General features: G+C 36.7%; 3 protein-coding genes and 2 long non-coding RNA genes across 21 annotated transcripts; 4 read left to right on the top strand and 1 right to left on the bottom strand.

Annotated features, from left to right (window-relative positions):
* The first annotated feature begins 23,447 nt into the window (after positions 1-23,447).
* On the top strand, positions 23,448-31,599 carry LOC113321919 (transcription initiation factor TFIID subunit 12-like). Of its 8 annotated transcripts, none has more exons than XM_026569884.1 (12): positions 23,448-24,019; positions 24,120-24,299; positions 25,463-26,002; positions 26,148-26,222; positions 26,410-26,488; positions 26,569-26,633; positions 26,772-26,807; positions 26,895-27,020; positions 28,073-28,132; positions 28,232-28,385; positions 28,977-29,672; positions 30,898-31,599. In XM_026569884.1, exons 1-8 carry the CDS (start codon positions 23,462-23,464, stop codon positions 27,003-27,005), a joined length of 1,644 nt encoding a protein of 547 aa, XP_026425669.1. In that variant the 5' UTR covers positions 23,448-23,461; the 3' UTR covers positions 27,006-27,020; positions 28,073-28,132; positions 28,232-28,385; positions 28,977-29,672; positions 30,898-31,599. The 8 variants fall into 8 exon arrangements, with proteins under 8 accessions (XP_026425669.1, XP_026425667.1, XP_026425664.1 ...); XM_026569882.1 differs by lacking the exon at positions 28,073-28,132 and having other exon boundaries at positions 26,895-27,872; positions 28,977-29,104; positions 29,577-29,672; XM_026569879.1 differs by lacking the exon at positions 28,073-28,132 and having other exon boundaries at positions 26,895-27,872; positions 28,977-29,104; positions 29,545-29,672.
* Positions 31,600-32,063: 464 nt separating this feature from the next.
* Positions 32,064-33,203, bottom strand: LOC113323946 (F-box protein At5g49610-like). Its single transcript, XM_026572291.1, has one exon. The coding sequence runs from the start codon at positions 33,201-33,203 to the stop codon at positions 32,064-32,066; it is 1,140 nt and encodes a 379-aa protein (XP_026428076.1).
* Positions 33,204-46,916: 13,713 nt separating this feature from the next.
* LOC113321255 lies at positions 46,917-48,908 on the top strand. Of its 10 annotated transcripts, none has more exons than XR_003346578.1 (8): positions 46,917-46,989; positions 47,198-47,350; positions 47,503-47,583; positions 47,878-47,964; positions 48,087-48,165; positions 48,251-48,410; positions 48,627-48,686; positions 48,787-48,908. It is a non-coding gene; the product is annotated as an uncharacterized LOC113321255 (long non-coding RNA). The 10 variants fall into 10 exon arrangements; XR_003346581.1 differs by having other exon boundaries at positions 46,923-46,989; positions 47,198-47,263; XR_003346579.1 differs by having other exon boundaries at positions 46,923-46,989; positions 47,198-47,263; positions 47,399-47,583.
* Positions 48,909-48,910: 2 nt separating this feature from the next.
* LOC113321257 lies at positions 48,911-50,542 on the top strand. The gene is made up of 4 exons (XR_003346582.1): positions 48,911-49,006; positions 49,093-49,145; positions 49,302-49,395; positions 50,244-50,542. It is a non-coding gene; the product is annotated as an uncharacterized LOC113321257 (long non-coding RNA).
* Positions 50,543-67,671: 17,129 nt separating this feature from the next.
* Positions 67,672-71,618, top strand: LOC113320191. The gene is made up of 4 exons (XM_026568129.1): positions 67,672-68,902; positions 68,983-69,123; positions 70,070-70,234; positions 70,395-71,618. The coding sequence occupies exons 1-4, from the start codon at positions 68,207-68,209 to the stop codon at positions 71,322-71,324; spliced, it is 1,932 nt and encodes a 643-aa protein (XP_026423914.1). The 5' UTR covers positions 67,672-68,206; the 3' UTR covers positions 71,325-71,618.
* The last annotated feature ends 471 nt before the right edge of the window (positions 71,619-72,089 follow it).

The following is a 72,089-nucleotide window of genomic DNA, read 5'->3' as shown; positions in this document are numbered from 1 at the left end:
TGAGGCTAGATGAACTAAATGCAAGGAGAACAGCAAATAAGAATGCTTCGAAAACACAACGCCAAGTCCCCGGCAGCGGCGCCAAAAACTTGGTAGCTCTCTAAAAGAGTCACAAACTATACTGCAAGTGCACAGGGTCTAGTGTATAGAACAGGGCAAGCAGGGTCGAACCACAGAGACTGAGGTGTGCAAATTAAAGAAGTGCTAAATATTCTAAGCTATGAAAAAGACAGTGCAGTGAGAACAATGAGAAGGCAGTGTAAATAGAAAAGCAAAGCCAAGAGGCAGTGAACAGGGCATTGAAGATGATGAGTGAGCAAAGCAGGAAGAATCAAGGCAATGTAACAAAAACAGTGACAGTGACCAAAGGTCATAGGCAGTGGGTGAGCATGGTGAAAGCAAACAAAGCGATGATGCCTAAGGCAGTGAATTAAAGAACCAAAGAAACAAAGAAAACAAATCAGTGCAGTGAGCCAAAGGCAGTGGCAAAGAATAAGAAAAACTTAACCAAACAAAACATGGGAAAGAAATTGTGGATGGGAAGTGTAAGGAGATGGATGAGAATTCCCTTCACCTAGCTAGTTCACCTAGGTTAAGTTTTTGTCATATGTCTAGTTAACTAACCTTACAGCCTTAGCTAACCCCTAGTATTGGCTGTCTGTTTAAGGCACAACCAATCACAGACTAACTAGGCAGTGGCTTACTAACTAATGTAGCTGATTAACTCCTTAGAGCCACCACTGACCCCTCTAGCATGTGGTCTTCTTACAACACCACTAATCACAAATCAGTTGGGCTTTTAGGAATCTAACTAGCCTAAGCTATTTTGAGTTCAACAAAAACCATCCTAATAGCTAACCATCATGGTTCAAAGGTCTTCTCTGAGGTTTAAACAGGGAAAATACATGATCATGTGTAGAAACAATACAAACATGCTAATTAACACAAACATAACATGACAGATGGATACAAAACATCACAGGAACAAACATCACACACAGAACACAACAGGATATTACACTAAACATGAACACAACATGAACAGCACAAAAATGATCATTAACAGAACTTGGTTCTGGACACACTGGCTAATCCAGGCATGAATCTCTCTTCACCTAATAGTTCCCCTTTTATACCCAAATTATCAAATTAGGGTTTACACCCATTTTCCCCAAAAATCTCCAATCGACAGTACAATTAGGGTTTCCCCTTTTTCTAGTGTTCTGGGTCTAATTTTTCCCATAACCCTACTCTCATCCTCTCTTAAGCAGTTCTATTACATCAATTGGGGTTTTCTAGAAAAACCCTAAATTATAAAGAAAATTAGGGTTTTCAGACTTGGGAGAAAATTACCATACTCTTCTGATTTCGTTGTCCCCTCTGCGATTAAGCTCATACCCATGCTTCCACTTGCATATGCGCTCTTGAAACACGCCTCAATGTTGTCTTCTGATGGAACCCTAGTTCTGTCTTTCTAGGTTTTAGCGTCTGATGGAGAAGCTATAACCGAGGAAGAGAGAAGTTGAGGTTATGGTCGAGGCGGTCGGTTTTGGGAAGGTGGTGGTGGCAGAACTGTGGAGGTAGGAGTGAAGGCTGGTACGGTGGAGGCAGGAGTTGCAGTTGCAGCTCTGCAACTGTCGGTGAAGATGGGAAGAAGAAGAAAGAGAAGAAGAGAAATGGAATGGGTAGTTCTCGATGGATTTTTTAGGGTATGGGATGTTCTGGTGTGAGTCGGGTTCATCAAGAGATGATGTTTCACGAGCTGGGCCATCGGATCATTAAGTTCAGATGGAATCGAACGACTTTAAGGAAGGGGATGGAAGCGACCGTAGGATTTTTTTGGTACAACTAAATAGACGGATCCAGATGGAGTTAGTTGTTGTAATGTGTGTCGGGAGCTTCGGATCTTGATGACCTAAAATGCAGCGACCATTGGATTGTTGAGATGATCGGATCGGACGGCTGGAGAGGGAAGCGGGTTTGGATATTGGAAATGGGTTTGGGTAGGGGTTTTGGATCTTGGGTATGCCAAGCCCATATCTTCTTTAAGAACACTTCTTCTTCTTCAAGCCCACTTCTAATTGATCCGGCTCTTGCAAACACCAATCTTCGCTTCCTCCTAGCGGGAGTCTTTGCCGGTTCTATGCTCTTTTCTCTCCGCAACTCATCCAAACTTTATTTATTACCTAAAAATGCAAAATTAAGTAAGAAAAATATTTATTCTTGAAAACAATGAAAATACAGAATATGGGATAAAATGTAGAATTAATGCATAAAAGATGAGTTAAATGCCAACAAAAAGGGATAAATATATACAATATTTGGCACTCATCAATCACCGTTGTTGAAGATCTAACAATGATAAGACATAGTTATCGATCATTGTTATGCAATGTCATAGTATTATTACACAGCGTCAAAGTTCAATTGTATCACAACTTCAACAATAATACTATGGTGATATGTATCACTCCCCCTTAGTCAATACTCCATCTCACATGGAAACCACTCCCCCTTACACAATGATCCGAAAACCATATGTATTTGTAGTGTGAACTACATATTAATTCTCCCCCTTTTTGTCAATAAAATTGGCAAAGGTACAAGAACGGGATCATAATGAAATTTCCGAGAGAGACATTTCATGACAAAAGGAAAAAAAATACATACCAACTAATTTAGATGCAATCATAAAACTGAAGCTAAATACATTCATCAAGGAGTTTAAAGATACAAGATAACCCCTCTAAAATTCCACAGCCGCGCACCTCTCAAGATATGACCATTAAGCACAAGTTCAAAAGAACTCTCTCCCATTTGATGTCATTCCCGAAGGAACAACAAGAGCGACCTTAATTTCGAAAGAAAAGAAGGATTTTTATTGGACACAAAAGACCATGAGAATGATTTCCTATATCCAACAACTCAATCAAATTAATCACAAGTAAACCCATGATTAATTTAATCGGAATACGCAATCAAATTAAACACAAAAAGTGATCAATTCAATTGATTATGCTCAACACAAGAGAAATTATGGAGACTGTAATTAATCTAATTGGAATACACAACCAAACTAATCACATAAGTAATCAATTTAATTGTCATTTGTTTTGCTCGACATAAGAAAACTTACGAAGCAATAACTAAATAACCAAACAAGATGATTAATTTAGTTCAATATGCTCGACATAACATATCTCACGGAACAACAACTAAGCTAAAAAATCAACTTGGTTGTATAGTGCTCAACATAAGACACGTTACACAGCCTCACAGTAATACATAAAATATGGATCAGGGATGATCAATACTGCAGAATACACAAGGATTCGTTCTATTTTCCACCACTATTTTCATAAAGATATTAATAGACATAATCCTTGGAAAACAAAAGATTTTAACCTACCTTCCATCAAGTATTTGACAATATAGGCTTAACTTTTGTATTTGTCAAAAGTCCATTCATTATTTTACCAGTACTTTAATACCGATCACGAACGACTTTAGTTTTGACAAAGTATGGGACGAACATAGTTCACGGATGTAAACACCAATCTCTCATAAAAAATTGCAATATAAAAAATCATAAAGATTAATACTGCAAAAACATCATCTTCCAAATAGTTCTTAGAATTTAAACCAATAAACCTAAAAAAGAACAAGAAGATGAAAAATAATAGCTATGTGTAGTCACAATCCTTGCTATTCCAATCCTTGTTAAAGGAAAACAGACTCCAGTGCTATTCCAAACACGAACTAAGATCATATGGACGGCTCAGAATCCTCATGAGACAACGGGTATTTGAGCTTGTGAACAACAATATTCATTGCAACATTAGAGAGGTGATTCTCTTTGCGAAGATCATTGATGTAAGACTTTATGAGACCATGGTCAGAAGTAACCTTTTCCAACTCAGTTTTCAATGCATCAAGATTTTTCAGAGGAACAATGAGGTCTTGTTTTTCTTCCCCAAAGTACTTAAGAAAGTAATGAATAACTTCAGCAGAAATCATATCATCCTTTTCAGCATCCTCATGAACATAGGAAAAATAACATGAAGCATTAGGATGATCTTCATATACAAGGGTTCTTTTCTTCTTGGACTCAACAATAAAACCTTTTTCAAGGAATCCTCTTGCAAAATCACCATAGCAAGATGAAGAAGAAGACATTCTTGACAACCCACAAACCAACCTAGAGTATGCGTACGTGACTTTTGTAACTCAGTAGGTAAGTATTTAAGGGTTTCTTAGGAAGGTATTTTAGGGTTTAAACAGTTGACTCGTGCCAGAACATGGATACCCTTTCGAGTGCGTCATTACCCAGAAAAGTAAGGCCCACAAACAAAACTTTTGCTACAACCGAGATTAAGACTCAGTAAACTCAATTAGGGAAGCAATTCAGAGTAGTTGTAGCAAGGACCAAAAAAAAAATCCTAACAGCGAGAAACAACATTTTAGAGCAAAACCAATACTTTAAGTAAAACAGGTCTGCAATCAAAAGTTTATCTATGTACGATTAGCTCAACTTAATAGAAGCAAAAACCAAAAGTATACCTAATTATTAACACATCTTACTCAAGAGGATTTTTATGAGTAAGCTCTTTAAACCTTGTGATTAATTAGCACAAGTATGAGCTACATGCTCATCAAGAGATTTGTGTTTATGGTCAAGTCTCTTTTTCCTCCTGAATCCACTACAAAAAAACCAACCAAAGGCTACTTGACCAATGGTAGTGGCCTATTCAAATCTTTAGTTGCATAACAATTTATGCAATTAATGTTAGTTTCCCAGGAGAAGTGGCGTAAGAGGGTGTTGTTTTATGTTTAAAGCAACAAGTTCGCACTGGTTAGTTGGTCCCCATGTCTAAAGCTACTAGTTTGGCTAGTTGGCCAACAGATGTCACCTAATAGGTAAAGTCACTAATTTGTGTAGTCGTCAGGTTATTAGCGAAAATATTAAGGCAACAACTATCTTTTAATTGTTTAATAGATTTTGCATTTAGAGATTCATCTAGTGGCCAACAACATAAAACCAATGGCTTTTGTAGTAGTCGTTTCATATGCCTAATGGTTTAAGACACTAATTCTTGTCTAGTTGTGGTTTAAGACACTAGTTATTGTCTAGTTGTTCAATAGGTCACGGATAAATTATTTCATGCATTTGCAAAAATATATATGCAACTAAGTTTTAGTAGCCAATCTTTTAGGCTACAAGTATCTCTAATAATCTCTAGTAGCCATGATGGATAAAAGCTACTACCATTACAGCAACAACAGTAGCCAACTCATACATGAAACCAACTTCGGAGTTCCTAAACTTAAAGAGCCACTAGTTCTCTAGATTTTAAATAGGTAATGCTACTAACATCTCAGATGGACCGGTGAGAGGGCTGATCTGGGCTTGACCGGTGCTACGGACCCAGACCTGGAAAAAAAGTCCATCCGTAAATAACTTCCCAAATTTAATGCATTACCAAATATTAATAAATAAATATTAATTGAATTTCTATAATTAACAATAAATACTAAAAAAGAGATATACCAAAAATAATTTTTTATTTAATAGCATTCGTTAAAACAAAGAAGTTTCCAAACAAAAAAATCAAGAATATCGTAATCCCACCCGAGATATCAGGACCACAAGACCAAAAAAAAAGAGAAAGTTCTTCTAAGATCTAAGCTAGATCTTTCTAAAAAGAGACTCTAAATAACAGAAATAATAAATGCATCTAAACCTCAACATATTCTTCTTCATCATCCTCTTCGAGTTCCCTGTCCGGATTCTCCTCGTCATCTTCTTCTTGACCATCTGCAAAGGCCTCTACATCCTCCTCTTTAGCTTCCATATCACTACCTTCAAAGGCATCTCGATGTTCATGAATTTGACTCCCGTGCACATCAGCATCTTCATCATCATCTTCCGCTTCATCTTCAGATGATAATTCCATAGCCGACATGCCATTTTTAACAAGATATTCATTCAACCACTTCTTTGTCGCGTTCGGACCTGTTTATTTCTTAAGCCTTTTGTTTTCCTGTTCCAAGGATGCCATTCTTACTTTCAATTCGACCATTTCTTCTTCTTTTTTCTGGTATAAACTGTAGTTAGTTGGATGAGCCTTGCGACGACGTTTACCCGAACATCCAGCATTACGAACTTTGTTAAATATCTCTTCTGGAGTGTCATTAGTTTCTCCCCGATCTGCGGCTTCCTTCATGGCTTTCATTTTTTCCTGCACATTAATTCAAAACACAAATTAATCACAAAGTAGGCAACCAGAATCAAATGAGTTTGGGCAGGCAATAGCAGGTTGAAGGAAAAAAAGAAATACTGACTACAAAGTAGAATTCCAGAATAAAGAACCGTACTTAATGTGGCCACTATTCACAAAAATTCCCATAATAAAGAACCATACTTATTCACAAAAATTCTACCAGGAGCAGTTTTCACTTAACCGATGATAAGAAACTCAAAACTCTGATATAAAAATGCTGCATATTTTTCTTCACTTAATCTTTTGGCAGAATGAGCACAACAGTGCATAGCATAATTTTGCAATTCTATCTGTGCAAATCATGATTGTGTAAATAATAATCTATAAATAGATACATATCAAACATGTTTCATCAATGAAGGATTATTTCTTACACTCATTTCTTTGCATTTGGCGTTGATTTTCTTTTCAGGGTCATGGGTTCGTCGGAAGAAAGTCACTGGATCACAAGGCTCTCCGGCTTGCAGCTTTGAAATGGAATACATCATCATATAAAACAACATATCATGTAATAAACACATCTGACTCGTAAACAATATCATTAAATAAAAAAATTGAAGCAGGCATAATATATACCAACTCGTATTCGATACTAGTGAAACTTTTGTTGCCATTACTGTGGTTGATACCGTTGAGTTGCTTCGCAGCCGCAGCAAGACGTCCTCTTTCAGAATTTTTCTATCGCATGAGGTAAAATGTAAGTTAATATGAAGTTAAGTGTAAGAATGCAGACAAATATAAGACAAAATGTTAATAAAAGATCACCCACCCCAACTCTTCAAGTTCAATCTATATATATAACCTTATGGAAAATCTGCCATAACCAAAACCAAACTCTTGTATATGATGTAAGCTACTTTACATCCACATATAATTTATATTCTAAACGAAAAATACAACAAGAAATGATAGCAAGGGTTTGCAAAAAATGAGTTCAGCTGTATAACAGTGCCCTTGGCAGTGCATTCTTGTTTTCAAACCAATAATGAAGTGCAATTTTAAGAAAAAAAAGAAAAGATAACTTGTATAGTGTTTTCCAGTTCCACATATCATACCTAATTGTCCACTCCCATGACTTAAAAAAAACATCATATGTAAACAGTAAGCAAATAGATATACCTTGAACGCATCGGTGGTGAAGTGCTCACACATGTGAGCCCAATCACGTTTGTTGGGGAAATCTTCGGGAGGTGTGCCAAAGCCTCCAGGTGGCCATCTGATCCAGCGAACCCATCACCCCCAGCTTTTATGTATGCTAGACGAAGTTTGTGCCTGTATGCCTTATAGGCATTCCTCATCACGTCTTTGATCACTTTGACAGCCACTTCATCATCAGGAACGAGAATAAAGTGGTCTTATATGGCCGAAAACAACTTATTAGAGATAGCAACTAAAAAAATTCTAAACTAAGAATAAAATAAGTAACATTAAATTATTTATACCCGGACACTCTGGATCACTCGGGCAATCTTCTGTTCAGGCATATCATCAAATTTATCATATGTTAGTGGGCAATTGTCCCTTTGCCTTACCCACGACCCAATAGAGTTTATAAGCTCATGTCTATAGTGACCACAAATTTTTTCTTTAAAAACGTACACACTTACTTTCTCCTTCCCCCTCTTGGCAACCGCAAGATTAGTCGTTTTCTTTCTTGTGGTACGTTGTGTTCGACCTATTTAAGAAATCAAAGATAGCATACATGGAAATTATTAGCTAGCCAGAAAAAAACAACATTAAAAAACAAAATGCCTCTCACATAAATATACCATCTTGCAGTGAATAGCCAACTTCTTCATTATTTGCTACAGGAGAATTAGACGTTGATCGCGATCGGTTGGGTTGCGAAAAATTATGGTTTTCAGCTGGAGAATCATGTAGATTGTTCCACTGTTGTGATCGGCGAGATTGCTGCGAAGATGAACTTCGAAGAGCATTATGCTGTGATTGATGAGATGTTGAACTTTGAATAACTTTTTGTGTTGACCGACGAGATGGCTGAAGAGATGCTTGTGTTCGATTATTATGCAATTGATTTGAACGTTGTTGTATTTCATTCTCTGCGGGAGGTGGTACAGAACGACGACCTTGACTTCTCATAGGGCTATGTAGACCATTGTATTCCTTCTCCAGATTTCTGTGTACTCCTGTGCGGTGTTCTCTAGGGGATATCCTTGGAGTTAACAGAAAATCATTGTTCAGAGGTGATTCCATTGGATGCACCGCGCATGATATTCCACCAGCCCTACTTCTCTGAAGCACAGGTGACTCAATTGGTGAACGACTTGGCAGCACAGGACGTGTTCTTCCACCTCCCCTTCCTCCATCCACTGGTGACTCGATTGGTGCATGGCTTGGCAACGCCCGACCTGTTCTTCCAACTCCATTTCCGTCGTGCACCATTGACTGAGCTGCTTGCAAGCGACTGCTAAAGTCATTCAATTGGTGTTCTTGTCCCTCCTTGTTTTTGTCTCCTGCAGTATGACATTTAAGTAAGGCATACATATTAATTGCTAAAATTACCTAACAATACACAACATAGTTTATTGGTTCTATAAGGCAGAATTCAAGAAACATTTGAAAAATTGCAAGCACTCTATTGAGCATCAATCAGCAAACACTACACTGTGTACTATTACTTGTCATTGAAAATTATACAGAAAATGGCATGTAAAATTCTAACTCAGTTTACTTGTTCAAAACTGAAAATGTTATTAAGAGAGGAGATTTAGATACAAAAAAAAGGTTATTGGTTACCAATAAATTGAGATTGCTGCACATTTCTTGGATTTCCTCCCTGTCGTGTGTACATGGGATTCGCAATTGCAGTTGAGGAAGCTTTAGCTCTTCGCTTCTGTTCTTTTTGTTTTTTAGTAGTGGATTCTAGAAAACAACCATACATATTAATCAACACACAACACAAACAGAAGTTTATGCCTTCATTAAATCATAAGGTTTATTCTTAATTTACCGTATTTTCGACGCAAGGCGGAATCCCCAAAAAATAGGTCTCGAGCCATATCTGATGAAATAAAAACACCTAAAAATTATTGAGAATAACAAATCCACAGATATATACATTTAAGCACACAATTCAACAACCATTTGATCCGTATGATAAATCCTCAAAATGTTGATAAAATCAATTTAACCACTAGAATACATATTGAAATCCATTATACCAATAATTTTTTTAATACCCAGCCATTCGCAAAACTCAATTCATGAAAGGAACAAGTTATAACACTGAGGCGTAAAACTCAATTCATGACAGTATCAAAACAAGAAAAATTTAACCCAAAACATGAAGAAAAAAGACACGAAGATATTCTTCCAAGATTAATATTCAAAAGAAACATACCAGTAAGAACACAACAACCCAAATTAGATAAGTTCCCTGTCGAAAAAAAATACAGAAAAAATCAATTAGGTTTTGATACAAAAAATCAAGCTTAGGGTTTGAAGAGAAAATTGAAAAGAAAATACACCTTCGTAAGATGGAGCTGAGATTGGATTGCACTCTTCATGATTTTAGGGATCTTTATATAGCCGAACAGATTCACATCAAGCGGGAAAATCCCGCCCAAAAAAATTTCAGATTGAGTTTCATCCCGTTCAAAACAATTTAGGGTTAACTGAGAAAAAATTGAATTTTTTTTCTTCGATATCTTCTTTCCAAAAATCTAGAAAAGTTTCCCTTTTTCTCTAACGAATTCTCGATTCCCTAATTTTCAGCCAAAATATTCCACGAAATTTTTTCCTTCCTTATCTCGGTTCTCTCTGCTCTGCTCTGTAACGAAATTTTTTCCTTCCTTAATTATCTCGGTGATGGACACGCCCAAATCTTTGTTGTGCCTGTTACATAGAGAAAGTTTGGTGGATAATACCACCGGCATTGACTCGTCAAAGTAGGGACCACCTACTCAAGATAAAGATAAATGAGTTTATTTTTTCTATAAATATAGACAAACCGTGATTTTTTCATGGTGAAATCACCATGTGAAACACAAAAATGTGGTACCACATAAAATCTAAAGGCCACTTCCTATTGTCTCCAGGTGGATCACAGGAGTTTCTCTCTTGCGGTGATTTCATGGTGTCTAGCACAACCGATATTTTTAATCCTTAAGGATTCTTTAGAATCCCATGAGTGACACGAGTCAAGGTCTTGAACCTTCTATGTATCGACTTAATTGAGGTCGAGGGCAATAAATATAAAACATTGTAATACAGTTCCACATTTCTTTCTTTATCTTTTTTTTTGTATTATACTAATTTAGTATGTTCATTTAGACTATGATATGTTGGCTGCGTGAGCCGGTGATTACACAACAATGCCTTATTTTTATTTTTATTAGTCCGCTTAGATTTTTTTTTTCTTTTACATAAAGAGAATTAGGCAGATAAAAAGTTCGGAGCAATTGCAAATTACGCTTTCACGTATTGGTCTCGTACAACGGTATAGTGAAATGTTAGTAATTTTCGTTATTTACAAATTTAAATAGAAAAAGAAATATGTAAAAAAAATCATGGACCCCAATCCCTTCCCTATCAGGCTACCACTTACATATTCATTGATCTGTCTCTAGCCCAGACCGCAATGTTTGAAACTTGAGTTTTTTATCCTGAATTAATTTTATTTTTAGTATCCGTATGATGCATAGACGTGATGTAAAGTAGTAACTCATACCCTTTCGTTTCAAAAATATAGACTTGTTTCATGTATAATTTGTACGTGAAATCGGCCTATATTTCTGAAACCGAGGGAGTATATATGTTGAGTCATAAACGTAACGTACTCGAGGTTGTTTATGATAAAGGCATCGCGCATGCGCCAGGATCTAATATATACAAAGAAAAACCTTTGTTATGTTTTAGGTTGTGGTGGCAAGATAAACGAAAACGTTATTACACTGTCAGAGAGAGTAAGATAAGAGGTTCTTGAAATTGCTTCTATTCGTCCAACCATTAGTAGGGTTCATGATAAACAACAATAACTCTCAATAAAATAAAATGATGCTTCTTGGATCTGTTTGTAAATTGAGGATAATTAATCTGATTTTGGTACAAACGTTCAAAAATTGAAGTGACCGAGGTACTTCAAAAGTCGTCTGTAATATTTAAGTTTCGACCATGTTTTTCAATCATTACCAATATCAAATGTTGGACTCTATTGCAATAGATGATCATTTAGGTGATCTTGATCCAGTAGATACACCTTTTGCAAAATCCGATAGTTAATCCGATTTTGGTACAAACGTTCAAAAATTTAAGTCACCGAGTAACTTCAAAAGTCTTCTTTGATATTTTAAGTTTCGACCATGTTTCCCAATCATTACCAATATCAAATGTTGGATTACGTTGCAATAGATGATCATTTAGGTGATCTTGATCTAGGAGATACACCTTCTGCAGAATCCAATAGTTAATCCGATTTTGGTACAAACGTTCAAAAATTGAAGTCACCAAGGAACTTCAAAAGTCATCTGTGAGATTTTAAATTTCGACCATGTTTTCCGATTGATACCAATATCAAATGTTGGAATACATTGCAATAGATGGTCATTTAGGTGATCTTGGTCCAGGAGATACACCTTATACAAAAAATAAGTACGTAATAATTAAATAACCTGATTATATGAGGATAGTTAATCGATTTTGGTTCAAACGTACGAAAATTGAAGTCACCGAGGAACTTCAAAAGTTGACAGTGAGATTTTAAGTTTCGACCATGTTTTCCGGTCGATACCAATATTAAATGTTGGACTACATTGCAATAGATGATCATTTAGGTGATCTTGATCCAGGTAAATATTTATATAAATTATGTTGCGCGTTAGCTAAATCTATAAGCGTATCGTATGAGATCGAATAAATTATGGAGTCAGGTAAATATTTATATAAATTATGGAGTGAGGTAAATATCTGAATTATATTTGGCTTCTCTGATTATCCATCAGACATATAAAACGTTGGCCGACCTCACTCATTTCCACCCGGATTTCAATAGTGATAGTCAACATTGGTTCAACCCACTCAAGGTGACACATGTGTGTACATTTTGGTGGTCTAATCCATACAGTGAATCCATATTTATTGACTTTCTTATCAGTCTCAATTTTGTTAAGTTTGATGAGTTTAGACAGGGAAAAAAAATAAAGGAAAACGTTATTACACTGTCAGAGAGAGTAAGATAAGAGGTTTTTGAATTTGCTTCTATTCGTCTAACCATTGGTGGGGTTCATGATATCTATCATCCGCCATTAACTTTGATTAGTACATCCAATTCAATGTAATGTGGAAATAACAAAGTTTGAACATCGACCATCCATTTTTTTGATCAAGAACAATAACTCTCGATAAAATAAAATGCTACTTCTTGGATCCTTTTGTAAATTGAGAACTCAATAAAATATGTTCAGTTGGGATTAGGTTCGAAAACGTTGGATTACGTTGCAAATGATGTTTATTTAAGTGATTTTAGTCAACGCGATACAATTATACAAAAAATTAATAACCCAATTATATAGTTAATCATATTTTGGTACAAACGTTCGAAAATTGAAGTCACCGGGAAACTTCAAAAGTCGTCTTTGAGATTTTAGTTTCGACTATGTTTTTCAATCAATGTCAATATCAAATATTGGACTACACTACGATAGATGGTCATTTAGGTGATCTTGGTCCAAGATATACACCTTCTGGAACAAATAAGTACGTAATAAATAAATTACCTGAATATATGAGGATAGTTAATCTGATTTTGGTTCAAACGTATGGAAACTGAAGTCACCGAGGAACTTCAAAAGTCGTCTATGAGATTTTAAGTTTCGACCATGTTTTCCGATCAATACCAATATCAAATGTGGACTCCATTGCGATAGATGATCATTTAGGTGATCTTGGTCCAAAAGATACACCTTGTGCAACAAATAAGTACGTAATAATTAAATAACCCGACTATATGAGGATAGTTAATCCGATTTTGGTACAAAAGTTCGAAAATTAAAGTCACCGAGGAACTTCAAAAGTCGTTAGTGAGATTTTAAGTTTCGACTATGTTTTTCGATCAATACCAATATCAAATGTTGGATTACGTTGTAATTGATGATCATTTAGGTATTGGTCCAGGAAATATACCTTGTTCAACAAATAAGTGATAATTAAATAACCTGATTTTATGAGGATAGTTAATCTGATTTTATTACAAACACTCAAAACTTGAATTCACCGAGGAACTTCAAAAGTCATCTGACAGATTTCTTAGTCAAGGCTATTCTTATAACTCCGTGATATCTCACCAGTGACCTTGGATTAATAGATATCTCATTTTTGACTCAACCACCCATAAATATTAATTGGTGGGGGTGGGTAGTCAAATGAGATTTCTATGGACTTTCATAGATTTTTAATTTGAGTGACTCCCAGAGATTCTTTGAAAATCTATAGAGTCTTTGTGACTTGTGCAGAGAAAAAAAGGAGATTTATAGGGACAAGAAAATGAGTCTTGTAGAAATTTTATGTGATTTGTAGAGACAAAATTGTATAATATCCCCTGATTAATTCCAGGAATTGCCGATTTTTTTATTATACACGTTACAGTAATAATCAAAGTACCATGACTACCTGATAAAATATGTGTCCATTGTGAAAATAAATTTCACTGCTGTCATATGCTAAAATTTTATTAACTTTATTCCACTCGTCCGCCATTGTATTTTCTTTGTTATCTCACTGGTGAAAGCAGCTTGTTACATTTTTCTACTTTTTACTCATCATAATTTCACAAAAGATGGGTACTTTTTATTTTGATTTCAACAAAAAATTGTCACATGGTCGGGGCAGAAGAACGATACAAAGAAACAGTGGGAGGATGTTATCAGTCGCATGTGTTTTTATCTCCACTTACTTTCCTTTTTTTTTTCCTTCCCTAGATCTATTTTTGTAAAGATATCTAGAAAATTTCAGCACAAAATCTCAGCAAAATCATCTCTAAAAATCACACTCAAAATATCCCGCGAAATTAACCCGCCAATTTTCGATATCCCCTAAAATTTATCTGAAAATCTCTTAAAGAAATGCTGCATAAATCTCTAAACTTTTCTCTGTATCCATCGCATCCTCTCACCATCCCAAGAACAAACCTTTTCTGGTTATTCATTCAGATATGCCTTCATAGCTAAGGTTAGGATTCTGCAAACCTTTTTAGGAATTCGTTTTGGTTTTGTTGATTCAATTTCTGTAAGTTAGGATTTTTGGTTTTATTGTTGCTAGGAAAACATGCTAGATCTAATTGTTTAAGTAACTATTGTTGGCGAAAAGAAAATCAATCTCATAATCGTTTTCATTCAAAAAAAAAAGGAAAAAAAGAAAAGAACATTCAATTCTCAATTCGGTTTCAATTTTCTCTATTAAAAACATCTAGTTTATCTGATTAAAGGATGTACTAGTTCGATTTATTTCTAAATAAACGATTTACTGTTTGCTATTATTTGATTAAATCTTTTAATCATGTCTATTTGGACCGAAAAAACAATTTTATGTTAGATTTCGTAATAGGAGAATTGTTCATGGATTGGTTATCAATTAGATGTGTTCCTTCAAAATTCAATTATTCACATGTACTGAAAGGGTGGTGCAATTGCTGATGCTAGACAGGTGTTTGACAAAATGGCTAGATGAATTTTGTGTTGGAGCTTCTGATTTTATTATTATGTTTGGAATTGTTTATGTAAAGAAGAAAAGTGGACTTAGATTGGTTGGTTGCATAACCAAGTAATAAATTATTAACTTTAAATCTTGTCATCATGGCATTATAAGAATTTAGCATATCTAGCAGGATTTTGGTTCAATGAACTTAATGTTACTAATGAACTTACTGTTGGTTGTGCTACGTAGACTCAAGTAATTGCAAATGGTTTTGGTGCTTGTGTAGTTCTTTTTGCTGTTGGTGGACATGTCTTATAATTTTGCTTTTTAATGTACATAAGAGAGTATTCCCGTGGTCATCTAGTTTTGTAGAGTTTGGTTGTTACAAGTTATCTGGTGCATATTTTGATCTGTGCATTTTTATGTTGGTTATGATCTGTTTTTCGATTTGTATTGGTGAAGACCATTTTTAATCCCTACATTGCTGAACTAGCTAGGTGACAGTTTAGATGAATTCTTGTTCCTTATGCTTAAAATTTTAATGTACTCACCTGCAATGGGGTTCAGATAAGTCGTGTTCCTTTTGTGTTTAACCAGATTATTGCTTTCGACCAGATTTCTTATCAATGTTTTATTATTTGTTTGTCTTAGGTTAAAGAGATAACCTAAGTGTCACTATGGATTTTCAAGAATTTGCATCTAATTCTCCGCCTTGTTTTCCCTCCATTGTTTTCCTTTCTTTTTTTAGGATTTCATTTGCCCCAATTCACTATTTTGCTGAGTGTTGAGACTTGAGAACAAACATCAAAAAGCAGAGGAGGAAACTGAGCAGGTATGTTTTTATTAATATTATTATTTTATTTTTTTATAGAATTTTGAATGATTAAACTTTAATTTATGTGATAATAAAGCATGTGATACCTGCATTGTATGTCGACTTTGTGTTTATCAAATCGAATCGTGTTAGGTAGTCAGTTTGTATGGTTAGTAATATTGGGTTTTGTTTGAATTAAGGCTTATTGTGCACCACTGGAGAATGTATTTATGCATATAACATGTTTATAATATCACCTCTATTATTGTTGGTACTTGAGTTTCAAATATATTTCTTGTTTGATAAGGATGCAAAGAGTAGTAAAAGGATATATGGTAGAATATAAATACTTGCTATAGTTAGTCTTAGCCTCTTCCATCGTCTATGTCGATGAATAAAATTATATATGTATGGGAAGTGGAATGACTTGATTGAGAATTTGAATTTGAATTTCTTACGAACACTTTTTTTACTAATCTCACTTTATTGTTTTCCAGGGGTCCTCCTAAAGTGTATTTGTAAGCTGCTGCCCAGATTAGTTGGATTTAAAGAGATTACCCTGGCGTTCAGTATGGATTTCCTAGAAGATGAAACTATCGACAAAAGTTGGTTGGAACTGCCAAGAAATCATCCCGACTATCAAGCGGGTGTCAAAAAGTTCTTGAAATTTTCATGTCGCGACTTAGAACCAGGGGAGGACATAAGGTGTCCGTGTATAATGTGCAATAACAAAAACTTACGTACACCAAGTGTAGTGGAGGGACATATAATGTGGAAAGGGTTTCTGCAAGGATATGCCCATTGGATATACCATGGGGAGGGTGAAGAGGAGGACTATACGTCTACTGGTACTGTGATTGGGGATGAGGATTATAAATGAGATGGTGCCTGCATAGTGACGCAGTTTGCACCACTGACGAAGACGATGACTTTGAACTAGGCGATATGGGATTCTAATAGTCTGCATTTGGGGAAGGTAAAGTTTATGCGCGCTGTTCACGTGTATACAGTAGTCAAGTTTTTATTTTTGTTTACGAGGAATTCAACCTTTTTCCGTCTTGTTTTGGTTGTATGGAACTTTTTAACTATATTTTTGGTATGTGCAGCTATATTACAGTGGCTCATTCATGTCTTTTAGTCATTGTTTTTCTCTTGGCAATGAAGTAGGTTTAGAATTGCACTACTGGAAATGTCTTCAATCCTGCAGTGGTTGCTTGGTTATGCAGTCACTTCATGCGTTGTAAACTGCTGTAGTCTCTATCTGTTGGTGATCTGTAGTCCAGGTGATACTGATCTTGGCGTCTGCATAACGATTCTGAACATCTACAATGAGTTTTCTATTTGTGCAGCGATTTCCAGATTGATGTAGGCATGTTCGCCCACTGCAAACTGCTGCAGTTTACATGTATTTGGTATGCATTCGCTATGATCACATTCTTAGAGTGGGGTTTTAATGTGTATCAAATCTTTGTTGGTCGGCAGCGTAGTGCTTTCACCTGCAGAACTTGTTTTTATTTTGCAGTCTCATTCCTTGTCCCAGTTCTTGTCTGTTGAGACTGGATTTTGTTTATGATGTAACCTTGTATTTGGCTTGGCCTTTTCTTTCAATATAACTTTTCAATTTTAAAAAGAAATAATAGCATTTGCAGTCAGTGTTCCATCTCAAAGCTCCACTATTAGCCATAAACAACCCCTTTTCAGATCATTTCTTAATAGCCAAAATAGCCAGCTAAGTACTTGATGCTCCAGCTTAACCATTCTTAACCCTTGAATAAAATTTATTTGGCAGCAAAAACTTAAATATAATTATGTAACCTCCATCATGCAAAAAATTGCCTTTAGACTAGACGAATGACAATAGAGTTTTCAATCAGAATTCATGTGCACAAGCCTACTACTTTAACTAGCCAACTCGAGTCTTCTTACATCGCACTAAGGATTCGGCCCGAAAATTATATAATTATACATAATTCAATTTTCATTGAATTATGTATCACATTCACTTGAATAGATCACTCCCTCATTAAATTAATTAGTCCCCTTAAGTGAAGCTACTAAGATATTGGTTCCCAAAGGTAGCTCAATGTATATGCCTACTGTAGTTGGCATGGTTAATTCCCAAAGGTTTAATCAGCTAGGTTTACTGGTAGTTGTGCTACTTTAGTGGCTGAATAGAGGGTTAGGCAACTAATATGCCGCCGTTGTTTTTTTCCAAGTGGTTGAATGTCTCAAGATACTAGTGCATTCGTTTAGTTGGCGCATACTTATTTCTAATGGGTTTTAGAAACTGTAGTTGCTTACCGTTTAGTGGCTTAAATCAATACACACCCCCAGTTGCCTTCCCTAGTGGCTTAAACTGTTAAGCAACTAAATTTTCTCTGCTGTTGCAAAAATTTAGTAGCCTTTTGTCAGTTTTTTTGTAGTGATCTAGAGAGGGATCCCTTTTTATGTGAGAAATTATCATAAAACTTACTGTCATCAACATACGAGACATAGTTTGAGTTCTTACCAGAAGAATTTTGGTTTGAGGAGGAAGACAACCTGTTGACGGATTCTTTATACCCTTCAATTATCTCTTTCAGATTATCTCTCATTTTATCAATTTTTCTTCTTTCTTCTGAACTTCCTTTCTCATCAAGGGCAGCGTTATTTCCAGAGACCATGACTCAATCTTCCTTTAGACGGTGTTTATTAAGACATATGTTTTGTTCTCGAGTGTTTGAGGAACTCATTTAACTTACTTTCCTGGTAACATACACATGGTAGGTACGAAAACCAATTGGTTTAGTCATACGAATGTCAGTTACACCTTTAAGAATTAAATCTAAGGTGTGTTGAAGTTGGACAAAGGAATTTTTCTTCAACCTAGAGATTCCCTTTTTCTTAACAGAATTCTTTGTCTCACAGACAAGACATACTTTCTGATCATGAGAATGATTAGATAGTATAATCTTAATATCATTGTTAGAAGATTTCTTCCCTCCATTTGATGTGCAACATCCTTGAATGATGGTGACTTCAGGCACATCCGCTTTACTAGAAAGGGCTTCCGTTTTTTCTTCTGAGCATGAACCATATTTAGTTGTGTCAGAAGTACTTGGAATATTAGATTGCTTTGAGCATTCTTGAACAAAGAGCTTACTCAAGTGATGTTCAATTTCCAAGGCATCTCTTTTGAGGCTAGCTTCAAGAGACGTACACGAAGAATGAACTTCAGTATTACCTTTGGGTTTGCAATCTCTTATTACACCAAGTAGAACATTGACATGGTGCTTCAACCGATTGAATCTATCAGCTTGTATTCTAACAAGATGTAGAATCAATTCACTCTCTTCAGCTGAATCTCGTTCATTAATGGAGAGGCTCTCATTTTAAGGGTAATCAGGAATACACATGTCAGTGTTAGTCTGTCTCGTCAGTACAGAAGGTTCATCTATATTCGAGATTGTAGAACCCTTCTCTTTAATAGAGTTAGACGAGATAAAACTTTTATTTCTGGTGACGCGTTTATTAGAGATAGTACTATTGTCCATAGAGTCAGATCGCCACAAACACAGATTTGTAAGGTCTTGAACGTGTTTGCCTGCTCTGATACCAATTGAAAAAGCGGGGGTCTAACAATACCACCCAATATTTCACTTAGCAATGTGGATGGACAAACTCGAATATACTTTTAAGAGAATAAACAAGACAAAATCAATTAAAAGTATATCAACGAGTTTATATCTCTCTTATTGATTTGATGTACTCAAGCAAGAACTGCGAGTTTTAATCAAATACAAGGAATAACTTGGATGGTACCAAAGACCAATATCCAAGGATCAACCAATATCAATCAATAACCAAAGGTACGATTTCCAATTGATTGATTCAAACGCACAACCTGTATTATTTCAATTATATAAACAAATATAATGAGGAAATAGAAATAACACAGACACCAGAAATTTTGTTAACGAGGAAACCGCAAATGCAGAAAAACCCCTGAACTAGTCCAGATTGAACACACAATGTATTAAGCTGCTACAGACACTAGCCTCCTCCAAGCTCGGACTGGACTGTAGTTGAACCGCAATCAGTCTCCCACTGATCCAAGGTACAGTTGTACTCCCTACGCCTCTCATCCCAGCAGGATACTGCGCACTTGATTCCCTTAGCTGATCTCACCCACAACTAAGAGTTGCTACGACCCAAATTCGAAGACTTGACAATAAACAAATCTGTTTCACACAGACAAGTCTATCAAAGGATCAATCTGTCACCCACAAATAAACCCTAAAAGGTTTTGTTCCGTATTTTGATAATAATCAAGATGAACAGGAACCAATTGATAATCCGGTCTTATATTCCCGAAGAACAGCCTAGAGTTATCAATCACCTCACAACAATTTTAATTGTATGGTAGCGAAACAAGATGTTTCGGAATCACAAAAAATGATACGAAGATGTTTGTGATTACTCTTTATATCTTGCCTATCGGAGATGTCAATCTCAAGCCAATCAATCTGATTGTACTCGTACGATAGAAGATGCAAGATTAGATGACACAACTACGATAAAAGTAGTATCGGCCTGGCTTCATAATCTCAATGAAGTCTTTAAGTCGTTAACCTGGTTTTAGAAAAAGAAAACGAAAGGTTAAAGGAGAACCGACTCTAGTACGCAAACTAGTATCATACGTGAGGTGTGAGGATTAATTTTGCACAGATACTAGAGTTCCCCTTATATAGTCTTTCAAATCAGGGTTTGCAATTAAGTTACCTTGGTAACAAAGCAATCAATATCCACCGTTAGATGAAAACCTGATTTAGATTCAAGCTAATATTTCTCAATCGTTGGATCGAAAACTTAGCTTGTTACACACACTTGACAATGCACGCTTCTAGGTTTGTTAACCGTACCCAAACTATGCACTTGTTGGTTCACACAATAGTTAACCAAAAGGTTAGCCATATGAGAATTTCATATTAACCACATTCTTCTTCACCATAACTAGTTCAAATGAATTCAACTGAACTAGTTAGAGAGTTGTTCAATTGCAAGGAAATCTCATGTACTACACAAGACACAATTGAAGCAAAGATGATTTGAGTCACTCGGATCGGTTCATGAACTTTTATAGACACGGTTTGCGAACTGCATTCCTTAGTTGTTTTTAAGTTTATGTTCAAAAATCATCTTCAGATATATAACCTTCTCAAGTTCGCAGACTAGGTTCGCGGACTTAAGTTACCGGGCAGAGTTTACAAACTCCAGCAGAAATTCTCGGGTATGAGAACTTCGCCGGTTCGCGGACTTAGTTTCACGCAAGTAGTTTGTCAACTCCAACAGAAATTCTCGGGTTTGAGAACTTCGGCAGTTCGCGGACTTGGCTCACGCCATTCTTCCGGTTCTCTTGATCAACAAAGTTCGAAAACTTTGGTTCAAGGAATATGACTTATACACAAATGCGTTTCCACAACAATTCTTATGTCCATCATTGGTTATGTAATCTAAACTCTCATTTCAATCATTGGAACATTCTTAGAGGATGTTATATAGTTGTTACACCATTTCTCATCAAAGCATTTTTCAAGATGATTGACACATATCATGAGTTTCGTCACATGGTAAAGATAAACTTGGTTAAAGCGAAAAGCTTACCAACTCATATTTCAAGATATAGATAGGCGAGGTATACTCGGCTCGAAATACCAAATGTGTATAATCAAAGTCTATATATATATATAGCATACAACTTCTTGTCTCAAAGAGTAGGAGATAGAGTAGATAGACTTTTGAGTGATAGATAAGTTCAAGTATTCACATACCTTTTTGTCGAGAAGTTCCACCGGTTCCTTGAGTAGTTCTTCTACTTGTATGATGAATCGCCATGAAGTCCTTGAGCTCAACTACACTTTCTATCCTAGTCCGAGACTTAGCTATAATAGACTAGAAATCAAGACTTATAGTTTTGATCACTAACATTGACAAACATGCTTGAGAGAGAAACACATGCGAGTTCGACCGAGCAATGCTCTAACATTTAGAGTCTGCAATAAAGATGTTGATGGGCTTAAAAAATACAACAGAAATTTAGAACTACAAGTCCGGCTGGGTAGTCCACGTACGATTATTGAAAGTATGTTAAAAAATTTAAAATCTACATGTTAATAATAATATTCTTATTTGGCATAGAAGAAAAAGACTTCTGGAAAAATAAAACATCACTAAGGCCGGTTCCTATGGCCGGTTGAGACCCGTAGCGGTGTAGTCTCAACCGTTCGCTGGATTTGAAACCTCCAACGACTCTTTCTCAACCGGTATAAAAATGACAAAAGATCACACAAAAATTACACCAATTTTTTTACACAAAAAATTTCTACCTTTATCTATCTTATCTTTCAAAATGGAAAAGTTTGAATCCAAACTTGACTTGGCTACCCAACATGATTTTTTGGGAGTGGTGCTTGAATCCGCCCTTAATAATATATGTGAAGGTTATAAAGAAATAGGTAAAAATCAAAGAAGCCTACAAGTTTTGGATATTAACCAAATCAAATCTCCAACTAAGAAAAGACAAATAAAAGTTTAGGGGAAAGAAAATTTGAAGGCAAAGAAGAAGATATACAAAGGAGACTCCGTTCATGAGCGCATTGATTGGAAGTTTGGTGAAATGAAGAAGATAAACAAGATGAAGAACATCGTCCCAAATTTTTATTTTAAAAGTCTTTATTGTAAGTTATGTCATTATCTAGATGAATGAAAGAGGCACTAATGTAAATTAAGATTCTAAACTTTTAATGAAAGATGCACTAGTTTTATATTAATAATATCTTAAAATTAAAATTTGATACAAATGATAGTTGCATCTTATAAATGAAAGATGCATCATATTTGGGCAGTTACTCTAAACTGATCATATTTGGGCAACACCCTCAAGATAAGATAACAACCCTCAAATTAAAAATCTTTTCCAACTCTGTTGCGCCATTCGAACCGACACATTCTCTCCATATCAAATGCGTTTTGGCCATTTTGTCGGTTTCGATAGCCTTCAGCAAGTGCAGCATCAAACAACTTCACATCCTTGCTAATTATTCCGAAGCGATGACACAATCCATTTGCACTTGAATTATTGAGGTTCAATGTTTCTTCTTGAAATCTCTGAAATATGCGACTCCATACAATCTCTTGATCTTGATGTTGGCCGTATCTTGCATAACAAAAAACATAATGCCTGCAAACGGATTCATCTTCATATATGCTAAATTTGCAAGCTCGATCTCGAACTGACATATTGGATTTGTGGAGTGAAAGAATGGAGATTGAAGAAATGGTGTGAGTTGAAATGAAATTTGATATTGTATTTATAAGATGATGAAATAATGACCGTTAAATGAGATGATATGAACGGTCGAGTCTAGACCGCTGGCGATGTAAACTAAACCAAACGGTGTTTTCTATGCCTAGCGGTGGAAACTTTACTTGGCCTGGCAAAGTGGCAAAGACAAGTTTGCTTGTTTGCCAGCTGCATAATGAGTACAAAAGTGGCAAATCAATTGATTAGCCACAACCACAAGAACCGGCCTAAAAAGGTCAGATGCTTCGACCTCGGCGTGAGAAGTTGTGAGTCAGACAAAAAAGTCCAGTCAGCCAAAAGAAAAAAACACCCCTTCTTTATAAATACCAGCGAAAAAGAGAGAGAGTTTTATCAATTCCCTCCCAAAATTCCCAAATGGATTCCAAAGAAACACAACCACCACTGTCAACCGCCTCTCAACCACCGCAATCAACGCCTTCGCAACCACCACAACCACCGCCACAACAATCTCAACATCCACCCCAGCAATCAAATATCCCTCAACCTACATTAACCCAAACACCTGAAATCCCCCAAAACCCTAACCCTAACAATAATCCGCAAATTCAATCTTCAACAAATCCCCTTCACCATCAACAGCAACCAATACACAACCACCAATCTCAAATCAGAGCTCCACCAATGAACAACAGAATCCGACCACCACCACCGCAACAACAACAACCACCACAATCTTTATCAACATCACACTTCCCTTCTACCACTTCCACTCCGATTCCAAACACTGTTACTTCGACACCGCATCTTCAACGTGGTGGCGTTGCAATCGGTGTACCAGCTCATCCTTCAAGACCACCAACACCATCATCACAACAACAACCTTCTCATTTCTCTTCGTTTGGTCCTTCTTCTTATACTACTCAATTTAGTCGGAATCCTGTTAATATTCCTGAAACCCTAATCCCTAATCAGGTAATGTTAGATGTGGAATCTATAAATTTTGGGGGTTTTCTTGAAATTGGGTTTCTGAATGTAGAGGTTTTTGTTTGTTGGTGATTTTTTTTGTTTTCAGATGAAATCTGTACATCCAGGAATTCAGAATATTGGGATGATGGGTTCGATTAGTTCGGGTTCGATTATGCGGCCGCCTGGGGGTTCAATTTCACACCTTCAGAATAGAGATGCGGTGTCTACGCAGTCGTCTATGAGACCACCAGTTTCGGCAACTAACCAATCTCTAGCTGCTACTCAAGTTAGTGTTAAAATGCCCTTTTATGTTTAATTCAGTTACTCTATTGTCTTGTACAGAATTGCATATGTTGCTTTAAATGTGGATGTCGTTCTGCTGTATTAAGATTGGGTTTTATGTGGTGTACAATGTTATGTGCTTACCTTGTTGTTGTCAGTGAAATTGGATCTAGTAAAGTCTTTCTGCGTTCTAGTAACATGAAAAACCGTAAGATAAGATGTTCCTTCTTGTACTATGGATGTACAAGTTCATAACCGAAATACCCTGCAGTTTGTAGTTTCCTAGGCTTAGAAGAGACCCTGAGCAATCGTAGTACTTTCGAGGAAATAATTGGATTAGAAGGCGGGAAAATGAGTAATAACCTCCAGTATGGACTGGTATGATTCAACTCAACATTTTTTTGGTTTATATGTTATTATGCCATCGCTCTGCAACTCAATTTAGATTAACTTCGGTGGATGAACCGTGTGGTTAGTTGGACCGCTAGAAATAAGCAGTAGGTATAGCTAGTTCGTGAATAGTTGACCCTGTCACTATGAAGATTAGATATGAATAGTGCCGAAAGCATATGTTAATGCGCCGTTGTTCCTTTCTGGCTTTCTGGTATTTTTAGAAATTAGATTTAGTGAAATACTTTCTGGTTATATAACATGAAAAACACTGGCATCCTATTGTTTCCCGTTTGTCTGTGCTATGTATGCTCAAGTTTTGGTACTACATTTGAGTCTTAATTACATTTGACAATCTTAACCTGTGTCCTGAAATATGACACAGCTTACACAAATCACAATCTTAACCTGTTAGGATTCTTATGGTTTCCTGTTTTCTTACACTACATTTGACAATCTTAACTTGCGTCCTGAAATATGACACAGCTTACACAATTCACAATCTTAACCTGTTCGGATTCTTATGGTTTCCTGTTTTCGTACACTACATTTGACAATCTTAACCTGGGTCCTGGAACACACAAGCGGTACTTTCACTTTTCCTGTAACGGAGGTGGTATAATATTAGTACCCAGTGATTATTACTTCCTAGGCTTAGCAGAATCCCTGAGTGAATCTAGGTACTTCTGTTGAAAATTGAAAAAAAGACTCTTTTTCTGTGAAACATAACCATGGAAGTGATTACCTAAATATACGTTTCAATTTCCTTTCTTTCAGAAGTATCAAAGCCACGAACAACCTCATGTTTTACAAAGAGTGACTACAACTAGTGCTCCATCACCTGCTGCTCCAGCTGGTATGCAACCACATGTTACACAGCAGTGGATGTCATCCACAGGTCCAGGGAGACCAATGCATTCACCTACTTTAACATCCCCTCCATACAGGCAGCAGATGAGACCACAAACCTTGTCACAAAGATCACATATTCCTCAGCAGCACCCGCATTCTTACTCAACAGTCTCGCATCAGATGCCATCGGCTCCTCAGCAACAGCAACAGTCACAGCCACAACAACTACAACCCTCTCAGCCAAATCAGTCACAAGAGCATTACAATCACCAATTTCCACCAACAAGGATTCAACAACAACCCTCACCACATCCAGCATTGGCTTCGAGAGGTTTAGCTCCAGGAAGCCTGAAAACTTCTACTACACCACCATCTGGAGTTAACAACTCGCCATTTAGTCAAGATCCTGGGGAAACAAGTAACCAGATTCTCAGTAAGAGAAGCATCCACGAGTTAATGACTCAGGTGTGTAATTTATGTTCTTATTCTTATCTACAGGAGGTCTTGTCATCTACTCTTTGTACTTCTAAAGGTCAATGGGTTTTGTATTAATCTACCTTTGTGACTATGATAGTTCGCAAGTTCTTAATAACCAGGAAATTTGGTACAGATTGATCCATCAGAGAAGGTTGATCCGGAGGTTGAGGACATTCTGGTGGATATTGCAGAGGATTTCGTCGAGTCGGTAAGTTGATTGATCTCTATTTTTTAATAGACACTTAGGGTCATTAAAATTTGCTGTATGAAAACGCTATCATGTCACTGTGCACTTGACAGCTTTTTTTCTTTTTCCTAATTTCATTTGTCCAAGTAAGTTCTTATTCTTCTTTTTGTCTAATGTTTGATTGATGTTCTCTATCTGGCTTGTGAAGGTAACAACTTTTGCCTGTTCACTGGCCAAGCATCGAAAATCAAATGTCTTGGAAGCAAAAGATATCCTTCTACATTTAGGTTAGTAATGATGAATTGCCCATTCCTTGATCAGCTTTTCTTATTGTTTGATGTTGATTTGTTCTTTGCATTTAATGCAGAAAGAAACTGGAACATGTCACTACCTGGGTTTGGTGGGGATGAGATAAAAAACTATAAGAAGCCTGTAAGTGTTCTTGTCAGAATTTAGACTTGTGGGTTATTATGAACAGAAGTTTGCTTTGCAAGATTATAATAGTTGTTTAAGCAAAACCTTCATTTTCTTCTCTGTTCCTCTAAATGCTTCCACATTTGTTTCTTGCAGTACACAAATGAAATTCACCGAGAGCGCCTTGCAGCGGTATGTTTTTCCTCTATACCTCTGCTGTGGGTACCTAAATTTCATATATATTTCTAAAGCAAGCTTTACAAACACTGTTTTGGGCAGATTAAGAAGTCAATGGTGCTATCCGAAGCTGCTGCACATGTGAAGAACTCTGTCGGAGCTGCAACTGGAGCTGCAAAAGGCCATACAGCAAAGGCAGCACCAGCTCCATAAAGGAGTTAACCTAAGGTTTTCTTTTTTTGTCCTGGAAAAAGCGAAACAGCTGTAAATTTCCAATCATACCCATTTTTGAAGGGAATGAAATTTTTTTATCGGAAGGATAAAAAAAAATTGCCTAATTTCAGCCTCTTGTATAGAGTACAAAATTGACTCTTTTGAGTACAGGTACTGCTATGCAAACCAAGACGGGAAGAACTAGTGTAAGCATATAGAATTTTGATTAAAGGGTAATACCGTCATTTACGGATTAGAAGAAAATTTATAAAAAATAAAAAAAATCAACATCTGTTTGTTTCCGTATGAGAAAAACCAAAGTAGCCAAATATTTAGAATTGAGTGGGTGCGTGCACTCCACCCGTCGGAAGAATCCTTTAGTAATATAGGAATTATGCAAAAAAAAAAAAAAATCGGCAACAATGATACGGCGGACGGTGGTTTGGTATTGTCATGAGACCGGTGCCTGATGCGGCCAATGGCAACCGATACTCGTTTTGACCGGTCAAAGTATACAAATATAGGTAGTAGACTAGTGTAAATTCAATCTTTATCCCTGTGCACAGAAGAATCCTTGGTACTCTCTCCTTCTTCTTCCTCACATGTCTAAAATCGGCAACCTTAGCCACCACCACCACTTCTTGATTAGTTGTTGATCTTCTTCTCAATGTTCATCTTCTTTCTTTAGTACCATACCAAGAATCTGAATGGCTGAAAAATGGGTTAACCATCTACCTAACCAAATACTATTATACACTGGGGAAATCTAGTAATTGAAGTTGAACTAATTTGATTCTGTAGTTGGAGATTGATTCATTTCTTCTACTGATTTTTCTTATCTTAAGTCTCGAGATCGAGATACTACTGGTAATTTTGCATGTTCTTGTGTGAAATTGATTTATGTTATCTATGATTTTGTCAATAATTTGATCTTTAGTAGTGATTTTTATAGAAATTGAGTAAACAAATGTGTAATTATGTCATATAATTAGCTAATCTCAAATTGGTGTTTAATTTATTGGCGGAGTTTCCGTAGGTGCAAATGTTGATCTTGAGTTTATTGCCAGGGCTATCCAAGTTTGGATTCTCTTGAGATTCTTAATGGTTGTAGGATTTGATGACTATAGGTAGCTATTCAAGAATTTAAGAAATTAGATGCCCAGGTTTCGTATCTGATGTTATTTTTCAACTTTGAAATTGATATTTTGCTTTTATTTTGATTATAGGTATACTTGGTAACAGTTTCATGAACAGAGATGCAGTGGCTGCTCATGTGGCAGCTTTTCTGCTTTCAAAAGTTCGGTGGGGAAAGTTGTGTTAGGTTCTTTGTGCATCAGAGTATTCTTTGAGAAGCTCATGTTAAATCCTAAACTCGATGGGGTATGTTTACTGTTATAAACCTTTTAAGCCAAGAATACTTGTGTGGGCTTGTCATTGTACATATTGGAGTCTTCTGCGTGGCGCCATGGTGTTGTGTTTTTATCTTTGAAAAACATAGCATGTCAGAACACACAAATAACCATGCCGTGACTAATGCATCTTCAAAATAATTGTGGTAAACTTATGATTTTTGTTTGCAAATACGTTCTTGGTTGTATAAGTTTGCTTCTACTCATGTATATCTTAGATTTTTAGAAATGGACGGGATTCTGTTATTATTTTTTAGAAATTAGTTAGCATAAATATGACTAAACAGTAAATGAATGACTGTATTGGATTTTTTTTTATTGAAAGATTTACGCATTAAATGAGATGTGCTAAATTGTAATTCCCTCCGCCTTTCAAAGAGTGGTGTTTTCACCTTTATTTTTCGTCCTCCAAGAAGAGATGTTTAACAATAATTATGTGTATTTTTGTAAGACTACGTTTTTTTTTTTTTTTGTTGTTGTTTTTAAGTTATGCAAATAGAGAAACTATCACTCTTTAAATGGCGGACAAATCATACTTAACGTGCACTGTTCTATTTTTTAGTGTCATAAGTGCGTGGATGAGGATATTGAGTCGTATGCTGTGCTGCTATCAAAGGGACCGGAACTGGCGAGGGAATGATCAATTTTCAATTTTGTGGCCCTAAGAAGATGTCATGGATCTTGACTCAAGTAAGTTAACTTCATGTTCATTATGGAATGCCTGTTTTTTTTTTTTTACTTCAAGTAATACCTAGCTAACACCTCTACTGCTACCGTGCACAAATCAAACCACTTGAGACTGTTCAGACAGGCCCATTCCGTTATCAAAGGCCTAGGACTGAGAAAAACACACTTTCCGATTTTGATAAATGAGGGTAGTGGTAGTAATTAGGTAGATATGTAATGTTCTTTTCTCTGCCCTAGGGTTTCTTAGTAGAAAGTTCCTCTCTCCTATTTTTTTTACATAAACCTCTGCAATTGCATCTGGGTAAGATTTTACACCTTAAATTTTTGTAATTAAGGTGTGTTAGCAAGGAACTATTGAAAAGTTTTGATTACCTTTGAGTATTTTGATTATCTTTGAGTATTTTGACTACCTTTGAGTATTTTGAACCTGAATGGTGTAATAGGATGCCCCTTCTCTCTGTCTAAGCAATTTCAGAGAAATGCTGAAAAGAACCTCTGTTACCAATGACAACCTAAATCAATAACCAGAAAATCTCCTAGGATTGTTCAACAGAATATGAACTCAATTCAGGTATGTACATCTTCATCCAAGAAATGCCAAATTATTTCATCTACTTCTAGTTCAGTCAGTAGTACATTCAATTTCAAGAAGACCCAGAAATAAATAAAGACAAGTTATTGTATGGGGGACTTATCAAATGCTTTGTTAAGAATAAACCTTCTCAGTATAAGTATCAGGGATTTCCAAATGTAGATATTGAACTTTTGATGCTAATGAATGATGTGAGAGAGACAATAAACAGTTTTTTTATTCTGGTCTGTTTGATTCATCTGATTTCAAGCATATGATGATCTGAATTTCAAGAAGCCTATGTGTTATTTACCCAAGATGCTACTGCTTTTTAATCAAAACGGATTGCAATGTCTGAGACTTGACTCAACAAGCGTACATAGATTAACAACACTGTTGTCATTTGTCCATACTCAATTGCATTTTTATTTTGTTTCAATGTTTTCTAGTATGATAGAGTTTTGTTATGGTTCAGTTTTATCAAGGTAGATGCTGGATTGGTTGTTTTGTTGATAAACTTTACTGTTGAGAATTTGTTAAATCAAAATTCGTGCTGACTGTGCATTAATCTTATTACAGGGGTTGTTGATGTGCATATTAGTCAACTTGGTGTTTGTATTCATTCAAGTCTTTTTAGTCACACGATTTACACAACTGTTATAAGTTTTAACAGAAAGAATTTGTATAGGATTCTTGTAGTAATATGATCCAGTCACCTTTCTGCTCTGCCAAATCTTCCATGTTTCTATCAAGAATATTCAACAAACCTTGACAATAGTTAGATGTTATTGTTATATGGCAGTTTTGGACTGCCGAGAGGTAACTGGATCATTCATGATCGATATTTTCGATGAGGGTGAACAGAGGCTGATGACCCAATTAAAATATGTCAATCCAATTCGGGTAGGATCGGTGAGAAGGTGGTCAGGGATAGAGATAGAGATAAAGATATAGATTGGGAGTTGTCTCCAGACAGTGATAGCTCATAAATTGGAGGATCTGATACCAGATACTTTCGATAGCCCCCCTCTGGAATTTTTTACTTTATCTGTTATCACTTCCCTACGAAATAGTCAATCAACCTGGAGCGTTTCTAATTCTGTACACACTGCAGATAACTGTGTAGCTGTTTCTCCTTTCTCTCCCTGTTTCTCACCCTTTAAATGTTTTGTATGTTTACCCTTCCAAGTTTTTAGACACCTGATTCTTCTTCCACGTTTTACAGGCCCAAAAAGAGAAAGGTAAATATGGAATGTCTAAATATGAACCTGAAGATCGTGAACTTCTGGCTTCATCAGAAACTATGATGTCTGCCATGAGGATCTGTGAAAAGAGAGAATGATATTGACATAGCCGACACCTGTTTGAAGGACTCACATGGCAACGATGTACATATAGGGAGTTTGTCATCTTGTTCTGAATCTTGCCTACAAGCGCTTCGGATCAAAGGAGAGTGGAAGGATTTGAATTTGTGGACAACTTTCAAGATTCCAGAAGAGTATAAAACTTTGTGTAACATCTTTGAAAAGCATGGGCGTACGGCAACCAAGAAAGTCATCAAGTTCAGCGATGCTATGTTACTCACATGTTTTACCAGTTTGTTGAAGATTATCTGTGCGAGGTGAAATAGTGAAGTTGAAATGGGTGTTATTATCAATAGATCAGTAAATTTTATGGCAGTAAAATCTTTTGCTGGTGGGGATCTATTTCTGAACACCAGTCTGTCTACTAATATAATCTGTTGAAGTTGTTATTTAGATGGTGCGGATGTGAATTATCTTCAACCCATTGCTACCTCAATAGAAAGGGCAGTCTCTGGGGCTAATTACAGCAAAATTAGATCTGGTTGATTGATTATATATATGTTTTCATGTTTATGCTGACCTTTTCTTAATGGAATTAGAACCACAAACTAGTTATAATCGCAGATTCCAGGATTCAATCTACAAGTTTTGATGTTGCACACTTTTGCTTATCAATTTAACTTCTAACCCTCTACACAATTGTGGAAATGGATCCTAGAATTCGCTCATGTTCTTCGTCAATGTAAAAATCTGAAATCTCTTCATATTATTGGCCATGCCAAGGGAATATCAGTATATCTGAAGTATGTTAGTTAATTTAGTTTTGCTCCATTAGAAGATTTGTAAAAGAAGAAATTTGTCCATGTAACAAAGAAAAGGCAGCAGGGTTTTTAGCATGCAATGCACTACGAACTTGATGCACAGCACTGTTTTAATAAAATGATGATTCAATTTGTTCCATCCAAAAATAAAAGAGAAAAAGCCAACCAAACACTGTCTGTACTACGTATGTGAAAAGAAAAGACAAAAGAAAAAGATCGCCTTACCTGTAATTTCCATGCACGGCCGAAGGATTTTCGAAGCGTTACTAACGATCTTGAACCTCTTCATCATTGACCGGCAATATTGAAACAATGCTGTTTGCATGAGGAATCACGTTTACCATGTTACAGCCGCTAGCACGACCATCCAAAAGTTTGTTCATTGTCAATGTTCTGAGGTCGTAACAATAGAGACTCACACCGCGATAATCTTGGGAGCGCAGTATGAGTTCCTTGTTCCTTGTAATTGCTAAGGGCTCATAATACATGGCATCTTTGCAGTAAATTCTAAACTCCTTTATCCAACGCCACGATTTCTTGTCGTTGTAGTTTGTTTTCTTATATGCCCATATCTGTGTGCAGTGCTGGGATGTATCCAACAAATACAGGTTATTTCCTCCCAGCAACTTTGGGCTATGAATGTATCTTAATTCTTCAAAGTGTGTCAAATGGATAAACTCGAACTTCTCATCTTCCAAATCAAATGCCACAATCTTATAATCTTTGCGCTCCTCATTAGTGGTACGGAACAGCCAATAAAGAGCCCCACTTGCGTAGGTACCTGCTGCTGCTGAATCCAATGGGGTAGTGATTGAATCAGATAGGGGAATATGGATGGATCCTTTGCTTCTCCACGCACCACCACCAACAGTATAAACCAAAACATGTGACATTCTTGGTGTTTGTTGGTGCATTCTAACAATCTTGTACTCGTTCGTTGAATGACAATATCCGAAGCCACAAATTTTAGACGGATCACAATCTTGCGCTATAGATGTATCAGGATGAGGAATATAAACAACTTCTCCGGTGATTGGATTGCAAATTAAGAAAGGTTTTTCAAAATTCGGATATCGGCTTGCGATACAAACCAAACCATTGCATGAGCCAAGCAGGTTATTCATGTATGTGTACCCTGGAATAGATTTACCAAGCACCTTGTCAAGCCTATCACAAGAGGAGTAATTGTAGTTCATCTTCTCAAGAAGAGGATCATACTGATCACCATAATATAATTTGTTTTTCTCTTCCTTCAAATATGATTCAACGAAAAGCAAACCTATCTTATCAGTCTTAGTACGTAGGAAAATTCTCCATGATTTGCATACCTGTTTGGCTGGTAAAGCTGCTTCAATTGTTAATCGACCAAGTATGTTCTTTATAATCTCCTCGGGAAAGTAAACCATAGTGTTGTAAGGTGCTGCTCCATAAGACGATCACCTACGCATTATTTATTGACTTCGAAAATCAAGTTTTAGGGTTTGGGTTTCAGAGTTTTGTTCTGATTGAACAAAGGGTAATATGGTCATTTACACATATTGCACATACAGTATAACTTCCGTAAACTAATATATTTGGGACCAATAAAAATTATTATTTAAAAGAGATATTATATTATGGAGATAAAGAGTATTACGTTAACTAGTTGGAAGCCTAACAAGCTAGGCTCCAACAACGTATTATTACATTAATTGAACAGGCTGCTGTGCTAACCTACCAGCGAACCTCATGGGTAACCTAGCTAAAGGAGCCGAAACGGAAGGGGGCTGAGATAATATAATAAATTATTATTTTATAATTAAATAGTATAAAGTAATAATTTATTAACATGGAAGGTAAAGTTAGCTTGCCCCCTTTGTGACACAATCTCGGCCCTTTTCCCATCCGCTTCGGCCCCCTTGGCTAGATTACCCATGAGGCTCGCTGGTAGGTTAGCACAGCAACCTGTTCAATTAATGTAGTAGTACGCTGTTGGAGCTTAGGTTGTTAAGCTTCCGACGAGTTTCATGTAATAATCGTTATCCAATAATATAATAATATTTAATTAAACAATAAATTATTATTTTAAAAAATAATTTTTATATATAATGAATTCACAAACCTTAAACTTAAAAGTAGTTAACATATAGCTAGATAGGTCATGTACAACATTGTAAATCACCAAGATGTATTCTCATCTCAAAGCTGTATCTCACTAACCAGTTAACAATGCAATGCGGATAAAAGGAATAATCCTTCTTGCAAGCATCAATCACACTACAACAATTCTTATTGCAATACAACAATGCGACTTTAGACCTCTTAAGTGCACAACAAACTATTAAGGATTAAATACAACTTGGTTTGATTTCTAAGAAAAACAAACCAATATTCAATCATATTTTAATAAAATTTGATGGGTATGAAAATTATTTTTTATTTTTTAGTAGCATTATTATTTTATATATTATTTGGGACCTGTTAATTTGAAGAAGAATTTTTAAAATGTATTATTTTATAATTTTATCGAATTTATTATTTTACTACTAAGGGTTCGAATCGGGACCGAGAAAATTCTATTATTTTAACGAAAATATTATATTATTGACTATTATATTAAAAAAGTTATAATGTATAAGATACATTTACAAGACAGATAGAGACTGATGATCTTGAAATTCTTCATCTTTCACCGATAAAATGGAAACAATGATGTTTGCGTGAGGAATTGCGTTTATGATGTAGCAATCCGTAGCACCACCAAAAATTTTGTTCATTGTTGAAGTTTTGAGAGTCGGGCAATGTGGGTAACGCAATATAAGTTCCTTGTTCCTTGTAACTGCTAAGGGCTCTAAGAGTCTAATTACATGACATTATTCCAGTATACTCTGAACTCCTTAACGCAATGCCACAAATTCTTGTCGCGGTAGGATTCTTTCTGGTTACCCTCTTTGAAATCATATGCATTAGTGGTGTTGGTAATTTCCCTCTTATATTCCAATATATCCATGAAGTTCTGGGATGTATCCGCCAAATATAAGTTCGTCCCTCCTACCAACTTCCGGCTACGGAAGTATCTTAAATCTTCAAAGGGTGACAAATGGATAAACTCGAATTTCTCATCTTCGAAATCGAAGGCCAGGATCTTATAATCTTTGCGCACCTTGGTAATATTACCAGTGGTATGGAACAGCCAATGAAGAGACCCATTTGCGTAGATGCCTGCCTGCTCCTGCTGAATCCAATGCGGTAATATTGATTGATGAATCAGATAGGGATATATGGATGGATCCTAAGCTTCTCCACCCACCACAACCAATAGTAAACTATAACATGTGACATACTTGTGCCTTGGTAGTGCATTCTAACGATCTTGTTCTCGTTCTTCGTATGACAGTAACCAAAACCCACTATTTTACTCGGAAAACAATATCCCGCTATGGATTTATCAGGTCCAGGAATATAAACAACTTCTCCTGTAATGGGATTGCAAATTAAGAATGGTTCTTCACTTTCCGGATATCAGCTTCCAACACAAACCAAACCATTGCATTGCATGACCCAAGCATGTTAGCCATGTATGTGTGACCCCAGAATAGATTTACCTAGAATCTTATCAAGTTTATTATAAGAGTAACTTTCCTTCATCTTGCCACGAATAGGATCATACTGATCACCATAATACAGTTTGTTTTTATTTTCATCAAAATTTGCTTCCGCAAAAAGCCTTGTCGGTCTTATTAAGGAGGAAAATTCTTCATGTTTTGCATACCTGCTTGGCTGGTAAAGCGGCTTCAATTGATAATCGAGAAAGTATGTTCTCGATGATCTCCTGGGGAAAGTAAACCATAGTGTTGTAAGGTGTTGCTCAACAAGTGGTAAGGCTTGGAGTTTGGACTTCTTTTTTTATTGAACAAATAGAGAATTAATCACCAAAACCGTTTTATTTATAAACTCCATTCTTTTATCTGCTATTTCATGAAGAGAGAATTAATCAAAAAGATATGATTAAAAAAATACCATAAGGGTGTCGAGGATATCCGGGGCACATCAGCCCCTGGTGATTAATCATTCTTTAAAATCCACCTAGGATGAACATCCATTTTCTCTAAAATTATTCTCCAACCCGGATGTCATAAATCAATGTATGCACGACTTTAGGTAGAAAATATGAAGGAGAATGTCTAGTTTCCCACATTCCCCTTGACATTGTCTACTATCCTAGTCATATTTTTCTAATTAAAAAGATATTTTATTAACTAAAATTAATTCTAATACAATAAATAATTATTTTTAAATCCAATAAAATCTTAAAATTACTAAACATAAAATTTACATTTAATAAGAAAATGATCACAAACAACACCATTGGAGATGAATAACTTTTTTCACCTAAACTTAAGGAAAATTTGGAATAAAGATGTCTTGTTTGTGTTGCCACATAGGAAATACATATACCAACCATTAGAGAAGCTCTGAGGTACGAAATTGACTCTTGTTGGAGGTTAAACCATATTTGGAAGGTGGAGTTATCTTGGGAGACAGATTTTTAGAAAAGTTTATTATGGTACCCGATTAGATTTGGGAGTAGTATCCTATTATAGGATTCATAAAGTTTTAGGAAATTGGTCTGAGGTTTGTGATGCCCATCACTACACCAAAATCAGGATTTTGTAACAGTGCAACCTGTCACAGTTTATTTTTCAGTCACAGATACACCTGTGATAAGTCCAGCAACAGTTATAACTGTAATTAAATTTTGTATGCGTGATAATAATTAGGAATATTAAATTCTTTTATTAGTCACAATAATATTTGTTGCAATTTTACAGACAATCACAATTATAATTCAAAGTGATGATTCCACCCAAATATTTCAACACATCTAAAACAACCCCAAAATTATAACACTTTGAATTTTACTTGTCACTAATTTTCCCACATTTGTACAACCTAACAATTATATTTCATTTCTATAAATCAAAATACATTTTTCTTTTTTTCTTTAATTTTCTTATTAGAAAACAGGATCAAGACCAAGTCAACAAGTCATGACTTTATAGAAATTTGACTTTGACATATCTGCTTCTTCCGAAGACGGTGAAAATTACCAGACTACCCTTATCGTAATAAGTGCAATAAAAATTCCGAAGATTGTGAAAATGACCAGACTACCCTTATCGGAAATAAGTAAAGTAAATATTACAGACTGTTAAAATGACGATACTATCCTTAATGGAAAAAAGTGCAACAAAATATTATGCAGACTGTGAAAATGACCAGACTACCCTTATCAGCAATAAGTGAAGTAAATATTACAGACTGTGAAAATGACCATATTACCCTTAACGGAAATTAGTGCAATAAATATCAAGGAAACTGTGAAAATGACCAGACTAACCTTATCGGAAATACGTAAAGTAATTATTACAGACTGTGAAAACAACCATACAACCCTTATAAGAAATAAGTAAAGAAAATATTACAGACTGCGAAAATGACCATTTTACCCTTACTGGAAATAAGTGCAATAAATATTATGGAGACTGTGAAAATGACCAGACTACCCTTATTGGAAATAAATAAAGGAAATATTACACATTTTGAAAACTACCATATTACCCTTACTATGATAATGACCATATTACCCTTACTAGAAATAAGTGCAATAAATATCAAGGACACTATAAAAATGACCATATTACCCTTACTAGAAATAAGCCAGTAAATATCATGGAGACTATGAAAATGACCAAACTACCCTTATCAGAAATAAGTAAAGTAAATATTACATACTATGAAAATGACTATTTTACCCTTACTGGAAATAAGTGTAATATATATTCTGGAGATTATGAAAATGACCTGACTACCCTTATCAAGAATAAGTAAAGTACATATTACAGATTGTAAAAATGACCATATTACCCTTACTGGAAATAAGTGTAATAAATATCATGCAGACTATGAAAATGACCAAACTACACTTATCAAAAATAAGTAAAGTAAATATTACAGACTAAAAATGACCATAGTACCCTTACTGGAAATAAGTGCAATAAATATCATGGAGACAAAGAAAATTACCAAACTACCCTTATCAAAAATTAGTAAAGTAAATATTACATACTATGAAAATAACCACTTTACCCTTATTGGAAACATATGCAATAAATATTATGGAGACTGTGAAAATGACCAGACTACCCTTATTGGAAATAAGTAAAGTAAATATTACAGACTGTAAAAATGACCATATTACCCTTATTAGAAATCAATAAACGTCATGGAGACTATAAAATGACCAAACTTCCCTTATCAAAAATAAGTCAAGTAAATATTATAGTCTTTGGAAATGACCATTTTACCCTAACTGGAAATAAGGTTAATAAATATTATGGAGACTGTGAAAATGACCAAACTACCCTTATCAGAAATAAGTAAAGTAAATATTACAAACTATGAAAATAACCATATTACCCTTAATGGAAATTAGTGCAATAAATATTATGGAGACTTTGAAAATGACCAGACTATCGTTATCGGAAATAAGTTGAGTAAATATTACAAACTGTGAAAATGACCATATTACCCTTAATGGAAATTAGTGCAATACTGTGAAAATGACCAGACTACCCTTATTAAAAATAAGTAAAGTTAATATTTGAGACTGTGAAAATGACCATATTACCCTTACTAGAAATTATCGCAACAAATATCATGGAGACTATAAAAATGACTGAACTTCCCTTATGAAAAATAAGTAAAGTAAATATTATAGTATGTGAAAATGACGATTTTACCTTAGTGAAAATAAGTGCAATAAATGTTATGGAGACTGTGAAAATGACCAGACTACCCTTATCGGAAATAAGTAAACTAAATATTACAAACTGTGAAAATGAACATATTACCCTTGATAGAAATTAGTGCAATAAATATTATGGAGACCGTGAAAATGACTAGACTATCCTTATCGTAAATAAGTAAAGTAAATATTACAGATTGTGAAAATGACCATATTACGCTTATAGGAAATAAGTGCGGTAAATATTACGGAGATGTGAAAATGACCATTTTACCCTTACGGTCGTAAGGGTAAAATGATCATTTTCCGGTAAGGGCAAAATGGTCACTTTCACAGTCTTTAATATTTACTTAGATTATTTCCGATATGGGTAGTCTGGTCATTTTCTTTGTCACCATGATATTTATTGCATTAATTTCTAATAAGGGTAATTTGGTCATTTTCACTGTCAGTGATATTTACTAAACTTATTTCTGATAAGTGTAGTCTGGTCATTTTCACAGTCTCCATAACATTTATTGTACTTATTTCCCCTAAGGGTAAAATGGTCATTTTCACAGAGTCGCAGAATGTAATATTTACTTTATTCATAACCAAAAAGGGTGATCTGGTCATTTTCACAGTTTCAATAATATTTAATATTTATTGCACTTATTTCCAGTAAGGGTAATATGGTCATTTTTACTGGCTATAATATTCACTTTACTTATTTCCAATAAGGGTAGTCTGGTCATTTACACGGTCTCCATAAGATTTATTTCACTAATTTCCAGTATGGATAGTAGGGTCATTTTCACCGTCTGTGTGATATTTATTGCATTTATTTTCAATAAGCGTAGTTTGGTCATTTTGACAGTCTCCATAACATTTATTGCACATATTTCCCCTAAGGGTAAAATGGTCATTTTAGCAGACTATAATATTTACTTACTCATATCCGATAAGGGTAGTCTGGTCATTTTCACAGTCTTCATAATATTTATTGCATTTATTTCCAATAAGGGGAGTATGGTCATTTTCATTGTTTGTAATATTCACTTTGCTTATTTCTGATAAGGATAGTCTGGTCATTTTGACAGTCTCCATAATATTAGTTGCACTTATTTCCAGTAAAGGTAAAATAATCATATTCACAGTCTGTAATATTTTCTTTACTTATTTTTTATAAGGGCAGTCTGGTCATTTTCACAGTATCCATAATATTTATTTCATTAATTTCTAGTAAGGGTAGTATAGTCATTTTCACTGTCTGTGTGATATTTATTGCACCTGTTTCCAATAAGGGTAGTTTGGTCATTTTGACAATCTCCATAATATTTATAGCACTTACTTCTAGGGCTGTCAACGGGTCCGGGTCCTCCCGGGTAATACATGGCCCAGAACCGGACCCACATATCAGCGTCGGTTCCGGGTCTTAACGGTTCCGGGGCCGGTTCCATAATATGTTTGCCCAGAACCGGACCCGGTAAAGGTCATGGGTAATTACCGGGTCCGGGTACCCATCGGGTAAACAACAAACTTATATGACTTCCCAATTTTATGGCTCCTGACTACTGAAAAATTAACCTACATACAGAATAGAGTAAACTTGAGCCTAGAATCCTTAGTTTAGGAAAATCAAAGTTACTTTCCTAGCTATAAGTAAGAATCTGCCATTATATATGATAAATACAAAAGTTGGCGGACATTTTTTTAGCCGATAACTACAAGTAACGCCAGCCCTAATGGCTAATATAATTTGTCGTATTGTAACCACAAACGTTGACAGACATATCATTCTATAAAGTGTAGAAGCCCCAAAAGATAAATGTGTTTCCTTCACAAGTACATATACAAAAAAGAAGGATGTAGTTCGCACTTCGCATGTTCTTTGGCTATGCCTATATATACCAAAAAGAAGTTCCAAGTTCCAACCAGTTCACTAAAGATTTCACCATCATATTCCCAATTGTTCTTGCAAGAGAAACAAAAACAGTTAATCATATTCCCAATTTTTCCCAATTCAGAAACCACCTCAAAGTTATTATCACTAAATCACATTCTCTACCAAGTTTAAGGAAATACATTACGTAAAGACAAGCCTATTACAGAAGAATCCAAACAGCACTATATCTGTTATCCAATGTGCAATGAAAACTACTTATGGAATTAAGCTGCAATTTGGGAGCACAACATTCTGGGAAAACTCAACAAGTCCAACAGAATTTTGGGGAGATTCTGATAAGACATGAGATGAACTTAGTAAATTCTGGTGAACAAGAACAGGTACAACAAAAAGAAATTGCCATCTGTGGAATTGAGTTTGATTAATGTATCCTAAAATTATTACCTGGAAAGCAAGAGGGATGAATGCAGTTGATAAGACGGAATGCAATATCATTATAAACTTGTAAATGCAGTAAGAAGACTTACAATTCAAAGATCAGAAACCAAGTTCCATTAAGGTAAATATTCAAACATAAGCAAATGATTAAACTTGAACGACCCTCTGTATAATGTCGTGGTGTTACGTAACAGAAGTGTGCCAAATAATTGGACGCATGAGAAAAAGCAAAAGTGTGCCAAATCTAGATGCAAGCCTAAACAGCCCATTTACCTTTGCAAACTTCATAAACTAGGCCCAAATGAAATTGTTGTCACTTATCAATTTTTTTCTCAGAAGATGTTTGAGAAATTTTACAGGAAATCGACAAACTGTGAACTACAAGCGATGGTGCATACCTTGTCCCAACATAGGCAATTGTTTTGCAGAAGTCACAGTGGTAGTGTTTTTAGGGAATGGAATTTCATCGACGAGCACCGTCTTAGTAGTAGACTCAACGTTGTTAGTGTCACCCACTGAATATTCCCGAAATTCAAAAACAAAAAGAAAAATTAACCAAAGTTACCAAACAGAGTAATTAAAATCATTTGAAGCATAAGATCAAGAATCATTGTACAAACAAAATACAAATGAAAAATTTAACTAAGTGATTTGCTGATGAAACTTACCAGTTCTTAGAGTGGTATGACTAGCTAGGGAACGGTTGCTTAACAGTAGAAGAAGCTCTAGCTAGAAGAAATGAATGTGGATGGTAAACAAGAAGAGAAGTGACTAAAAATACTTGCTTGTTATAAGTTTTGAGTGTATGCTGGTGTTTTTTGGTGGCAAATTATCGATGTTGTTTGTGTATGTCGCCATCAAATTAGAATTTAGGAGACGTAATACCAAATCTAACAGAATCAACTTGGGATCCTCGTAAAAAAAAAGAAAATGCATGGATTTTCCAATATCAAGACCATATTTCATCATCAAACTATTGGATTAGACAGAAATAGACTGGGAACAAAATTTGGGAAAACCCCAAATTCTATAAGAATCCTAAATTCAGATTGAATACAAAATACTGAAACTCGTCATCACCCGTAGTATTAACTAACAATATCACTCCTTAATACAAAACAGAATTAGATGACATGCTTAGAAATTATTAGGTCAGAGAGAAAATAATGAATTACCTTTACAAATCTGAGGTAGGGTTCTACACTTCTTCTACTATAGTAACGGGAAGCAGCAGCAATAGGCTAGTAATTGCTAGCAGGACATGCCTTGGACTAATGTTAAGTGAATTTTTTTGAGAAAAGAAGTAAAATTAGTTGAACACTTGCAGATTTTGTACTCAGTAGAACGAGTTGCAGCCGTAGGAAGAAGAGTAGAAGGCCGGAACTATATTTGCTTTCTACAAAAATGTAAAGTGTTTATATATGACCTAATTTTCCATATAAATTTACTAAATTACCCCTTTACACAAATACCCGGTTACCCGCGGGTACCCGCCGGGTAGGACCCATCTGGAACCGTTTATTAACGGGTCTAATCGGATAATTACCCGTCGGGTCCTAATTAGTTAGTGGGTCCAATTTTAGGACCCGGAACCGGACCCTATTCTCCCGGATCCGGGTCCGGGTAATGGGTACCCATTGACAGCCCTACTTACTTCCAGTAAGGGTAGAATAGTCATTTTCACAGTCTATAATATTTACTTTACTTATTTTTGATAAGGGTAGTTTGGTCATTTTCACTGTCTTTATGATATTTATTGACTTATTTCTAGTATGGGTAATATGGTCATTTTCACAATCTATAATATTTACTTTACTTATTTCCGATAAGGGTAGTATGGTCATTTTAACTGTCTCCATGATATTTATTGCACTAATTCCTAGTAAGGGTAATATGGTCATTTTTACATTTCTTAGATTCTGGGATAAGGGTAGTTTGGTCATTTTTACATTCCTTAGATAGTATATTTATTCTAATAAGGGTAGTTTGGTCATTTTCACGATCTCTTGAATTCGCTGCACTTGTTCAAGTAACGGTGGTCCGGTTATTTTCACAGTCTCCACAATACTTGCTACATTTATTTCGGCAAGGGTAATTTTATCGTTTCATATAGTAATCTGCAAACTGAGTTTGTAAATTCTGACATTTCACAACTTCAGTTAACCGGAATGAGAACCACGGCTCTATCTCGAGTAATTTGGCAAACTGAGTTTGTAAATTCTGATATTTCACAACTTCAGTTCACCGGAATGAGAACCTCAGGTCAATTTCTAGTAATCTGGCAAACTGAGTTTGTAAATTCTGATATTTCACAACTTCAGTTCACCGGAATGAGACCCTCAAGTCAATCTCTAGTAATCTGGCAAACTGAGTTTGTAAATTCTGATATTTCACAACTTCAGTTCACCGGAATAAGAACCACGACTCTATCTCGAGTAATCTGGCAAACTGAGTTTGTAAATTCTGATATTTCACAACTTCAGTATACCGGAATGAAAACCACGACTCTATCTCGAGTAATCTGGCAAACTGAGTTTGTAAATTCTGGTATTTCACAACTTCAGTTCACCGGAATGAGAACCTCGGGTCAATCTCTAGTAATCTGGCAAACTGATTTTGTAAATTCTGATATTTCACAACTTCAGTTCACCGGAATGAGAACCTCGGGTCAATCTCTAGTAATCTGGCAAACTGAGTTCGTAAATTCTGATATTTCACGACTTCAGTTCACCGGAATGAGAATCTCGGGTCAGTCTTTAGTAATCTGGCAAATTGAGTTTGTAAATTATGATATTTCACAACTTCAGTTCACCAGAATGAGAACCTCGGGTCAATCTCTAGTAATCTGGCAAATTGAGTTTGTAAATTCTGATATTTCACAACTTCAGTTCACCAGAATGAGAACCTCGGGTCTATCTCTAGTAATCTGGCAAACTGAGTTTGAAAATTCTGATATTTTACAACTTCATTTCATAGGGTTGAACTGGCAACCGGATTGGTTGGGTTGATCCCCAACTTTTAAGACTCTATATATGATTGGCAGCTTACTTTGGGGTATCAACCTCATTTTGTTTGAGATTATGTGTTATTGAAAGCAGGGAAACAATACATTTCGCTTCGTGGGAGTCAACCCATCAGATTTGTTCCCTTTTCTCTATCTTTTTTTTATTTTTTTTGTTTTTTTTTTTTGCAATTTAATTTCCCACCTTGATTTCTACGACTCAATTACATTGAGGACAATGTAATATTCATATGACCAGCTGTGTAGCGGGTCTGAAACATTTAGTACTTGTGTCGACTCCTGCGCTCTCATGCCAGTTGTTTGCAAAATGTCTACTTTATACTGACAGTGTTTGCAAAATGTATGTTGGTTTGCTATTAATGGTAGTGGTGTTTTATTTTATTGCGTAGCTGATAAAAGAAAATAAAACGGATACATTGTTGTGGCGATATGTAAGAGGTCCGTTGATGCGAAAGAGTTTGTTATGTACCGTGTGAATGGTTTGTTTTCTCTCCCAAGTATCATGAAGAAATAGTTGTTAGTCAAGACAGTGGTGTTTGCATGACAGCAAACACCACATTTAGGAGCAAGAAAGGCGATAAAAATCCCAAAAATGTATTGACCAAGTGGTATGGGGTTGTTAATCAAATATTTGAGTTGGACTATGGTCAATTTACTGAGGTTGTGTTTTACTGTGAATGGGTGAAAGCGGGAAGTGGGAGCAAAATTTGTCTAAAACTCACAGTCTACAGCATGTACATCAGTTCATAAAACTCACAGCAAGTCTGAGACTGAGTTTCTCACTACAAGCTTCATAGCCTAAAATCTCACAGTCTACAGCATGTACATCAGTTCATAAAACTGAGTACTGCACTACCTTACAACAGTTTGCAGGCTTAAACTAAGATTGTAGGCAAGTTCAGAAAACTGCAGCACAACTTCACTGCAAAGAGACTGCCCTTATCGGAAATAGCTAAATAGAAAGCTAAATAGAAACTAAGGTCTAACTCTACTAATCTTTTCCGGACTAACTAAATAGAAACCAAGGTCTAACATAATAAACTGCACCACCTATATTATTAAACCATGGGAACCGAATAAATTTATTTTTGACACATTGCAAGAAGCTGACCATCAAATATTTGTGGACCAATTAATTGGGATCATATGTACTGATAGTACATCTCTATCACACTAAAATCGAGCTAAGGTATATGTGGGGAAAACACAAACAAGATATTGTGTCCCTTTATCTCGTTGATTAGTTAGTCGAGAAAACTATTAGGTTTTCATACATAAGCTTAGAAGAGAGAGAAAATTACTCAAACCTAATCTCTTTCTATTTTTTCCTTCGCCTCTCAAGTCTCACCCTCTCACTTTTTATTTTCCTGATACCTTTTTCTTCTCCTTCCCATTTTATTCTCTTTGAAATCATCGAAATCTCTTGAAATCGAACTCAATCTGTCCATATTCATATTCAGTTTGTAAGTCGAACTCAGTTTGTAAGTCGTTAGACCGAATTTGAAGTTCGAATCGACACTGAGCTTCATATTCATCGATTTTGATGATGTATCATGCTAAGTTTGAAGTTAAAACCCTCTTAGAGCTTCGTGGTTCATAGATTGTATCACATTATACTGCATTTTAAGTTCAATCGATATCGAGCTTCATATTTAGCGATTTTGATGACGTATCATGCTAAGTTTGAAGTCAAAACCCTCTCGGAGCTTCATGATTCATAGATTGTTTGCCATTATACTGAATTTGAAGTTCGAATCGACATCGAGCTTCATATTTATCGATTTTGATGATGTATCATGCTAAGTTTGAAGTCAGAACCCTCTCAGAGCTTTTTGGTTCATAGTTTGTAAGTCATTATATCCAATTTGATGTTCGAATCGACATTGTGCTTCATATTTATTGATTTCAATGATGTATCCTGCTAAGTTTGTAGTTAGAACCATCCCGGAACTTCTTGGTTCATAGTTTGTATGTCATTATACCACATTTGAAGTTTGAATCAACACTGAACTTCATATTTGTCGATTTTGAGGATGTATCCTGATAATTGTGAAGTCAGAACCCACCGGAGCTTCTTGGTTCATAATTTGTATGTCGTTATACCATATTTGAAGTTCAATCGACAATGAGCTTCATATTTATCGATTTCGATGAGGTATCCTACTAAACTGAGTCTACCATTATGAACTAAAGGTACTTCATGATCTGTATAACTAGTCAAAATTACTTCATGACCTATGTGACTAGTTGAAATTCAATCCGAAAGCACAAAGAGAAGCACAAAAACACAAAGAGAAAGCACAAAGAAAACACATTTGTTTGATCCGTATGAATGTCTTAAATCAAATCATTACCGTCCAAAGATTTTCAAGAATCCGTATGACTATCTAATCAACGTCCACATTATTTATATAAAAAACGAAAATTTTCTCTCACACTTCTCTTCCCTTGCGCTCATCTCTTTCTCTCTAAACCCTCCACCTTTTCCCTTCCGCGCTGAAAAAACCCTAACTTATAACGCCTCCACCTTCATTTTCGTTCGATTGAACACAGGAAATTGAAGAGACGGATAGTTATTTCATATCATCTCAACTATCTCTTCGTTCGATTGAACACAGCCTCGATTCCTCATCTTCCAGACTTCCACCACCGAAGCTTTACTCTTTCTTTTGTTTTTTCTTCCAATTCCTCACCCTTATAATCGAGATTAGGAATTAGTTCGTGTAGGTGATGCTGATAGAGGAAACAGGCTTCGAGAAGACGTAGAGATGGGGAGTTTAATTTGAAAAGTTAGGGTTTTGAATTTTATTGAAGTTTCAATTTAGTGATAAACAAGAAGAAATTAGAGATTGGGTTTGGTGATTTGAGCATTATAAATCGATATGTTGAGCTAAAATTGGAGAAAGAAGTGAGATCAGAGGAGGAAATTTAGGGTTCTAAGAATAGATGATGGTGATTGAAAATAAAATTGATAGTTAGGGTTTGAAATGATTCAGAAGTTCAATCGAGGCAAAACAGGAAATCAAAATCAACTGCTTCAATCTAACAGTTTGGATAAAGGTATAATTCTTTTATCCCTAATACATATATGAATTTGGTAAGCTCATTATGCACAGGAACCCTAGTTCCCTAATTTTGAATGGTTTACTTCCTTAATTTTGAATGGTCTTTTGTTTACGGAGAAACCCTAGTTCCCTAATTTTTTATTAGTAACTCGTAATTCCCTATTGTTGAATGATCTTTTTTAACTTGGTAGTAGCTATTTCAGGTCTAATTGCAGTCGATTTTAAATGGCTTCGTTGGGATTGCAGATTTCAATTGAACTACTGTCTAGGTTTATCTCCGGGTTCTCTATAATTCTTTCTTCTTTATTGAACTTCTAATCTTTGTATCTGAACCATGGCCTCAGTTTCCATTCCAGGTTAGCTTTATTGATCAGTTTATAGCAAACTAATGAATTGAATATTAGGTTGTCTTTGATTGATGTCAGATTTGTCAGTGAGTCACTCATGTGTGGACAAATATGAATTTTTTGCTCTGTGTATTCCAAATATGGACAAATATGGACAAAAGGGGGGATGAATGAGGAGACTGATGGAAGATCTAAGAAGACGTGATGTTGATCTAACTTTTCGTTTCCAACTTTTTAATTAGGTTTGTTCTGCTATTTCAAATTAGGGTTTTAGAATTATTATGTTGATATTCGGCTATTTCAAATTAGGGGTTTGATCTGTTGTCTAAAAATTTGGGTTTGTTTCTTATATCACTAGGAGAGAAAAAAGCTTTGCATATGTTTTGGGTTCTGAGCATGTAAGAATGAATTACAGATAACAGTTATAAGTGAAATGCAGTAGTTCTTAGCATGAATATGGCTTTGCTTATGTATGTTTGTTATTTTGTATAACACTTATGTTTTCTATTGAAATGTCAATGTGCAAACTGATACAGGGCAAGGTGAAGGTTCTGTCAAGGAGACGAACCTCGTGAATGAAACAGTCAGGTTTGCCATGGAGTATACTGATGCAAGTCCTATCGGTAAAAGAGTGTCGTGACAATTTTTTTCTTTAGAAGTATTTATGATATGGGTAGCTGCATAATCTTATAATACCTGGTTGGTGTAAGTTAAACTTCTTGTTTATTTTTCTCATTTGTTGTAGATGAGTATGGGTGAAAACTCCAACAACGCAGCTGGGCTTCTACCAAATCCTGTCGCTGATCCTCAAACTGGAATGCGGGGTAAGCTCCATTTGTACTCAATTTATATATACCTAAAGCAGACTAATTTTAGCTACTAATCCTTTACTTTTGCTTTTAAAAGTAGGATTAATAAACTCCATACTACTCATTCATGGGCGTTCCTCGAAGTCAATGTTATTCCACAGTATAATCAACTGGTAAGGAATCCAAACCTGAAGTGATCGTTGGCATCCGAGATTCTGGAAGATATGCAGCTGAATTGCCAGTTCATTCATAGTGTATTGGTATTGCTCTCTCCTCTCTCTTTGTACTGCACCCTTGATCTCACTTTCCCTTTGATCTTATTGCTCCTCAAACCCTAGATTACACAGCTCTTACTACTGAGAAAAGCCCTTAATATTTGTTCAAATTTGTAAATCCTTTGGTTCTCAATTTAGTACTTGTTTTATGTATTTTTCTTGTTTTGATTTTCTGGTTTTGATAATGTTGTTTTTATGCAGAGTACTGATATGGAAGCGCTTCAAAATTTAACTGCTGAATGTGATTTGGATTCAAAACAGGTTTGGGAATTTTTTTAGTTAGGTTTTTGTTGTGGTGTTTTCTTTAGTCCTATGAATGAACTGCTGGATGTGTAATTTCCGTTTTCTGATTTTATTGTAGGGGTCTGATTATGGTGAGAAAGAAGTGGTGGAGGGGAATGTGTTAATGTTGGAGTGGTTGGCTGGCTGGTTCTTGTGTGTGTCTGTGTTGGCGGTGGTACTCTTGTACCTGGAGGTTAGCTGGTTGTGTTGTCTTTATGCGCATCTCAACTTCATGTCCAGGTTGAATTTTGTTGGAGGTCCTATGTGTTGGAATACCCGTACATTTTCTGCATCAGCCGGTATGGATGTTACTGATTACTTATTGCAGTCTTGTTTTGTTTATTATGTCTTTGTTAACTATTTATGTGGGCAATTGGTTTTTCAGGTGGCGAGGCCTTCTGTAATGGACAGACAAGCCATGTTAGCGAAACTGATCGGGTGAGTACTGGTTGCTTAGATAATTTTATCAGTAACTTACGCATCAATTTTGTCTTGTTCTTTATTTAATCTAAGTTTGTTGCATATTATAGTATATGCAAAGAAAGTTTGGGTTTGTCATAATAATTGCAATGTGAATTTGGTTATTCTGTCCAGGTGGATAGATCTCTTCTAGTGACTGAATTTGGATATGAACATGATGATGCATGGGCAAAAATATATATTTAAATAATTTACTGATATCAGCAGGGTACGTATACATTCTTTTGAGTTATCTCACTAAATTATAACAAAATTAGAATCAAACCTTAGGCTTTTTCTGAGGGGCCATGCTATAGAATCACTTGCCATTTGAGCATCCATGTTTTTTCCTAGTATAGTGGTGTTAAGCCATCATCACGAGGCATGTGGCAGTAGCACAAGCCAATTACAGGATCACTTGTCTGCCCTGGTTTAAACATTCCCCCTGAGTACAATATATGGTGTTTTCAGCCGAACCTGAGCTTCTTTAACTTCATTTCTTCTTTATACTGTTTATTGTGTTTTTCTTGCTTCCTTTTCCCTCGGTGTATCCTGTGGAAATTATGACTTAAAACCCGGTATGCTTCTTTTGGGGTCATAATTCGGCCAACTCATGTCTCCTGTCAATCTGAATTTCCTTTTGACCCCTGTTACTGCAAATACCCAACTGCTTATTTTTCTTCTTGTCCATGTTCCTGTCACCCAGTTCGACAGTTCCTCAAGTGTTACATGGTACACCTGATAAACCTTTACCGACTGCAGCTTCATGGAAGCCCGCTGCTGGTCATATATCATCATTGTCCTCGTTAAGTAACCTGTATAGGACGTGCTGAACTGTAGGTATTCATGTTGAGTCTGTTTACTTACACTATAGGAAGTAGTAGTCATGTGAAGTGGAATGCCCACTACAGTCTATGTTTTGATTTAAAAATAGCTAAGTTGTAGTTTGGAGTTTATGAAGAGAAATCAATAAACAATTTTAGTTTTTTCTTTAACCTGTTTTTATCTTTACTCCTCTCTTGATCAATGAAACTTGGAAATTCTGTCATTGACGTGTTCATTTTTATTGTTGGACAGGTCTTGCGTATTGAATGCCAAACGCCGGAATTACATGAACTGGTAACTTTGTCTAAGCTCATCATATGGTATTATTGAGAAGTTAAGCTTGGTTTTATTTGTTCGCAGCTCACAGTGTTGATGGCTTTAGATTATTTACGGTTAAATTTTTGTACTTGGGTTTCTGTAATGAATACATGGATCACAGTATAATGTGGATGATTTGTAGATTGAGAATCAGAGTGTATATGAAAAAGAAGAAAGTGCAGGTCTGTGTGTCAGTTTTAATTGTATTACTGGAAGCCCATTTAATTGTATTGCAGGCCTTTAAACTGGAAGCCCAGGTCCACCATAGTGACCCGGGCTATCCATATTTTTTTATTTGTTATTTTAAAAATGTCACAGTTATTTTTGAAATTGTTACAAAAAGAAACACATGTCATCATCACTGTTTTGTTACAACTTAAAGTAACAGTTCTAACGTTACAGTAATCGTGACAACAAAGACACGTGTCCTTTAAGTAATTGTGGGTAAACTTAGTAACTCGTATATGTGTTACTATAACCGTGACCAAATGTGACACGTCTCCTACGTCCAATCGTTGCAAACTAATTATTCACACTTATATCTGTTGTTGTATATGTGACAGTAAGGGACACGTGTCTACAGCATAATTGTTGTAATTATTTAGTAACAATTAAAACCGTTGTATTAGTTGTTGCAGTAAGTCACATGTCGCAACCATAAAATTAGTTCAGTCATTATTGTTTAATTTGTAACGTCTATAAGATGTGACTTTAATTAATAATTGTCACAGAAAAAAGCGTTGCAACATATTGCAACAATTATTTATAACAACGTTTTACCAACGGTCTAAAAGTGTTACAAATGAAATCAGTAAAAGATATGTCCTGTGACAAAATCCTGGATTTGGTGTAGTGCTATAGACTATAGTTATTGTCTTTATAAGATACACCCAATTATTATCAATGTAATCGTTTGATTTCGCATTTATGTTTGGTATCTAAAATGTCAAAGATGGTCAAAGTTACCTTAACATATTGTTACCAATGATACTTGTTTAAGTTTATCATCAGGCACAAATTCATCTAAGCACTAATCCTAGAACAGATTCATTCTTAAATTTGATTTTCTCAGTAAGCTTTTATTGAATAGCTTTTCGTTTTGATGAAATTGTGGCTTCAGCTTTCCTTTTCTGAATTTTTACCTCCGAAAGTTCAGCATTAAGTTCGTCTTCTCTTGTCGATAGGAAATTATATTAACCTACATTGCATCCAATGCTTGTGCATGGCTTTCAACTTCTCTATCTATGCCCGGTGAAGAATTCTTGCATTGATCCTCTTGCAAAAGAACAACGCGAGAAGAGGCAAAATGTAGGAACGAAATATCGCACCGAACTAAAATACAACCTCTCTCAAGTAGATATCATTATCAGCACGAAGAAGAAAAACATTGGGCGAATAGTAATCACGCGATAAAGAAAAAGATGCACGAATATTAGCCATGCAATAGATGTGGTACGATGTCTGCTATGAAGAGCCCCGTTTGCATAGACACCTGGTGCTTCTGAATCCATTGGGGTAATATCGATGGATGAATCCGATGGGGAAATATGGATGGATCCTTTGCTTCTCCACCTGCTACCACCAACAGTATAAACCAGAACATGTGACATCCTTGTGCCTTGGTAGTACATTCTAAGAACAAGTCTTGTGGTGGAATCCAAACTATTCCAAGTGTGGAAAAACCATGGAATGTCAAGTCTAGTGACTTCCAAGTTGGGGTCTTCCACAAAAAATCCAAGCAAGGTTCCACGATTTCGTGGAAGGGTTCGTGGAACCCATCTGAACGCCAATAAAAATAGCGTTAAACACAATTAAGAATGGAGCTAAAAAAACGCAATTAAGAATTGCGTTTTTTTTTTATCCGTGGATTTAAAATGAGTTGTTGAAATCTAACGGCTGAAAAAAAAGCTTCATTCTTAATTGCGTTTTTTTAGCTCCATTCTTAATTATGTTTTTTTAGCTCCATTAGGAATAACGTTTCTACTATTCCACCATTATACTTGCGCTTCCATCCACAGTTCCAAGTGATGAGGTGGCGTGGAAGATGGAAGACGGATGGATTCCACCATAAGACTTGCTCTAACAATCTTGTACTCGTTCGTTGAATGACAATAACCGAACCCACTTATTTTAGAGGGATCATCACAATCTTGAGCAATTGATTTATTAGGTTTAGAAATAAAAACAACTTCTCCGGTTATTGGATTGCAAATTAAGAAAGGTTTATCGCAACACGGATATTGGCTTCCGAGACAAACCTGTATATACCAAATCATGCATCGTACACGTGGACGCTGATTAGAAGTCGCAGCTGGATATAAGCATACAACGGCGCACACCGAATCAGTTCTAAGTTAGCTTAGAATCTAAGCGGATGTCATTTTTGTAAATAACTAACATCCCTTTTCCTTATAAATAGGGGAAGATAAGGAAGAGAGATGGGGATTGGAGGGTGGAAGAAAGAGAGAGGAGTAAGAAACCCAATACCTCTGAAGAGAGGAATAATAGCCGGGTAGTATTAATACCTTCGTTCTATCTTCTACCTTCGTTTTACCTTCGCTTTACCTTCGGAAACTTCGTTTTACCTTTGGAACCTTCGTTATACCTTCGGAACCTTCGTTTTACCTTCGTTACATCTTTGTTATACCTTCGTTACATCTTCGTTATACCTTCGTTATTGAAACTTTCACTGAACATCATCATCATTAATGGGGTTCATCACCCTTGTAACAGATAAAGATCATAATAAAACTCTTTTACCCTCCCGTGGATGTAGACACTCCGATGTCGAACCACGTAAATTACGGTTGTGTGAAACTATTGTTATTTATTTATTTAAATTCATCTTCTACTTGCTGTTTTATGGTTTAGAACTAGATCCAATGATCTTGTTCGTTTGGTTGTTGCTACTAGAATAATGGTAGTAACAATTTGGCGCTAGAAACAGGCTATAGGTAAAGAATTTATTCTACCTGTACAGATCTATTATCTTTTAACATTTTTATCAATTTCCTGAAATTTTTGATTTTTGATTGATACTGCTTTGTACTGTAAAGTGGGTTTTGTTCCCGATCTGTTTATTTTTTATTTTTCTATGAAATTTTCTCAATTGGGTTCTCACTAAAATCTCTCTGACGGGTGTTAGTGAAATTCTTCAAACGAATGTCTTCTTTGTTTCTTGAACTTCGGTCAAGAGTTTCTATTCAGCCAAATTTACATTTACATGAAATTAAATATGTCAATTGATTACATATGTGAAGAATGTTTTGCAGCACAAATTTTGATTTTGGTTAAAATAGAAAACTAAGTTTTGAACTGAACTTCTTACGTTGTCTTTGTCTTATTTGAAAAAGTGATTCAATGAACTGTAGCGCTTTATAATGTTTTCTCCAAAAGTATGAGCCATAGTTCTGTTGTTTTTTATCCCAACTCCATTTATTTTTCGAAATCCCTATGGTTTTCATGATTGGATGAGTGAAATTTCTCCGTTGATTTCGAACCTTTAGCTTTCGATTATTAACTAATCAAATTTGGGATTGAGCCATCTTTATATAGCCAAGCTAACTACCTAATGATTATTTAAGTTTTGTGATTGTACGATAAATAGATCTCTCATTAGAAAAGGTTTGTAGGAGCAGACTAATCAGTACCAGCCGAGCCTATGACGATGATAGCTACATTCCCATAATATGATGATGCACCTTCCCGACGTGAAGACCAACTCATTAGGAGGTAGGGACCAGCAGTTCAAGTACAAAGCTCACCCACAGTACAAATCCAATGATGCAGTTCCTATGATGATAGGCGGCCCTGCGAGGATATTCCTTACACTCCGATACAGATCAACTCAAATTATCACTAGCAGCAGGAGCAACGATGATAAGTCAGTCTCTCGTTAGAAAAGCTATGCAAGCTAATCAGTACCAGCGAAGACTCAGCTTTAACTGGAGAAAACTAAAGCCGTTGCTGACTCACCGGTGTTGCTGCCGCAATATGAGGACAATCAGGTGCAGACTAGCTCAGTTAAAGATGACGACCAAATGACGAGTGATGCTAATCCCACTAATCCGCCAACGATGATACGAAGTTTAATATGGATGATCCAAGTGAACCCGAAGTCCAACAACTCGTATAAGTTGAATACACAGGCTACCTGAAATACAAAGTCACCAAAATATGCAGTTGACATGCAAATAGAACGAAGTATACAAGCTGATATCGTGATACATTTAATTTAATGGATTCAGTCAGTCCAAGTTTCGGTGTTCATTCTCTATGCAGGTTTGTGACTCACAACAAATACCCGTCATTGTGGAAAGATATAGCTAAGCCACCATGAAGCCAAGACATCGTCACTGCTGCTGCAAATTTGGAGCTGTAAAAGCCAACGTGCAGAAATGTTGTAATATGAACCAAGTATGACTCGACGTACGAGCAACTTGCAATTATCCGAAGCCTGCGGCGCCGATGATATAGATGCTTCGTACATGCTAACCGCCGATGATGCTTCTACAAACAAGACGAGACTGCAAAGCTAGATGAAGAAGCCAAGGCCAACCAGGATGACAAAAAACGCAAGAAGACCGATGATATAAATCCTCGTGCAGACAAATCAAAGTCAGCCGATGAGACAAGGTTATGCGCAGATGAACCAAAGTTGGAGGCCAACGATGACGATGGTGCAGAGTCTTGCGAAAACGAAGCCCAGTTTTGGTCCGAAGATGTAGTCCTAGTATGACAACGCAGGCTTGGTATGAATATACAATCCCGATCATCCACTCGATACAAAGTCAAACGACGAAGGTGGTACAAGGTCTTGCAGTCATGGTCCAAAGTCGGTTGTGGATGACGAAGGCATTCAAAGCTTGGTCCGTGCACATATAAGTCCCTCTACGTAACCCAAGCCTAGCACAGCTCAAGTCCGACGACGATGTTGGCGCAAACTATAACAATGAAACAAAGACTGATGCCGAAGATGCGAGTCTTGCCGTGATGTCTCAATTCCAATGACGAAGAGACAACGCCTCGCCACGATGATCCAAGGCCGAAAATGAAGAGCCAAAATACGAAGATGATGGACCAAAGCTGGATGACGTCACTAATGACAAAGGTGTGAGCAAACCGACGATGCTGATAACGATGATACAAATACCGAAGACAAAGAGGCAAGGGCTGGTGCCGATGAAGCAAAGTCCCGGGACGATCAAGCCAAGCAAAAAGACCCTTTGTTTCAATTCTGATTTTATGTAGGTACATAATCTCTGAGGAGGAGTATCATTACATCCAAAAGGTAGTACAATGAAGACGTAAAAGTCACTTGACATTCAAGCTGCTTACATCAACCAACATCCCGCTGGCGATCCAAGTGCAGGGTCCTGACACAAAGGATTAGTTACCAACCAAAGGCCACCCGATGGTGCAAGCAAGTTCAAAGACAGAAGTATCTATAGAACAAATCTGATGACGTTGATAACCCCGATGACGCAGCTTCGGTCCCTTACTCGGACAATAGCTACGATCCCCTAATCCGATGATGTAGCTTCCAAGCAAGATAGATCGCCAAGCTAAAAGAACCGGAGTACGACTAAAAGAAGTTGCAGTTCAAGTAATCTTCGAAAGTTACTGTCATGCCATGCTGTTCAAACCCTATATTGGAATGCACAAGATATCCTAGAATCTAAAGTTCAGTTTGTGGAGTCATTCGAAGTCTTCATATGGCGATTACAAAGCGCATGCAGCTTAGCTCAGCTCCGATTTCCCAGCTAGCTTCCGTCCGACCCACTGTTGCAGTACAGCCGCTATGCAAATTCTGGGAACGATGATACAAAATCCGAAGAACAAATCCGACGATGATGGTGTGAAATTTTGTTACTAACGATCAAAACCGGTGCAACACCAAACGAAGATTCATGGTCCGACGACAATGATCTGTGAAAACGAAGAGCTAGAGTCTTGTTACAATATCCAAAGTTCATCGACGCAAAGCTGAAGATCACCAAGCTATGATAGTGAAGAACCACTCGAGAGAAGGCTATGATATTCATCGAACACTCAGTTGACGAAGGTTCCACCAACGCAGGCTCTGCTGACGAGGAACCAACAACGAAGGTTCTTCAATGGTGACATGCACCCGCTATTCTTCGACCATACTTCATGAAGAAACGAAGATGCTCCACACCAAAGAACAAAGTGAACCCGCACACTACGGCAACCCTGATGACAAGGAAGATTCTAGTCTTCCCACAACAATCCAAAGTCTTGCTAGGATGCTACTCCTCGAAGTGGCCAGCTAGAAAACCAAGCAAGAGAGGACCAAGAGAATTTGCAGTGATCTTTAGGCCAATCAAAAGTCGATGGATTTTGAAAGTCAATGACGATGCAAAACCAACGAAGATACATGATCTGATGACGAAGGTCTTGGGAAACGAAGATCTAAAGTCTTGTTACAATATCCAAAGTGCGCTGATGCAAACCCGGACATGACGATGGCGTATAACCTGGAAGCAAAAATGCAAAGCTCAGTTTTGGTCCAAAGATGACGCATGTGAACCAAAGTATGATTTTCAAGTTACGAAGTCCAACAGGGACGATTGCACAGGGTATTAATACTAAAGTATTAATACTTTGTGATGTTGCTTGTTCGACTCAAGGGATTACAATAAGTTATTACAGGTCTAACCTTCTTTGGTACATCGACGAGAACGATTCTACCCCCAGTGGTGCAGCTTCGGTCTATCAACATGACGGTATATCTTCGGCTCCATATCCAGATAATGTATCTCCGGCTCAAAAGGGACTATAAATTAAGCTAAAATACCAGTGGAGGCAACTAAAAGAGTTTGGCTCAAGCTTAGTTAAAAGCATGTGTCGGAATACAACTAGAAGCCACGGTTTAACCCAAGACTGACGTCAACAATGGCATGAAAATGCCAAGTCTGATGTAGACGACGATGAGTTAACCTACTTTCTACAAGAGTTAATTACGAAGCATACTTCAGGGAGGTCTATGACTGGCACGATCGTAATAAACGAGGTTGCTGCAGTCTAGTGACGATGATGCAAGGTCTACCAGCGTACAACCCAAGACCAATGACTCTTCTTCCACCCCGATGACACAGCACCAGCCAAAGTCCGATGCCAGTAGTGCTTGCCAAAACCCGAAGCCGAATACAGATGAACTGAAGAACCGAAGACTGACACCAATGTTTCATAACTGATTGTCATAATCCTGCGATGTCGATTCAAAATCCGCAGACAAAGATGCAAGGCCTGAAGAAGATGAGCCAAGGTTCGAAGTCATATGATGCTCGATGTTAATAATCCAAGTTAACCCGGACTACAAAGTGTCTCGTAGTTCAAAGAGCGAAGAAGGCAAGCTAAAGAGATGATTTGTCTCGTAGTTCAAGGAGCGAAGAAGGCAAGCTAAAGAGATGATCTTAAGTCCGCTGATCTTAAGAAGGCAAGCCAATGATGTGAATCCTAAAGAGATGATCTTAAGTCCAATATCGACAGTGTGGCTTGATTCACTAATTATGGAAGTATCAAAAGTTTCAGGGATTACATACCTAATACAAGGACCTGGTAACGATATGTAAATATGATGACGTTGCTTCATACTGAACACTATGGTTCAATACACGAAGCTTCAAAACACGTCATCATAAAACACGAAGCCTTAAAACACGAAGCCTTAAAACACGAAGCTTCAAAACACGAAGCTAAGGACGAAGCCTTAAACCACGAAGCTTCAAAACACGAAGCCTTAAAACACGAAGCCTTAAAACACGAAGCTAAGGACGAAGCTTCAAAATACGAAGCTTCAAAACACGAAGCCTTAAAACACGAAGCCTTAAAACACGAAGCTTCAAAACACGAAGCTAAGGACGAAGCTTCAAAACACGAAGCTTCAAAATACGAAGCTGATGACAAACCCTTCAAATTACGAAGCGAATGACGAACGCTTTGTATCAGTACGATGGACTTGCCTTAAACTAAGCATCAATGCTTAGTATGATGATATGAGAGCTGATGCTTCATTCTTTATCAGAATGATTCTTATACTTCCGTTCGTACGCAAAGTACGAACCTCGTTCATACGCAAAATGGGATGCCATCGATGGCACCATTACGATGCCATAAAGATGCCAATTCTAACGACGAAGCACGAGTCTGATGTACCTGCGTTCCCCCACTCCAGCGATGGTGTACCTACGGTTTCTTCCCAGCTTCGATCTTCATTCCAATAACGATGCTGAAAGCAAACTTGAGAAGAGTTCTCCCGGCGCTCAGCTCTGCCCTATGATGCATACAGACTGTACTCCAATGATGCCACTCGGACAAGGAGAGCTAGAGAATCTGCAATATGTTTAATATATAAGACAGCTCTCATTGTCTCGTTGTCTATATAAGACAAGTCTAATATATCATGCAATGGCAACAAGGCGGTTGTTGTGATGATGTATTTTCACATGACTTATGATAAGGGTCTCTTCAGCATCCCATTTTGCGTTATTTCAAGTATCCAAAGACTAACAATGAGCCAAAGGCTCATAACTATGATCCAGAATATGATGGTCGAGCAGGACGGTCAATGTTTACGGAGCAATCTCCCTGAACTTCATATCTTCATGAATGAAGATATCCCTTAAAAAAGAGATATGATCTTCGTGAATGAAGATATCTCTTACCACAGAGATAGGAAGATATCTCTTTTGCATTCACGATGATCCAAAATCCGGTGGGGATGCTCCAAAAACATCAAGGATGCATAATCCAATGGAGAGTGCAAAGCTTTGCAACGACGATTCGAAGACGAAGGCGTCTGTACAATAAATGAGAAGTAGCGCAGACATGATGCTTGCCGAAGACGACGATTATTGCTCCAGACACCGCACTAGTTAACTACTGAGAAGCATAAGAAGCTTGGCCAATATGGTATCGGCCCCACTCCGAAAATATAGCTTCGGTGAAATTCCGATGATGCATGATGATGACAATACAATTCCCTACAAGCTCCTAAAGTGTCCTTGGGGTTTAATAATTTTAACCCAATCAATAAACAAAGGTCAATCTCGAGGTCTTTTTGGCGGTTTTCAAGTTGCTAATTGAAATTAAATAATTTCATAATGTTGGTATATGGTTACGTAGAGGGACTTATATGTGCACGGACCAAGCTTTGAATGCCTTCGTCATCCACAACCGACTTTGGACCATGACTGCAAGACCTTGTACCACCTTCGTCGTTTGACTTTGTATCGAGTGGATGATCGGGATTGTATATTCAGACCAAGCCTGCGTTGTCAGACTAGGACTACATCTTCGGACCAAAACTGGGCTTCGTTTTCGCAAGACTCTGCACCATCGTCATCGTTGGCCTCCAACTTTGGTTCATCTGCGCATAACCTTGTCTCATCGGCTGACTTTGATTTGTCTGCATGAGGATTTATATCATCGGTCTTCTTGCGTTTTTTGTCATCCTGGTTGGCCTTGGCTTCTTCATCTAGCTTTGCAGTCTCGTCTTGTTTGTAGAAGCATCATCGGCGGTTAGCATGTACGAAGCATCTATATCATCGGCGCCGCAGGCTTCGGATAATTGCAAGTTGCTCGTACGTCGAGTCATACTTGGTTCATATTACAACATTTCTGCACGTTGGCTTTTACAGCTCCAAATTTGCAGCAGCAGTGACGATGTCTTGGCTTCATGGTGGCTTAGCTATATCTTTCCACAATGACGGGTATTTGTTGTGAGTCACAAACCTGCATAGAGAATGAACACCGAAACTTGGACTGACTGAATCCATTAAAGTAAATGTATCACGATATCAGCTTGTATACTTCGTTCTATTTGCATGTCAACTGCATATTTTGGTGACTTTGTATTTCAGGTAGCCTGTGTATTCCACTTATACGAGTTGTTGGACTTCGGGTTCACTTGGATCATCCATATTAAACTTCGTATCATCGTTGGCGGATTAGTGGGATTAGCATCACTCGTCATTTGGTCGGCATCTTTAACTGAGCTATATGGGTAAGTGTAACGCAATACAAGTTCCTCGTTTCTTTGTAATAATTGCCAAGGGCTCAAAGTGCATCCCATCGTTCCAGGACAGATTTTCCCCTAAGATTCTGTACTCGTTGGTCCAATGCCACAAATTCTTGTTACCCACTTTCAAATCACAAGGATTTGTAGTGGTGTTGGTAATTTCCCTCTTATATGCCAATATATCTATGCAGTACTGGGATATATCCACAAAATATAAATTATTCCCTCCCAGCAACTTTGATCTATGAACGTATCTTGAATCTTCACAGTGTGACAAATGGATAAACTCGAGCTTCTCATCTTCCAAATCGAAGGCCAGAATCGTATAATCTTTGCGCTCCTTGGTGGAAGTGGTGTAGAACAGCCAATGAAGAGCCCCATTTGCGTAGACACCTGCTGCTGGATTCGATGGGTAGGTACGTGCTTCTATGTGCAATGGGTAAATATGGATGGACCCTTTGCTTCTCCACCCACCAGCCACCACTACCGATGGTATAAACTAGAACATGCAACATTTTTGTGCCTTGGTTGTGAAATCTAACAATCTTGTACTCGTTCTTCGAACAACAGTAACCAAACCCACAAATTTGAGAAGGATTACAATCTTGCGTTATAGATTTATCAGGTTTGAGGAACATAAACAACTTCTCCAGTAATTGGATTGCAAATTAAGAAAGGATTTACGAATTCCGGATGTCGGCTTCCAATACAAACCAAACCGTTGCATGACCCAAGCATGTTATTCAAGTATGTGTACCCCGGAATAGATTTACCAACCACCTTGTCAAGTCTATCACAAGAGGAGTAATAGTAGTTCGTCTTCCCAAGAAGAGGATCATACCGATCACTATAATCTAATTTGTTTTTGTTTTCATCAAAATTTGTTTCAACGAAAAGGAAACCTACCTTATCAGTCTTACTACGGAGGAAAATTCTCCATGATCTACATACCTGCTTGGCTGGTAAAGCTGCTTCAATTGTTAATCGATCAAGTATGTTCTCTATGATCTCCGTAGGAAGATTCCCCATGATGTTGTTGGTGTTGATCGATAGGACTATAATCTGCCGTTATGTATAAGAGTAGAAAATTAAGATTTAGGGTTCAGGAGTTCTTATTATTGATCAAGGGTAATATGGTCATTTACAGATGCATATGTACATGATATACACCCATTTACAAGACAGACAGAGACTGAACTAACCGTTGAGTAATTAGTAATTATACAAATCAACTAAGCACTAATCCTAGAACAGATTCATTCTTAAATTTGATTCTCTGAGTCAGCTTGTCTTCAATAGCTTTTTGCTCGGATGAAATCGTGGCCTCAGCTTTCCTTTTCTGAATTTGTACCTCTGAAAGCTCGGCATTGAGTTTGTCTTCTCTTGTCGAGAGGCAAACATATTTGACCTGCATTGCATCCAATACTTGTGCATGGCTTTCAACTTCTCTATCTATTCCCAGTGACGACCTCCAGTGGTTCTTAAGTCGATTCAATCCTTCATGAAGCCACTTAATATTGAATTCCAAGGCTTCGGCATCTTTGATGAATCCTTCCCATCTTTCCAGCAATGCTTCATTGAGTTCTGAACATCGTACAATTTCCATTGCCGAGATGATCTTCAATAAACTGGTAACGCATGTGAGTAACATATCATCATTGAACTTGATGACCTTTTTAGTCGCCATATGGCCATGCTTCTCATATATCTTCTTATACAAAATTACATGCTCTTCAGGGATCTTCAAGTTGTTCACTAATTCAAATCCTTCCACTCTTTGTTGAGCTGAAGCCCTTGTAAACCCTGGGGGGGGAGGAATGACATCTACGGAAGTCGAAATATTTAAAAAGGTAGAATCAGGAATGAAGCCCTTAGAAGAGGAGGTACCTAGTGTAGCATCCACAGGCTCCTCACCCACTTCAAGCGATTCAATTCCCTTAGTGTTTGCTGATGAAGGAATATGTTCAGGTTCATAACTACAAGGGCGAGACTCTTCTATACTTTTCTTTCTCTTTTTGGACGAAAAGACAGGAGCCTGTCAAATGTGGAAGATGAATCAGGTGTTTTAAAAATTGGCAGGGAGGAACATGTAGAGGAAGTAGAATCGACTGCCCTATTACCTCGGGGGTAGCTACCTCTAATCCAAACACAATTAACTGATTTCCATCACCCTCTTGCCACATTATATCCGAAAGGACATGAACCTGCAATTTTATGCCATTAACATTACAAGTCTAGGAAAAACACAACCAAGTCTCTAAGTGCATACTCTATACATAAAAACAGTGAACCAAAAGAAATTAAAAAAAATTAGGACATACATCCTTCCTTTCCAATTTTCGAATAAGAGTGGGGTAACGGGGAGATTTCGTGCATAACACACAAAGCATATGAGGTTGCCAGTCTCGACTCTCTATCTTTCGTCCACACAGATTAAGCAGACCAGGCATGATATCGAGAGCCCAAACCTACAACACCGATAACATAGATGATACATCAACCAAAACAAATTCCTGAAGGAAAAACAATAATCAACCAGTGTGCCACCTACCAACAAGGCATGTGCAAGTCCAACCACCGTGTAACATGGTTCCCCACCAGCACCACTGTTCTCTCTGTTGGCTTGATAAAGTAGTGGCAATCTAAATTTGGTAATTCTATCAAATGTTACTTCACCCCAAGGGTACTTGTTAAATTCCTCCAAGTCGTCAACTAAATGCCAATGACCAATCTCTATTGTATCTCTATCTTGACGGCTCATTAGGAAATTGTGTACAACCAAAAGTAATGCCAATTTCACCCTGTCTAGAGAAGGGCAAGTAGATTTCTTTCTGAAGAGGAGAGATTTCACTTTTAGTGCACTTATACGATGTTGGTTTGGGAAATGAGTCTTCATCAGGGATGACGGATTGCGGGGAGACGCAAAAGCTTTCTCGGATTTCTTGAAACTAAGCCCTGTAATCAAAGCAAATTCTGTCTTGCCAAAATGCAATACTTTTCCACCAACCTCAAAGTGCATTTCATCTGGTTTCCAATCCATGTAAATCTCCCTTGAAAGTAAGAAATGCACAATGGTGCTGCTAAACTTGGAATCATCTGGCACCAATAGTAGATGGCCAATTGCTGTGCCCATAAATATGGCTTTCTCTTCAACAGACAGCCAGTCCCGTACTTTCGCTAGTAGCAGCAAGCTTGATCTATTAAAAAATTGGACATTTTTATCCCTAAACTTCCGAGGGTGAATATACCTGCTACAAACCGCAAGAACATTTACAAATTAGCCTTTTCGAGTTTTTTGAACGTAAAATAGAGGGAGACACACACACTTAAGATAAGTTTGTAATGCATGCAATTTACTGCAATCACTTCACTCAATTACAAATTTCCCATTCACCTGCCATTAACACCTTCAACTTCCTCATTTCTAGGAAGCCTTTTCCTTAGATCCGTAAGTTGGAATCTACGAACAAAAATTGTGGGTTAGTAGAAACAGAAACAACTTCATGCATTCAAATTTGGTGTTTCACTTCACTCAATTACAAATTCCCAACTCACCTGTCAATATGATTAGCACCTTCAGCTGCCACTTTCTTACGAAGGCTTTTCCTTCGATCCATAAGTTGGAGTCTACAAACAATAATTTAGTAAATAATCATTTTCAAAGAAAAATGATGGATATAACTCTATGTCAAGACTGAAATATAGAATCATCACAAACTGACAATGCTAAATAACTAGTACAGCATGTTTAGTGGCCAAGGTTTGTCTGGCCACTGCCTCCATACTCAAAAAATATGAATACCTGCCGGTTGGGATGGCAGGACTGTCATAAACACGGCATCCAATCAACCAAATGCATGTATACTTATGAAAAATCAACAACATTGGATGGTGATGATGCTCGATTGCATTCCACCAGAGTTCTTTAATTTGCTTTTGATAGGAAAAGAACAATTTGAAGAAAATGGTTAACATGCATGTTAATTTCAACTACAATACGAAGAAATTAGAGGAAATGGCTGTAAAACTTGGTCATAGAACAGCAGATTCAAGTTTTAAAACACAATGAATTACTTGATTTCGAAGGTAATAACAACACCGTCAATAAATCGATTTCCAACTGCGATTTCAGTTTAGAGGCGTTTGAATCGTACCTGAAGATAATGGGATTAAGTACTGAAAGATATGTGAAACCACTGGACCCAAATTACTTGATACATATAGATAACAGATTTTCGATCTCCTTGTTAGCACATACTCCAAGTGAGATTAAAATACTTAATTAGCACACACTCCAAGTGACATTTGTATGCATGGACACATGGCAAGTCCAAGTTCTACCCACCTTGCATGGAAGGACTACATACATATATAACTATTTCAAATATCTATCGGGACTCCACCAAAACTCCTCAAAAAATACCCTGATAAAAAATTGGGAAAAAGATTTTGGGTGCGTTGGGCAGATTTCTGTCCGGGCCCTAATATAAAGAACTATGGATTACCGGTACAAGTTAACACAACAATAGGTGCTTATTCACACCACACACACTACAGAAGCTACTCATGCATCCACACCAGAACCAGTTCGAATTAGTGACATTCAACTGAGCACCTTCCCTAAAACGGGTTCATTCAAGAAATTGTCTTTTGGAGCCAACTTTTCTTCAATAGTCTTTTTTTTGGTTGAAATCTTTGCTTCAGCTTTTTTTATCTGAGTTATGACCTTTGAAGCTTCTTTTCGTAACAAAAGCCAATAAGTTTTCACCTGCATTGCATCCAATTCATTTTCGTCGATTTCAACTTCTTTACGTATCCCGGATGAAGACCTCCAATTGTTTTTAACTTCATTAAACTGCTTTCTAAGCCATTTAATATTGAACCACAAGTTCTCAACATCCTCGATGTCTCCTTCCCATCTTTCCAGTAGCGCATCACTTAAATCCGCACCCCGCACAGTTTCCATTGTAGAGATAATCTTCAATAAGCTAGTAACAAAAGCAACTAATACAGTATCATTTGACTAGATGACTTTCTTTGTCGCCATATGCCCATACTTATCAAAGATCTTTTCATAAAGAACTGCGTACTTTTTGGGTATTTTGAAGTTCTCGACAAACTCAAATTCTTCATCACTCCCTCGACCAGAAACACTCGTGGACCCTACAAAGGGAACAGCGATATCCTTAGGAGGGGAAATCAATACCGAATTGGAGTCAACAGTTAGATACTTAGAGGAGGTTGCCTTCTCTGCAGCTTCAACAGGTTGAGCGGAGAATGTCGTCCTTGCAGCGTCAACAGTTTCCCCAATACACCCAAAGTTTTCAAGGGATTCATCCGACTCAGCTTGCATGTTATCATTGTCATCTTATGTAACACATTCATGGATCAGGGGAAAAAAGTTAACATTATTTCTGTCTACTTCTCTCTCCTAGTAAGAGCCCGCAGTTCAACTAGCGGCTGAATCATTCAACACTCAAAAAATGACTATGACACTCAATGGTTCAATGTTGGATTCTTTTTAACTAAATGTTTATCATTGAGAGAGAAAGTGATGGAAAGAGAATAAAAGATGGAAAGAAAAAAAAAATACGTGGAAGAATTATATGGAGAGGGGAAAAAGTTGGAGAGAGAAGGAAAGGAATGGAGAGATAATGATTAGTTTTTAAATAAATAAAATTATGTGACGCTATTTAGCTCAGCATTCAGCGCCGTTCTATTTAGCGTTTCACTGCTAGATTAGCAATATCATATGATTTAGGAGGTCATCCAGACTGACGTGGATGACCAATCTAACACCTAGATATCTAGCCCATCAAAATTAGCCTAACTAACTAGTCTCAACTGTGAAAGAATCTCGAAAACAAATATAATTTGTAAAGGCCATTGGTTCTCCCCTCCATAAATAATATGTCGGTACTTTTTTTCATTCAGTCGAGCATTGTAGCTCTATCAACACGTAGCAGTAGAAGACTCCCTACGACATCCACAATTATTAACTCAGTTTATCATAAAAATCAGTACGGTTTGCTTGTTATCAACTCAGAAATTACATTTTAAATTATCATTTGCATGTTGCAATATAAAACTTCAACTCCGGTCTCAGACAATCTCTTCCTTCGTATCTTTAATCCCACGGAAGTTTGTAGGGGTGGAATAATATCAGAAAATACTTGGCCTTCATATGCCAGCCTGAGCTTGCTCGTACCCAAATGAGCTCAAAGTCTGTTGTAGTCCGTCACGGACCTTTTGGTCTGGCCTAGTCAGTTTAAAATTTTTATTTTCATTTCTGTTTTATATTTAGAAGATTAGTTATTTAATATCATTCAATCTCCAAATTATAAATTGAAGCTAAATTGATTATCACAAAATTTTGAAAATTCAAAAAGCCCGAAGCCTATTTGGCGTGCTTATAGAATGGGCCTTGGGCAAGTTTTTAGCCATAAAATAAGTGTTTCTACTAGACCTGTCCGGCCTGAGGGAATTTTTGGGTACCTAATGGCGCGTTTGAATACACATCCAAAAGCAACTTTTTGATTTCTAGAAGTTAAAAAGAAAGAAGTCAGTTTGTGTGTAGAATTCCATAACGACTTCTAGAAACAAAAAAGTCGACTTTTTGTGAAGTAAAATATCCGGACTTCTGATTTTGCTTCCGGAGAAGCAGAAGTCAGAAGCATAATTGTATCCAAACGCGCTATAATTAGAGCAAGTCTTGTGGTGGAATCTATCCATCTTCCATCTTCCACGCCACCTCAGCACTTGGAACTGTGGATGGAAGCGCAAGTGTAATGGTGAAATAGTAGAAACGTTATTCTTAATAGCGCTAAAAAAACGCTATTAAGAATAAAGTTTTTTTCTCAGCCGTTAGATTCTCAACAACTCGATTTAAATCTACGAATAAAAAAAAACGCTATTCTTAATAGCGTTTTTTTCGTTTTTTAGCGCGCTATTCTTAATAGCGTTTTACGCTATTCTTATTAGCGTTTCCATGAATTTCACGGACCATTCCACCAAATCATGGAACCCATTTCTGTGAAACACCCCAACTTGAAAGCCATTAGACTTGACATTCCATGAATTTTCCACACTTAAAATAGGTTGGACTCCACCATAAAACTTGCTTTTATGAGGCCTGTTTGGATTGGCCTGCGGTAGGAAATGGATCTGGCTGCCCGACCTGACCCAATTTACACCGACCTTGGCCAGCTATTCTAGCATTTGATTAGGTACGTGAGAGAAGTGGGTCCACTTTATACTTTAGTTTATTCGATTTTAACCTAAGTTAACCCTAGTTAAACATCTACAGCTTTGCAATATACACATGTTGTTTGAATCTCTTCTTCTTTGACCTAGAACGAGTTGGGGCGTTTTATATTCTCTGTTTTTATAAAACAAAGCGAATCGTTAATGGAGATCCAATATTGTCTCCAATCTCGGTGAGTTCTTCTTTTCCTCTGCATTTCACTCTCTCCCTCTTGTTGATTATCAAAAATTTCTTGTGGAGGTAAGATTTGGTGGGTTAATGGTAGTAAGTGTATGGGTGGATGTTTCAAGTATGAATTGAGAATGCTACGGTCTGAATCGTTTGTTCTTGTATATGTCAGATGCATATAAAATGTTTGTAGAAATGCTCTATAGAGATTCTGCATTAATCTTGTATATGTCAGCGAATTTTTGTTTGGAAAAAGTGTATAGATCTAGAGCATCTGACAATAGTTCACAACCTAGAGTTTATCGAGTATCTGACAATAGTTCTCTAGAACCCTCTGGTTAGAGAGAGACTTCAAAGAGAGCTTTAATGTTATTGGTCTTGCACAATCTTCAGGTAACACTTTGAGGTTTTTGACTTGCATCAATGTTGATTACTACTAAAGCAAAGAAAGATACTAGAATATTTAGGTCATCTTTAGAACAATTAGTTGACATCGCGGAGAAAATTAGAGAAAAAATTAAGTATTATCCAAAACACTTGCGAGTAATAAAAAACAGTCCATTCTGGAATTTCTATAGACCATTTCATGAAGGAAGACTTAATCAAGAGGATATGAAGGAAAAACAAATGGGTCTTGAGCATATCTTGAACACTTTCGATCCAATTAAACAAGTATTCTTATTTGAAGGGAAGGAGTTTAAGTCTACAGCAGAAAACCTTGCAGTCATATTTGGGTTACAGAGGATCAAAGGGGGAGCAGAATTTAATACTATTAGACACCCACAACCTGAAATTCATGTCGCCCAAATAGTGTTTTGCAAAACATATCTAAAGGGAGAGCCAGGACTTCAAAAGAAAGATATTATTGATTCACTTTATGCAACAGCAGAGGATATAACAAAACCAGACGAGTTTGTCAAATTACTTGTTTTATATTTCTGCGTTCAGATTTTCTTCCCTAGCAAGAGTGGAAACAAAATATCAAAGCTGTATCTCAACTACATTTTTGCAATGGATCAAGTGTCTTGGCCTGACTCGATCCATTCATACTTGATGGAAGGTTTAATGGAAGCCGAGAAACCCTACAAAACACTCAAGGGTTGTACTGTCTACATATTGGTAAGTGGTTTTGAATTTCGATTTATTAGGACAGGTTGACTGATTAACAACTGACATCACTTAGCGTGTTGTTTTCTCAGTTTTGGTTTGCTGAAGTTACGCACTTCATCAGCAAAATTGAGGGTGAACTAGGCAATTGCAAACCTCGTTTTGTAAGGTGGAATACTAGTGTGCTGGTCCAAAAGATCAAGAGGGAAGGCATGACCTCTCTGAAACAAGGTGTAAGTACTACTTTAAATGCTGTGAGCATGTGTGGATTTCAGAACGTAGATTGAAATCATATTTGAAATTGTTGAATTAGAGACTTAAGTTTTGATGCTAGCTAATGATGCGAGATGCAAGAGGGACAATACACTTAGTTTTTTTTTATGGTGTGTTTGATTTAACTAATTTCGAGCAAATGATTATTTGAATTGCAAGAAGTTCACGAGTAACTTACCCTGCTTCTACTGCATTTCGATGAATGTGGATTGCAATGTCTTGATTCAACAACTGTAAATAGGTTAAGAACAACCGCATTGTCATTTTTTTGCGCTCAAATTTGCATGTTTTTGTTTTACTGTTTTCTTTTTTGTGGTTAGTATGACAGCGTTTTGTTGCGGTTTAGATTTGTCAAGTTAGGCGCTGGATTAGTTGTTGTGTTAATCACTTTTCCTGTTGAGAATTTGTGAACTCAAAATTTGTGGTGACAAGCGGACAACTGCTGGCAATACATAAATCCTATGGTGTTGGTATACACTCGAGTCTTTATTGTCGCACGATCTGCACCTGCTGTTGTAAGTTCCAACAAAGTTATGCTATGGTGGACGTTTATAGAATTAACATGTAGTATAATCATCCAATCACTCTTCTGTTCAGTCAAATCTTCCATGTTTGTATTAGGAATATTCAACAAACCTTAACAATAGTGTTCCATAGCAGTTTTGGAATGCTGAACCCGAATTGCTGGGTTCTAGTGGCAAGACATAAAGAAAAAACTAAAGTTTGGTATGTGTTAACTTTGTATCAGCGTAATTTCGGCGCTGCATAATTTATAGTTGTGCATTCATAAATGAGAGATTATCACTTCTTAAGACTTAGTGTTTACCTGACAGAGTATAACAGTTCCTAAAAAACCTGTTGAATGACCGTTAGTTGATCTTGAAGTTTCTTTGTTCCATTTTACAGCTTACTGGATCATTCATCGATCCTCTGGATGAAGGTGAACAGAGCCTAATGACACCAATTGAAATACGTCAAGCCAATTCAGATAAGATTGCTGAGAAGATGGCCAGGGATGAAGAGAGAGATGAAAATTGGGAGTTGAGTCCAGACAGAGATGCTGAGGAGCTGGTAACTTATTTATTAGATATCTTCCCTTTGGATTTTTTTCTTAAATTCGTCATAACTATCCTACAATATAATCGATTAGCCTGGAGTACTGCTAATACTGTACATACTATGATTTACCTTCCAAGGTTTTAGACATCTGATTCTCTTTCAAATTTTACAGGCTCCTATCTTTCTGTCTAAAAAGAGAAAGATAAGTATCGAAGAGTCTCGCCCTTGGGAAGGAAATTGCATTTGTAATCATGAACCAGAACTTCTGCCTTCATCGGAACCTAAGGATATAACTGACATCCCTATCTTCCTGACCCAGGAATTCATGGACATACCTCTCTCCAGTGTGAAGGCTTTGCATGGCAAGGACGACATACACATTGGGAACTATTCGTCTTTCTCCAAAGAGAAAACTGCGGGAATTGAATCGATTAAAGGGGATGCTACAATGGTCACATCCTCTTTTAAGTGCCCGACTCCTGAATACACCTTGTTATCTAAATCTACTTCTGTAAATGCCATTCTTTTGCTCACAGGGTCTACAAGCGCTTCTGCACAAGAGGGAGTGGAAGGATTTGTATATGTGGATAACTTCAAGATTCCTGAAGAGTATGAAATCTTGTATAAGAAGATCTATGGTAAGTATGGGCATATTGCCACTAAAAAAGTCATCAAGTTCAGTGATACTGTATTGCTGGCATGTGTTAACAATTTATTGAAGATCATCTCGGCAATGGAAACTAAGCGAGGGGAGGAACTGAGTGAAGAGTTGCTGGTGGAATGGGAAGGATTCATCAAAGATGCTGAGGCTTTGAAATTCAATATTAAATGGCTTCAAAATGGATTTAATCGACTTAAAAACCATTGGATGTCTTTACATAGAGAAGTTGAAAGTGATGAACAAGTACTGGATGCAATGCAGGTGAATTATGCTGGCCTCTGGACAAGAAGAGACGAACTTGAAACTGACCTTTCACAAGTAAAAATTCAGATAAGGAAAGCTGAAGCAGAGATTTCATCTAAACGAGAAGCTATTCAAGAAAAGGCGACTCAGAAAATCATTTTCCAGAGTAAACCTGTTCTAGAAATGGTGCTTGATTAGCTGAATTTTAGAACTTTCTCGATGTTTATAAAATGCAATGAAGCAACAGTAGTCCAGATTAGGTATCATATAAGTTCCGGCCCTGTCTAAAGGTTTTTTCGTCTTGTAAATGTGTATTGTCAGTAAATATTATGGCAGATGATAGTTGGGACGACCATCTTTTGCTAGACACCTCTTACAGTTTGCAAAATCATGCCACCCATTGCTGCAGGTTGGGATTAGCTGTAGTTGATTGGTTGTATAAATGTTTAAATGGTACTTTTCTTAATAGAATGAAAATTCCAGAATTCAGTTTGCAGGTTGAGCCGTTGCAGACTTTTGTCAAAATGAATTGTGTTCATCTGGTTATCTGTTGGGATGCTCTGTAATGAAAAATGTAGTATCAGCCAATTTGGAAAAACAAATTGAAGTATGAATTACTCTTTTTTACTCAATTGGAAAAATTTGGGAAAAATTGAAAATCAAAATGTTCAAGAAGAAATTGATCTAATCCGGTCATACAGCTAGGCAAGACCAGGGAATCAGAACTAAAGCTCATCTTTTAGTTCATCTAATGCTGCTGCATATGCAAACAGTTCTGTCGGAGTGGCAACTATAACTGCAAAAGGTCATGCTACAGCAAGGGCAGCACCAGCTCCATAAAAGAGGGAAATATCTGTTAAGTGGTCAATGAAAGAAAGATTCTTTTTTGTTACTTGGGCACACTACCAATGTTAGTAGTATATTACAAAACTTGGCAAGTTTATCTGCCATGAAATTTACAGA

The sequence above is a fragment of the Papaver somniferum genome, chromosome 11, assembly GCF_003573695.1.
Source record: "Papaver somniferum cultivar HN1 chromosome 11, ASM357369v1, whole genome shotgun sequence".
Lineage (NCBI taxonomy): Eukaryota > Viridiplantae > Streptophyta > Magnoliopsida > Ranunculales > Papaveraceae > Papaver > Papaver somniferum.
Note: the sequence above shows the minus strand (reverse complement) of the source record. Positions and strands in the feature narration are given on the sequence as shown.

Excerpts from the sequence above, each read along its gene's own strand:
- LOC113320191 (XM_026568129.1), top strand. The coding sequence starts at position 68,207 with ATGTTGATTACTACTAAAGCAAAGAAAGATACTAGAATATTTAGGTCA. Across the intron at positions 69,124-70,069 it reads TGACCTCTCTGAAACAAGGT|CTTACTGGATCATTCATCGA; the intron begins GTAAGTACTACT and ends TCCATTTTACAG. Across the intron at positions 70,235-70,394 it reads ACAGAGATGCTGAGGAGCTG|GCTCCTATCTTTCTGTCTAA; the intron begins GTAACTTATTTA and ends CAAATTTTACAG.
- LOC113321919 (XM_026569885.1), top strand. The coding sequence starts at position 23,462 with ATGGATTCCAAAGAAACACAACCACCACTGTCAACCGCCTCTCAACCA. Across the intron at positions 26,003-26,147 it reads TCCACGAGTTAATGACTCAG|ATTGATCCATCAGAGAAGGT; the intron begins GTGTGTAATTTA and ends AATTTGGTACAG. Across the intron at positions 26,634-26,771 it reads TAAAAAACTATAAGAAGCCT|TACACAAATGAAATTCACCG; the intron begins GTAAGTGTTCTT and ends TGTTTCTTGCAG.
- LOC113323946 (XM_026572291.1), bottom strand. The coding sequence starts at position 33,203 with ATGGTTTACTTTCCCGAGGAGATTATAAAGAACATACTTGGTCGATTA.